This window comes from Arachis hypogaea, chromosome 18 (assembly GCF_003086295.3).
Source record: "Arachis hypogaea cultivar Tifrunner chromosome 18, arahy.Tifrunner.gnm2.J5K5, whole genome shotgun sequence".
NCBI lineage: Eukaryota > Viridiplantae > Streptophyta > Magnoliopsida > Fabales > Fabaceae > Arachis > Arachis hypogaea.
The window spans coordinates 838,959-893,250 of record NC_092053.1 but is presented as its reverse complement, the minus strand read 5'-3'; the positions used below and the strand labels follow the sequence as shown (position 1 = coordinate 893,250).

General features: G+C 32.2%; 6 protein-coding genes, 1 long non-coding RNA gene and 1 other non-coding gene across 8 annotated transcripts in view; 5 read left to right on the top strand and 3 right to left on the bottom strand.

Moving 5' to 3' along the window:
* Positions 1–1,502: 1,502 nt before the first annotated feature.
* On the top strand, positions 1,503–6,167 carry LOC112772672 (protein MLN51 homolog). The gene is made up of 12 exons (XM_025817642.3): positions 1,503–2,559; positions 2,654–2,756; positions 2,932–3,143; positions 3,239–4,083; positions 4,394–4,505; positions 4,655–4,777; positions 4,861–4,916; positions 5,007–5,052; positions 5,263–5,334; positions 5,427–5,502; positions 5,613–5,695; positions 5,805–6,167. The coding sequence occupies exons 1-9, from the start codon at positions 2,030–2,032 to the stop codon at positions 5,288–5,290; spliced, it is 2,055 nt and encodes a 684-aa protein (XP_025673427.1). The 5' UTR covers positions 1,503–2,029; the 3' UTR covers positions 5,291–5,334; positions 5,427–5,502; positions 5,613–5,695; positions 5,805–6,167.
* A 139-nt stretch (positions 6,168–6,306) lies between these two features.
* LOC112770720 (uncharacterized) lies at positions 6,307–13,252 on the top strand. The gene is made up of 9 exons (XM_025815100.3): positions 6,307–7,139; positions 7,398–8,453; positions 8,582–9,170; positions 9,259–9,478; positions 9,690–9,746; positions 9,847–10,683; positions 10,779–11,018; positions 11,210–11,343; positions 11,575–13,252. Exons 2-6 carry the CDS (start codon positions 7,469–7,471, stop codon positions 10,090–10,092), a joined length of 2,097 nt encoding a protein of 698 aa, XP_025670885.1. The 5' UTR covers positions 6,307–7,139; positions 7,398–7,468; the 3' UTR covers positions 10,093–10,683; positions 10,779–11,018; positions 11,210–11,343; positions 11,575–13,252.
* Positions 11,940–13,178, bottom strand: LOC112770721 (F-box/kelch-repeat protein At1g80440). The gene has a single exon (XM_025815101.3). The coding sequence runs from the start codon at positions 13,176–13,178 to the stop codon at positions 12,102–12,104; it is 1,077 nt and encodes a 358-aa protein (XP_025670886.1). The 3' UTR covers positions 11,940–12,101.
* A 7,950-nt stretch (positions 13,253–21,202) lies between the features above and the next one.
* TRNAS-AGA (transfer RNA serine (anticodon AGA)) lies at positions 21,203–21,284 on the bottom strand. The gene has a single exon. It is a non-coding gene; the product is annotated as a tRNA-Ser (tRNA).
* A 17,731-nt stretch (positions 21,285–39,015) lies between these two features.
* LOC112772804 (auxin-induced protein 22C-like) lies at positions 39,016–41,993 on the top strand. Its single transcript, XM_025817813.2, has 3 exons — positions 39,016–39,458; positions 39,663–39,741; positions 41,667–41,993. The coding sequence occupies exons 1-3, from the start codon at positions 39,137–39,139 to the stop codon at positions 41,779–41,781; spliced, it is 516 nt and encodes a 171-aa protein (XP_025673598.1). The 5' UTR covers positions 39,016–39,136; the 3' UTR covers positions 41,782–41,993.
* A 4,456-nt stretch (positions 41,994–46,449) lies between these two features.
* On the top strand, positions 46,450–47,941 carry LOC140173191 (auxin-responsive protein IAA11-like). Its single transcript, XM_072225558.1, has 5 exons — positions 46,450–46,755; positions 47,064–47,233; positions 47,317–47,404; positions 47,515–47,583; positions 47,711–47,941. Exons 1-4 carry the CDS (start codon positions 46,637–46,639, stop codon positions 47,558–47,560), a joined length of 423 nt encoding a protein of 140 aa, XP_072081659.1. The 5' UTR covers positions 46,450–46,636; the 3' UTR covers positions 47,561–47,583; positions 47,711–47,941.
* Positions 47,942–48,783: 842 nt separating this feature from the next.
* On the top strand, positions 48,784–49,535 carry LOC114925839 (uncharacterized). Its single transcript, XR_003815636.2, has 2 exons — positions 48,784–49,206; positions 49,292–49,535. It is a non-coding gene; the product is annotated as an uncharacterized lncRNA (long non-coding RNA).
* A 710-nt stretch (positions 49,536–50,245) lies between these two features.
* LOC112772352 (cyclin-A2-4) overlaps positions 50,246–54,292 on the bottom strand; it is a 5,000-nt gene continuing 953 nt past the window's right edge. The window contains exons 2-12 of the mRNA XM_025817285.3: positions 53,700–54,031; positions 53,435–53,591; positions 53,059–53,213; positions 52,606–52,698; positions 52,246–52,379; positions 51,952–52,027; positions 51,655–51,731; positions 51,517–51,550; positions 51,273–51,422; positions 51,062–51,196; positions 50,246–50,830 (exon numbers count right to left, since the gene is read on the bottom strand). Of these exons, the coding sequence (XP_025673070.1) occupies positions 50,777–50,830; positions 51,062–51,196; positions 51,273–51,422; positions 51,517–51,550; positions 51,655–51,731; positions 51,952–52,027; positions 52,246–52,379; positions 52,606–52,698; positions 53,059–53,213; positions 53,435–53,591; positions 53,700–53,972 (1,338 nt within the window). The 5' untranslated portion in view covers positions 53,973–54,031 and the 3' untranslated portion in view covers positions 50,246–50,776. The remainder of the gene's footprint in view (positions 50,831–51,061; positions 51,197–51,272; positions 51,423–51,516; positions 51,551–51,654; positions 51,732–51,951; positions 52,028–52,245; positions 52,380–52,605; positions 52,699–53,058; positions 53,214–53,434; positions 53,592–53,699; positions 54,032–54,292) is intronic.

The window sequence follows — 54,292 nt, the reverse complement described above, 5'->3', positions numbered from 1 at the left end:
TGCTTAATAAAATATTCTTTAATAAATTATTTTTTTATTGATTAAATTGTATTTTTAAAAAATTTAATAATTATGTTATTTTTTTAAATATCCTTTAATAATTTTTTAATTATTAAATTATAATTTTACCAAAATTTTTGTTAACAATTTGTTTATATTTTACTATTAATTTTTCGATATCTATATATTATTTTAACATTAAATAAAAAATTTTAGTAAGATTATTTTTCAATATCAATAAATATTAATTGTTATACATATTACCAGTGGTAAGATTTTTTTATTTAATATTAAAATAATATATATTAATATAAAAAAATTAATAGTAAATATAAAAATAATTGTTAACAAAAATTTTAGTAAAATCACAATTTAATAATTAAAAAATTATTGAAAAATAGGTATCTTAGAAAAAAATAATTTAATTATTAATTTTTTTGAAAATATTTCGTTAAAAATACAATTGAATTAATAAAAGAATAATTTATTAAAGGATATTTTGGTAAGCAAAATTTATTGATAAAAAATAAAATTTTTGTTAATGGATATTTTTTCAAAAAATAATTTATTTTTTTTTCATAGAAAATGGATAAAATTAACATTATTAACACAAAAAATTTAAAATGGATTAAAGAGGAGGTTTTTTAAAAGTTAGAAGGGAGAAAAATGTACATTTATAAAATAGAGGGGAAGAGAGTGACATTTTAGCATTTCGCATGAGAGAAGAGTGGTATTTTCTCTTAATTGTATATACATTTAATATTTTTATTTAGTATAATATAGACCCAAGATAAAGATATATAAAATAATTAAGTTGGGTTATAAACATGAAAGTGGTTTCTATAAAGTGTATCGTTTAAAAAGTAATAAGATTTGTATCAAGGAAAAATATAGGGTATCAATATATTATCTGTCAATTTATTGTTAATAATAATTAATTATTATATTTTAAACACATATATAAAGAGACACATCTAAAAAATATATCTATAAAGACATTTCTATTAAACATAACTATAAAAAAAATATTTTTATTAGACACATCTACAAAAATACTTCTATTAAATACAGTTATAAATAAGAATTGACAGGCATAAATGCTGTTAATAACGTAGCAGAATTGATGTATCAATAATTTATCTTATTAGACATAGAATTATTATTTTTCTCGTCAACAATTCAAATGTCCCGCCATTTGGTTCGATCAATATATCTGTTGATTAATGCTGAAATTTAATTGAGTTTGACACTGAATCTCACCAATGTCAAATATATGTTCGTTCAATATAAATATTTATAAAACTCGAATTACTTTTATTCTCAACAAACTATAATTAAAATTTGGTATTCTGTTAAAAACTGATTAAATAGATTAAAATTAAATCATATCTTATCTTATATCATAAAAGGATAAGTAATTTATATATTTTTCTTGTTGTAAATTATAATTAAAAAGATATGCAAACCTGTATAAAAAGAGGCTTGGGATGCACGTAGTTAGATATCTAGTCTCTACTCTCTACTCTCTACTCCTTGTGTTGTGGCCTGATCACTTCACGTGTCAGATCCCCAACCGCCATTGAATTCCCATAAATACCCTTCACAATAAGATAATTCCTCCAATAAACCACAACCCTGTATTCTTTTTTTTAGACCCTTCTTTCTCTTTCTTTTTGTTTTGTTTTGTTTCTTCGTCCTTCAGTTTCAATTGCGGAGACGACACACTAAAATCTCCCAAAAAAAATATCTAGGGTTTCGCCCCCTCTACAACCCGACTTCAATTCAATCTATAATCTTCTTCACCCTCCCTTCCTCAATTCCCCGTTTTTCCTCTTTACGCAAATCGTCTACTTTGTTTATCGTTTTCGGTTTCGGTTTCCAATTGGCTGCGATTTTGCCTCATTCGTTTTTGGCCTTTGCAGCAGAAAGCTTTTTTGTTTTCTTTTTTATTGAGTTTCACTGTGACGCGCGTTTTGGTTCGTTGCGCTTGATCGAAGTTTGAATTTGGGGGGGTTAGGTTTTGGCATTGATGGGCAGCGGTGGCGAAGAAGATGTTGAGTACGAGAGTGATCCCGAGGAGTCTAAACGAGCCCTCGGAATGCGGAGGAGGGTTGAGGCCAGTGACGATGAAGGTGACGCTGAAGCAGAAGCCGAACTCGAAGCTGAAGCCAAGGGTGCAGATCGCCGCGTGATTTGTTCCGATGTTTCCGACGGCGAGGGAGGAGTGGCCGATTACGATGAGGAGGAGGAAGAAGAGGAATTGGACGAGGAAGAAGCTGAAGAAGAATTGGATGATGAGGAGGAAGAAGACGAGGTGTACGAGGAGGAGAGGGGCATTGATGAAGGTGGGGGTGTGAATGGCTCAGTGGCTATGCCAAAGGGTTCTGATGGTGCTGATGAGAAACCCCATTTGGAAGAAGAGGATGAAGAAGAAGGAGGAGAATCAGGGAACAAGGATGACGAGGAGAAGAAGGAGAATGAGCCATTTGCGGTGCCCACAGCTGGAGTGTTTTACATGCACGATGACCGTTTCAGGGATAATGCTGGTGCTCGCCACAGGTATATTCACCCAAAAACTCTTTTTGAGTTTTAGCATCAACTGTGTAGTGCTTTAGAACTCAGTTAAATAATAATGCATTTTGTTCCCTTTCAGGAGAATGCGCGGTGGAAGGAGGCTGTGGGAGTCCAAAGATGATAGGAAATGGGGACACGATAAGTATGAGGAGATTACTTCTCAGGAAAGGCACTACAAGGAGGTGATCATATTCCTGACATTTATATCTGAAATTACAAGCTTCTGACATGATTTTGTAGTCCGTTAATCAAACTAGCTGGTCCATATGTTACTATCATCGTCTACAAATCTAATACTAGTATTTTTACCTTTTTCTTTAGTGACACTTTTTTTAATGCATTCTGTATACAATCCAGGGAAGGAAGCTTTCTAGGGGTAACTATAGAGGAGGGCGGGGTAAAAGTCGTGGTGTTGGTCGTGGAGGATATGCTCGAGGAAATAGGAAAGGGTATGAAAACAGTGGTAATCAAACTCAGGTTCCGAAAGCGGTTGTGCGAGGGAGAGGGCCACGGCGGTATGAGCCTGCCATGAAAAATGGTGATCAAACATCCCAGATGCAAAATAGACAGTGAGTATCACGTTAGCATTTTATAAGAATGGTTGGAGTCATGGTATGTTTAAATGTCAAGACTTTCTAATTATTGTTTTGTTTATTTTGCTAAGATCTTCTTCAAAGCCTTTTGAGAAAACTTCACATACTAGTTCAGGGAGAACCGCTGGATCTACCTCCAATTATGAATCAGATCCTGTGCCTGCTGCTAAGAAACAAGTGTCTTCGAATTTGAATTACGCATCTCCCCCGTTTTACCCTTCAGGCTCATCCAACAAAGAGATGAATCTGGCATCAAAAAGGGATGTCCAAACTGGCAGCACAAGCAGGAGTGGTCGTCCTGGAGTTGTGGAAGAGGGAGTTTCAGTTCAACAAAACAATGCTTTGCTTCGTGGAAAGAATGTTGTTGATACTACTATAGGTATGGATAAGCTGTATATTGAAGAGTCCATCAATCCGTCTGTTGGCAAGTCCTTGAACAGTATGCATGCTGTACCTCCTGGATCTTCTGGGGTTAATGCTTCTCAATCTTCTCATCCAAGGGCTCCATTGAGGGGTGGGGCAATTCCAGTACAGATGAATTTTCAGCCTTCTATTGCACATAATCAAGTGAACAAATTTGCTCCAACACAACACCAGTCAACTGTCCAAAGGAATCATGCACCAGCACGAATTCCAACCACTTTGCAAGCCTCTGTTCTGCAGATTGGTCAACGTCCTGGTACTGGTTCTCAAGCTTCATCTCCGCCAAAAACATCTGTGGCAATCAGTTCGTTGGATTCTGGAGAAATTGACGCTACTTCAGAATCAGGTAAATCCAAAGGTGCATTGGTTGGGAAGGGAAGGGGGGGTTCTCAGGGAAGTGGAAGGGGCTCTTTCGTTTATGGTGGAGCTATGGGGACTGCTGGAAATATGGGGGGTAATCATGGAGATCCAAACTTCCCAGCCTTCTTGCCAGGTTTGTTAATTTAGTTGCTATTTCATACTGCATTTTCATTTAGAACGTTTGATACAGCCTTCTTTTCGCAGTTTCTGATTTTGGTGTTGTAGTGGAACTTTCTTATGTATTAAAAAGTTATATAACATCACTAATCCATCAGATGACAAATTGTTATATACCATGTCCTAGCTGTGTACTTTTGTATTTATTGGAATCCCCTTGGTTTTGTTATATGTTTTCCCTTTGGATTCCTTTTACACTGTCTTTTTCTTCCAACTACCTACCATTATTTGTTTACTAACTTCAATTGGGATATGGTTGGACACAGTTATGCAGTTTGGAGGCCAGCATCCTGGGGGTATTGGAGTCCCTGCTGTTGGCATGGCATTCCCGGGATATGTTGCTCAGCCTAATGGTTTGGGAAACTCTGAAATGACATGGTACTGATATCAATTTTGGCATTTTATTAGTTTTTAAATGTTTGGAGGACTAGTATATTTGCTAAGTTACTGTTTTGGTCTGTTTCCTTCAGTTTACTCTTTCCATTTTTAGTGGAACAGTTGTTTACTACTTCCTTCTTTGGTTTCAGGCTACCTGTTTTGGCCGGTGCAGCAGGAGCTTTAGGGGCTACATACTGTCCACCCTACCTCACTGTTGACGGTGCATATCATGGTCGACAGTCAGGGCAGGCATCTGCAGCAGCTACTTCAAGGTTGGAATTATTATTTTCTTTCATATTGCGGAATCATTTACCTGGTTCTTATCATTTGTGTTTTAATTATTGTATATTTGCAGCAAGGAAACTGATGCTAATAAAGCTTCTAATGAGTGGAAGCCACCACAGAGAACTGGTAAGAAGACATCGTTTCTCTCCCACTTTGTTTACCTGTTGCTTTGGTTGCTAGTGTTAATTTATTACTTGTAACTTCTCTGTCTGGCAGAGCCTGTAAACGATGAGTTTGGACAGCGGCAGAATAAACCCCGCAGGCAAGTCCTTAGTCTCTTTCTTCTGCTTCTATTAATGCATGAATTTTCTTCGGGTGTTAGGGGTGGTTTTGGGGTAGGGTTACAATGCTCATGTTCATACTATTTGGGTATTGGGATGATTTTTAATTAGCCTGAGGTCAATGTCTAAATGAATGTTTTCATCTCAATCTTGAGGGGAAAAGTAATCTATGTTGGCTTTGCTCTATGCAGATACTCAGAGATGAATTTTGGACAGTGAAGTATTTTACATACGATGCAACTTGTTTGAATAAGACTATAAAGGTGAGCTACTTCCCTGTAGATTATTTTTTTAAGTTTGTGTTTTCTTGTATGATTGCAGTTTTTTTAATCTTGATAATTTTGTGTAACAACAGGCCTCCATCAGGCCCTTTGTTCTCCAGCATTTGCTCTGGAGTACTTTGGGCTGCAATAGGTTTCAAGATTTTTTAGGTAATTGCAAAACGAATATCTCCAGTTAGAATTTGAATTTCTTTACCATTGACTTGGGCTTTAATTTGCTCATGCACTACCTTTGTTTTTTGCTTGCATTCTGCGCCCAGTTCTATAACGCCTGTTGATGCTGTTTCCCATTTAAAGAAGTTGTTGCAGCTTGGCAGGTGGTAGTTGCTTGTGTAATTGTGCGGTAAGAATCACAAACATAGTTGAACTTACAGGCTATCATTATAATTCTTGCATTGAGTGCATGCATTCATGGGGAAAAATATCAATGACAAATTTTGCTTTGTTTACAGGTTTTTCTTGCGGTTTGCTTGCATTTTTAGTGAAGCATAACAAGATAACATATGCTGTGGCCTCTCTACAACTACTACTACTACAACCATGCATATGTCCAAAGAAAACGATATTTTATTTGCAGCAACTGATTGCTTGTGGGAGTTATAAGATTTCTCATGTTAGTGGGCTTCTTTTTATATTTATCTGCTATCTCGAATTGTGGGTTAAATTATTTAGGTCCACGGAGACATTTTTATAATGTTTTCGATTTTTTCCTTCTCTTTTATATCTAAGTATCCGTTTTTGACTGTATGGTTTTGCTATTGAGACCTGAGAAACCATCAAACCAATTTCCGAGTTATGCTGTATTAGCTATCAAATATGAGTTTGTTTTTTTTTTTTTTTTTGTTAATTATTAAATTATATCCTTCTGAGAATTGGCTTTACTTGAGTACTTGCGGTGTCGGTGAGTGAACATAACGTAATATGACCTCGCTATTTGACTTGTCTTAAAACGTCAAATGACGGTAATAGTCCTGATTCCTCAATATTCATCTACTTTCAGAATTTCTTTCCTCCAAAGCAATAAAGGCTCTGAAAAGTTTGTCAACTAATAATCAAAATTATAAATTTATTTTCCGCCGTTCGGATCAAGGGGTTTTTTTTCTTCTGGGATATTAAGGAATGTTGTTACGGTTTGTATAATAATAATAATAATAATAATAATAATAATGCTATACTATCTAGAAACATAGAAGAGGTGAAAAATGTTATCCTATTTTAAATGGCTTGAATAAGCTAAAGAAATGGAATGAAATAATGAAGGCTTACGTGAAGTGATTAATTATTGTGACAAGTAAACCACAAAAAATGCAGTTATTTAATTACTAATATAATATTCTTAAATAATCATGTAAAAAAAAATTAGACGTGAAAAAAAAGTTGTTATAAATGGAATTGGGAACCACTATTAATAAATCCTAATAGAAAATAGGTACTGGTTTAAACAGAAGACAAAAGTCAGAGCTAGGGGACCCGGGGTCAAATCCAAAATCAAAGCTTCCGATTGATCACACGTGTATGACGCACGTGCATATCACTTGCACTGAGACTGAGACTCGTGTTTGTCTTGCAATTCTGAGAGTCTTCTCTCATCAATCATCAATGCTTTCGTCCAGCTGAAAGTGATGCTCATCTCTCTCTCTCTCAAGTTGATAGTTATTGCAATCCAGAAGCGCAGATTCATTCACACTGTGTTGGTAATAAGTGTAAGCGATGAAGTAACTTCGTCTTCTTCTTGTTCTTCAAGAATCACTGTTCAAGCTGAACCACAGATCTTGAAAGCAATCCATGTAATCTCTCTTCTCTTCTCTGCCACAGCGCTTTTTGTTCCTTTTCTTGCTTAAGTAGCTTTTTTTCAGCTTTCTACATTTCTTCAAACGGTAATCACTTCCTTTTTCAGTTAGGAACAGCTAACACTATTTTCGGTTCTTTCTCTTTCTCCTTCGTTTATTTAGTAATCTCTTCCATATGGATTTAGGAATCTTGAAATGCGCATTAAACTGCTCTCAACTATATTATTTGTTGTGTGTCTCATGTGTTGAATTCAGAGAGCCTCTCGGGCTTCAAGAATCCAAGGCTTGTCTAGTGATAGGAACAAGATTATAGTTTAGGGTAGTAAATGGAGGAAATGAACAATAGAGGGGAATTTGTAGCAAAGTCTTCATTAAGGTCAGCGGCAAGTTTTAAATCAACATTATCTGGAAGATCATCCCCGCGAAATTCCCCAACCTTTCGGCGGCTGAATTCCAGCCGGACACCAAGAAGGGATGGGAGGACTAGTGTAGGTGGTGCATTGTGGTTGCGGAGCAATCGTGTGCTCTTGTGGTTGCTTCTCATTACCCTCTGGGCTTACCTTGGATTTTTTGTTCAGTCCAGATGGGCTCATAGCGATAAGAAGGAGGAATTTTCAGGCTTTGGAGGCAGGTCACATGATATTGATTCAGATGCTGAGCAGAGTCAGCGTAGAGATTTGATTGCTACAGATAATTCCATATCTGCCATGAATGAGACATTTAGAAATGAAGAATGGAATGATAAATCAGTAAATGTAGCTTTGGCCAAGAAAGAAGAGGGTAGTGCTCCCTCTGGTCGTAAGACAAACTCGAAGAAGAAGAGCAAACGATCAGCACGATCTTCAAGAGGTAAAGCTCGAGGTAGGAGAAAAACAAAATCAGAAGTTGAGAATAATGATGCAGAAGAGCAGGAAGCAGAAATTCCCAACACAAACAGTACATATGGATTGCTTGTTGGTCCATTTGGCTCAATAGAGGATAGGATCCTAGAATGGAGTCCTGAGAAGAGATCTGGGACATGTAACAGGAAGGGGGACTTTGCACGTCTTGTTTGGTCCAGAAGATTCATCTTGATATTCCATGAGCTTTCCATGACTGGAGCACCACTTTCAATGATGGAGTTGGCAACAGAACTTCTGAGCTGTGGAGCCACTGTTTCAGCAGTTGTGCTTAGCAAGAAGGGCGGTTTGATGCCAGAACTTACCAGAAGACGAATCAAGGTGCTTGAGGACAAAGCGGATTTCAGCTTCAAAACTGCAATGAAGGCTGATCTTGTCATTGCTGGATCAGCTGTGTGCGCATCATGGATTGGTACGAATGGATTATTGTGTCTGCATTATAATTTCTCATGTTTCTGTTCATAATTCCTCACTTAGATTATAATTCTCCTCTTCTTTACAAACCTAATTGAAAACGTTTATCTTCATAATTGCTTCCAGAACAATATATTGAACATTTTCCTGCCGGTGCAAGCCAAGTTGCCTGGTGGATTATGGAAAATCGACGAGAGTACTTTGATCGCTCAAAAGATGTCTTGAACAGAGTAAAGATGTTGGTTTTCCTTTCTGAATCACAATCTAAACAATGGCAAAAGTGGTGTGAAGAAGAAAGCATAAAGCTTAGATCCCACCCTGAACTAGTTCCATTATCTGTTAATGATGAACTGGCATTTGTAGCTGGCCTTCCTTCTACACTGAACACTCCTTCATTCAGTACTGAGAAGATGACCGAAAAAAGGCAGCTTTTGCGAGATTTAGTCCGAAAAGAAATGGGCTTGACTGAAAATGATATGCTTGTGATATCTCTAAGTAGCATCAACCCTGGGAAGGGCCAGCTATTACTTCTTGAATCAGCAATCTCTGTAATAGAGGAACCGAGACAATTGCCAGATGATAAGAAGATGAGAAAACTGAATATAAGAGAAGGCCTATCAACCCTGGCTCGAAGACGTCGTATCAGAAAAATGTTACCGCCGTTGAAGGATGGCGATGCGGTTCTGAAAGGTGCCTCCAAAAATTCTTTAAACAGGTTGCTGAATCTCAAAATAAAGTTCTACCACTTATGGCTGTGTATTTGTATTCATTTGTAATAATTATGTAAATCTTGACTTCCACAGAAAACAGGTTTTGTCTAGCAACCAAGGAACAATGGAACAATCTCTCAAAGTTCTTATTGGTTCTGTTGGATCCAAGAGTAACAAGGCTGATTATGTTAAAGGTCTTTTAAATTTCTTACAACAGCATCCGAACTCCTCCAAATCAGTTTTATGGACTCCAGCCACAACACGGGTTGCTTCGCTTTACTCTGCTGCTGATGTTTATGTCATAAACGCTCAGGTAGTTATGTTTAAATTATTTAACTTATAAAAATAGGTAATGCTAAGTGCATTTTTGTGCCACTAGGTGTATTTTTGTGCAATTGTATAAATACACTTGATTATTGGCCTAAATACAAGAACTATCTCCCCAAGAATTCACCTTCATGATGGAATTACAGAAATATGCTTTGATGTGTGAAGCTGTGGCTAATTGCTAAACTTGTGTATAGGGCCTGGGAGAAACATTTGGACGCGTGACTATAGAAGCGATGGCTTTTGGGCTTCCGGTATGATTGCCACTTGCTTTTACCTGCTTTATCAAGATTAAAAAGCTTAGGTGCTTTAAAATCAGTGTGATAAACTGTTGTATTGACTTTTGTTGAGTAGGTTCTGGGAACAGATGCTGGGGGAACAAAGGAGATCGTGGAGAACAATGTTACAGGTCTTCTTCATCCCATTGGACACCAAGGGAATCAAGTCCTTGCACAGAATCTCCAGTTTTTACTCAAAAACCAGTTGGCAAGGAAGCAAATGGGGATAGAAGGAAGAAAGAAGGTGCAGAGCATGTATATGAAGCAGCACATGTATAAGAAATTTGTAGAGGTTATTGTGCGGTGCATGAGAAGCAAGTAAACAAAATAATAACTTGGTGGCTCTTGCATTACTCTTAAATTCTTTCATTGGATTCGCATTACATAATCCTCAGTCTTCTCTGTATGAAGTGCCATTCTCGTGCTCAATCTATGAGAAAACATTACCAGCTCCCAAATTTTCTTTTATTGGTAAATAAATGCTCTATGCAATTCTGGAAATCAAAATTCACTGGTGTTTGACGTCTGAGTGTGATGTCTTCAAAAATTTTAATGCAAATTAATACGATTTTTTCGTTGTCGTTTATCATTGGCAGCACCCTTTTGTCAATGGTTTGCCATTGGTCAAGCTGCACCCAGATAAATGGTGTGTGTGATAAATACAAAAGAATATAATATTCCAATCCTTAGCCCTTTGGGACTTTGGGTTACTATAAACATATTAGCAACTTTTAGCATGAAGCGATTTATACTTTTTAACTCTGTTTATACAAAAATTTAGTCACCGTGTGTGTTATTATTTCACATAGTTTCGGGGGTTGGCTGAAGCAGTGGCTTTAGCAAACCCAACATATGCTGTAGCCATATACAACATCATCCCTGGACTTACTTTGCTCTTAGCCATTTCGTTTAGGTATCTCCATACTCACTACTCACTAGTTCCGTTCCGTTTATCATATCTATGATTCTCTACCGTTATGTACGTATGTATGTATCTTCACTTTTCAGATTGGAAAGTGGCAACCTGGGAACATCAGCAGGGAAACCCAGGGTTCTTGGAACTTTGGATGGAATTGGTGGCCCAATGATTCTTACCTTTTATAAGGGTTTTGACTTTTGACATTCACATTTGGTCAACCCATATTAACCTAACAAAAACTCACCACGTGGACTCACACCGTACTCAAATTTTGGGCTGTATACTTGTTCTTGGCTATGCTCTCATATTCAATCTGGTTGATCATTGAGGTAATTTTAAATTATAAAATATTTGAACATCAAGAATTTAACGGCAAAATATACAAATTAATGTAGTATCCATAAAAGATTAAATTAGTTCAACAAAACTACTTAAAATGAGTAATTCGTTGAATCTTTTGTCGAACTAATCTAATCTGTTATAGTTTTTGGGTTAGTGCCTAAATTTTTAATTGTACTAGGGAGTGGTGCCGTCTGGAGTAGCATGGGTTACGATAACGTGGTGCGTACGTTTGAAAGGACCACTCTATGCTTCCATTTTCAATCCCCTCCTTCTTGTTCTCATGGCAGTAGCTGGCTCTCTCAATTTGGGAAGGTAATGTCAACTTTATACTATTGAAAAAATTTCAAGTGTACCGAAAATACCGATGTTTTAGTTATTTTAACCGTTAATTTCAATTAATATATATTATATATTTTTTTTATAATTTAGATCAACGATCAAAACAACTAAAAACACCAATATTTTCGGTACACTTAAAATACTTCCTATACTATTTAGTTGGTATGTGCTTTTAATTATATTGGTATTAAACTTGTGTAATAGGATCAGTTAACAAAAGGGTCTCTCCAAGTTGAACCATTGGAGATCATTGCTACAAATGATTACGACATTACAGATAATTTGGACAAAAAAGAGAACAAATTCCAATTTAGTAAGGAAACACGAACTCAAAACCAATTTGATGTACGCTCTTTTTTTCTTAATGCCTATCCATGTGCCACTATTGAGTGAAGAAGAAAATACGTGCAATACAAGTCATAAACGTTCGACTTTAACTTAGAATGTTTGTCACCATGTATTACGGTATTAGCAATAGCCGTAGTTTTCTTTTCTGTTGGTACATAACACTATTTCCAACTACATACAGCTAGCTTAGGTTTCTCTCTAGTTAGTTAAGAAGGGTAAAGTTTGTATTGCAAAACGAGCACTCTATATATATATAAATACAGCTCTTTGTAAGCCAAACAAAAATTAACCGGAAAATGTCCATTGCCTTAAGCTAAGCAACCATAGGAAACAAAAATGTTGCTTCATATTTACGTAGACAAAGTACATTATAATACAGTACCCTAAATTTCCAAAAGGCAACCAAATTGGACATGGCCAGTGTAGTTTTCTGGGCTCGATAATTTGGCCCAATTACTACTCTTCAAGTCCAACAAAAAACCCATATGTGGTTGTCCGAAACCACTTGATCCAATTAACAACAATGCTCCTTCCCGCGCTTCCATATACGAAACATTACGTATTTCCTCCGGCACCTTTACCACCGTCTGCCACGTGTCACGCTTTAAGACCACCACCTCACCATCTCGGCAAATGAACAATTCATCATCACCGCCATCGACGCAAGTCCTAGGACAGGTGCCAGCATCCAAGAACTCTTCTTCCACTGGGCTCCACTGACACGTGGCAGCATCAAACTCCTCTGAGCTCTTCTCAAAGCGGCCCTGCATTTCAGTGCAGTAGCCGCCAATTATGCAGAGGCGTCCTCCCCGAACGATGGCTTTGCACTCGTCACGCTCTCTAGACATATCAGGCAGCGCGGCCCATGCATCGCGTGCCACGTCATACGCCAACACGGATTTCAGTGCATTCTTCTCGTCGTCGTGGCCGCCAGCAACGTAGACCGTACGATCGTTATCCGATGCACACGCAAAGAACGTTCGGGGCCCACCGGGCATGTCGGCCCCACGTCGCCACGTGGCAGATAGAAAGTTATAGATAAAAACTGAATTGGAAGCTTTCCAAGACTCTGGGTCCCACCCGCCAATAACAACAAGGTCGTACCCTACACCGGCTATACGACAGAACATGGGTAACCCGTTTGGGAATTCCGGTGCGGGTGGTAACTCGCTCCAATTACCAGTTTTGGGTTCCAACACGCTGAGTTGGTAAACCGGGTTCGTTGCTGCCTTGACCAGCAAGCCGGTTCGACGTTTGTCGTCGGAGTCAACTCTGGATTGAACGGCGACAAGTATTTTCTGAGTTTGATTAGCGGCGGTCCTTCTACGGCGAAACTCCGGCGACTGGATCTCGGTATTCCAGGCTTTGGAGACAGAGGAAACTGCTGGAAAGTTTTGATAAGAGATCCGAATCAAGCAATCTCGGGCTACGTCCTCAGGTAGAGCTGAAATAAGCTCCATGGTAGCAGAATAGAAAACAAGTGTATGTGTGTGTAGGGATCGGAATATAGAGAGAGAAGAAAAGAGAGTAGATTGAGGAGTAGAATTTAGAAATGAATATGTATATATATATTTTGAGGATAATGGGTAATGGTGTGTGGTGATGTGGTCATGATTGTGATTTTTATAAAGAGAGAGGGACGCACATGCTGCTTGCTTGGCGATAAGTTTCAATGAATAGCAACAAAAATAGAAAAAGGTGGGTCTTCTAGAAGCTTTTTGGCTACCGGCAAAGCAGAGTACTACTAGCTAGTAGTTATGCCATATGTCGGTTTCTGCAACTAATTCATTGCCATTGGTTTCTCTTCTCATTTTAAGCTCCATGGTTAGAATTCTAATGAATTAATAAAGGCATAAATAAATAATTGATGCTCGCTTGCTGATTGTTGAAGCGGTGAGGTGAGGTGATAGGATGTTGCCTTCTCTGTGGGCCTGCAGATTCCTTTGTTTGAGAGTATCCATTTTAGGGTATAAAATATTTAATATTAAATTAATTTTTTCCACCGTCTTCTTCCATACGGTAGCTACTAGCTTTCCCTTGTCTACAGTATAACATAGAAGGATTCTAGAAACACCAAACAATTTTGGTGTCAACGCTTCCTGGGCAAGCAAGGTATCATGAGATAATATCCCTCCTCCGTCATTTAATTTTTAATATTTTTAATATATATTTTTTAAATTTTAAATAAATTTTATATTATTTTATAGTTATTTTTAACACGAATAATTAATAAAATAATTGACATAAACGTTAATAATATTATCATAAAATCATATTTTATTCTATAAATTAAAAACATAATAAAAAGATTTTTGTAATATTTTTTATGAATTTTTTTTGTAAAAAAATTCAAATTCTATAAATTAATTATAAATATTCCAAAATAAAAAAATTATATAATGATTATTAATAAATTAATTTCATTTATGTACCAAAATTATATATTATTAATTATTCGTATTAAATTTAATTATAAAATAATAATAAATATATTTAAAAGTTTTTTAAAATTGAATACGAAATTTAAAAATTTTTTAAATTAAAATAAAAAATTTAAAATATTAGACACTAAATTAAAATTTAATATATAAATTTTCCTAAGATAACTAATTAACTGAGGAATGCTGTGGGGTAAAAAATACACAGAGGGTCTAGAATCTAGTGACATGCGAAGATGCGTATGATAAGCTTAAAGCGATCGAAGTGGGGTCTAGTTCCACCGGCACTCATTAACTGAAATACACTGTGAAAAGAATTGAAGAGACCCAAAGTTCCCCCCTACTCAAAATACGAGCAATTTAACTTTACATCTTCTTTTTGAAATGAATCTTTTCAATTTTTTTTAATAATGGAAAGAATAAAATATAATTTTTTATTATTAATTTTGTAAGTAAGAATAAAAATAAATATAAAAGAAAATAATAAAAAGTTAAAAATTACATTTTATACTTTTAATTTTTTTAACAATCGAGAGAATTTACTCTCCTTATTTTCATATCAAAATATACTCTTTTTAAACATATAATGTAGAGTTACTTAAAAGATACTATTTATTTAGAGATGACTCAGCTAGGTGTGGTGGCAAAGTCGTCGTAATAATAATTGAAGGGAGCAACTTGCATAGCCGCAAGTAAACGAGAGTAAACCGCAACTTGAAAACTCACAATTCACCCACAAACAACTAGCTCGCCAAGAAGCCAGATAAGATACTATGGCACTACTATGAGTATGAATTGGGCAAGTAGGCCTCCTTCATCATAACACATCAAGATACATAACAACAATAACAAAACTCCATATTTAATAATTAAAACATGAAATTGAAAAAATAATTCCGGTTGAAATTTTCTGTTCTCAGATCTTCGGTATATTTAGATCTTAATCATTCAAATATATATATATTAAATTATAAAAATTTAATTATTAAATTAATATTTAAAGAGATATTTATTTTTTTTTTGTTTTCTACAGTATTCTCAATCCGACAAGTCAAGACTTAATCCGTTGCAGATTTAAGTTCCATTTAAGAGTTTGTCGCTGAACAATAGGTTGCTACATGCACAAGACAGGATTCGAAACTCCAATATTTGCTTAAGCAGACGAGTGAACTAACCACTCGACCAACCCGAAATAGTTAAAGAGACATTTAATTTGGTCACCAAATTTGTACGAAGTCTTAATTTAGTTTCTAAAATTTCAATTGTCTCTGTTTAATCTCTAAACTCTACAGACATAATTCATGTTAATCTCTAGAATAATTTTTTATACATAAATATCAATAGAATGTTGACGTGTTTATTAAAATTTTTCTTTTCAAAATAAGTGATCGGATATCATTTTTAGGCTATTTAAACACAAAAACTAAAATTACGTCATTTTACAAGTTTTAGTGTAATATCTAGTCATCAATGTTTGCGTTTTATTAATATTTGTGTATCGAAAATTATTCTATATTTAGTGTGAGTCACTTTTGTAAAATTTAAAAACTAAATAAAGACAATTAAATATTAATTTTATTTAAAATATATATTAAAATATAAAATATAAATTAAAAATATATAAATATCTAGTAATTAATTTATTATGTATTTAAATTCTTTTATATTAAGAAGGTTGTTTTCTAATAAACTGACAAACAAGTGGCTGCTACCAAAGCATGGCCTTTTGTTTTCTATCCGACTCATTCAATCTTGTAAGAGATGGATGGGACTCCAAAGTCCAAACCAAAAGATCAGATGCAATTTTTCAAATGGGATCCATCCAGATCAACTGAAGAAGAGTTCCAATTACTCTTTTCCATGGACGAGGCACCTCAATTAGAAAGAGTTCAAGGAAAAGTTCAACTTGATCTGACTGGGGCATCATCGTTAATAGCGTGTGGCCCCTACTTTAATTAATAAGTTGTGTATTTTCTTCTAATGCCAAACACAGTGAATAGTGTTGACCCCTCTTCCTTTATTATTACATTAAGATAGATGTCATAAATCATGCTACTATGCTAGTGTAGTGCCTTTTTTGTCCTCGTTTAATTATCACGCTTAATCAAGACTTTTCCTTCATTAGCCGTGTAATTCTGGATAATAATATTAACATATTGTTGAAAAGCAAATCGTTGCGTATAGATAAACTTGAAATCATATGCCTAAACAAGACAAAAAACAGCCCTTTTTCTCTGAGTAAAGTATATTATTTAAGCGAACCATTCAAATAATTATTTAATTAACCGAAGTTAATTGTAAATGGTAAAAACCCATATGTAATTTTTTTTATGTAAATAGATATTTAAAAATTATTAAATAATTTAATAAATTTAATTAAATTATTATTTAATAATTTTTAATTATTAATTTTATATAAAAATAATTACACACAAAATTTCATCTTTAATTTGTAAATAATCATCATCGCTCGTTCATTAATAAGAATTAAAAAAAGTATAGGTATCTAACAATATTGGTAAACAATATAAAAATAATAGATATATCAGATATTTATTTCAATAGATGTATAAATAGTTATTCTAATATTATGATTTAGGTGGTATATAGTTGTTTTTATTTTATTAGTAGTTGTTCATGTTGTTCAAAAAAATTATTGATTACCTAACACCTTTCTAAAAATTATGAGTATTCATGGATTTGATTTGTATATTCGCAGTGTTTATCCGAATCTAATATGAAATTGTGGATATAGAGCCGATCCACACACTAATAAAATCGAATTGCAGATTTTATGTATATATCACATAAAAAAAAAAAAAAAAAAAAAAAAAAAAAAAAAAAAAAAAAAAAAAAAAAAAAAAAAAAAAAAAAAAAAAAATATATCCAAATCTATACTCGACTAATATAGATCTATATAAATTAAGTAAAATTCTTTTTTATTTTTTTATTTTATAAAAATAAATAAGTAAATATTCTTTTTATATTTTATTTTAACTAATAATTATTATATATTATATTATATTATTTTATTATTTAAAAATATTATATTTGATATTACTTTAAAATAAATATATTTAAAATAATTTAAAAAATTATTAATATTTTTTAATAAGTTTTTAAAAAAATTTATATTTTATACATATACTCTTTATGTGATCCGATCTGTAAATGTATAAATCGAATTTAAATTTAAAAATTATAAATATTATATTCAATTTAATCCAATAATTTTAATTTAGATCGAATCAAAATTTTAATTCTGTCTAATTGACTAATCGCATCCAATTCAATCTGTATTCACCCTTAATAAAAATGAATTCAATAACTAGGATGAGGATGTGACGGTTGATGGATGCAGGGATGGGATGGAAAATTGGAAATATTGAAATTTGCATGCACAGACAAGGATAGCGAAGTCCACCACATCAAAATATCGATGTGATTTCAACTTTATCTTTAATTATTTTAACGTGTTTTATTTTGTATTGTTTTCTGAATTTTAGTATGTTTTTTAAAATAAAAATTTTAATTTTATATAAATTTAATAATTAAAAATTATTAAATAATTTAATAAATTTAATTAAATTATTATAATCCCGATTGAGGTTTGGAAGGGTCTTGGAGAAAAAGGCATTAACTGATTAACCAAATTTTTTAATGAGATTTTAAGGTCAAAAAAGATACCTGATGAGTGGAGAAATAATACCTTGGTACCTATCTACAAGAATAAGGAGGATATACAGAGTTGCGAAAATTATAGAGGGATTAAACTTATGAGTCATACTATGAAGTTATGGGAAAGGGTGATAGAACGGAGGTTGAGAAAAGAGACACAAGTAACAGAGAACCAATTTAGATTTATGCCAGGAAGATCTACCACTGAAGCGATATACATATTAAGAAGGATGATGGAGAGGTATCGTAGTAATAAAAGGGATCTACATATGGTGTTTATTGATTTGGAAAAAGCGTATGATAGGGTACCAAGGGAGGTCTTATGGAAGATTTTAGAAAAGAGGAGAGTAAGGATCGCATATATTCGGGCAATTAAAGACATGTATGATGGGGCTACAACTAGTGTGAAGACTCAAGGTGGTGTGACAGAGGAATTTCCTATTGGTATAGGATTACACCAGGGATCATCCTTAAGTCCATACCTTTTCACATTAGTCTTAGAAGTACTCACAGAGCACATCCAAGAACCTGTGCCATGGTGCATGCTGTTTGCCGATGATATTGTTCTTATGGGAGAGTCAATGGAAGACCTAAATAAGAAGTTGGAGTTATGGAGAGAAGCTTTAGAAGTGTATGGTCTGCGCATAAGCTGTAGCAAGACGGAATATATGGAATGTAAGTTCAGTCTGAGAAGGGAAAACCCCAATATAGAGGTGAAGATTGGAGAAAACATCCTAAGAAAAGTTAAAAGTTTTAAGTATCTTGGGTGTATCATACAGGATAATGGAAAGATTGAACAGGATGTAAATCATAGGATCCAAGCAGGTTGGTCAAAATGGCGGAGTGCATCTGGTTTTATATGCGACAAAAAAGTGTCTTTAAAACTTAAAGATAAATTCTATCGCACAGCCATAAGACCGGCTATGCTGTATGGTACGGAGTATTGGGCGGTTAAAGGGGAGCACGAACATAAGCTGAGTGTGGCAGAGATGAAGATGTTGAGATGGATGAGTGGTTATACGCGATTGGATAAAATAAGGAATGAAGATATAAGGGAGAGAGTTGGAGTAGCACCCATTGTGGAAAAGATGGTTGAATCGCGTCTCAGGTGGTTTGGACATGTGAGAAGAAGACCGATAGAACATCCAGTCAGGAGGGTAGATGAGATAGAAGATGGACAAAGGACGAAAGGCAGAGGAAGACCTAAGAAGACCATCCATGAGGTGGTCAAACGAGATATACATGTAAACGGTCTCTCTATAGACATGATACATGACAGAGCACAATGGCGTCGTTTGATTCATGTAGCCGACCCCACTTAGTGAGACAAAGCTTTGTTATTGTTGTATATATCGACTAAAATTTAATAAAATTACTGACCCTAAATTTTTCTATCTAATAATTTTCAAATATCAACATATTCCAATGCTTTCATTTATTGGTGCAGTTGCTTTCGGGCCATGGAAAAACCAAAAAATGTTCTGCATTATTGTATGTGTCCGTTTATATGAGTCATTACCATGATAATTCTTCTAGAAACATTTTGCCATAATAATTGCTTGGAATAGTCAATATATACTAATTTATAATAATAATAATAATGAGTTCTGCTAAGAGACGTAAGGAATAATTTTATACCAAAATATGTTTAATCGTGACAATCAATATATATTTTGGATGCACAGAAACTTATTTTTTTTAATGAATTATATTTTATAAATAACATACTTTAATTTATACTGTTCATATGTTTCACAATTAAAAAAACAAGTGTTAATATCATTATATATACTACAGGCCAAAGGGCACGGCACCACCATAAGATTTAAACAATCAATATGTTACAACGAACGTACGATACAGGGATATAAATAAACATTCAATCAACTTCAAGTATATACAAGTTTTTATACCATAATAAATAATATAAACTAAGATAACACTAAATATACACTAACTAATTAAATAATAATTTAATAAGGGATATCACTATCAACAGGATAATAAGGTACAATAATTATCCAATCTAGAAACATTTTTTTCCCTCGCTTCGTCAAAAGAGCTTCTTCCAAATTAATGGATAAACTTCAAATGTTCACAGTTGCCAACTCCCCCACAAAGTCTTCACTTAATTATTTAATTTTCATTATAAAAGTCTATATAAACTCATCAATAATGATCAGTGACCAACATGTAGACCCTAATTAATTTAACTATTTTCACCTTTTAGTAACGAAAGTGTACCTTTTAATTTTTTTTTTAAATGTTGAACCCTTAAAATTTGCGGAATATGTTCTCACTTTTTTAAAATGAAAATTATATAGTTTATTGAGCGATTTTAACATATATTTTTTCAAGAAATTTTGACATGCGATCGAGACACCTATAAATGACATATAATTTAAAGTAAAAATTTAGGTAAAATCATTTTTACATAAAGTTGATACCTTTTTATTTTATATTTGCATCATTAGTTATTTCTCTAATTTTTTACACTCAAAATATCAATCTTCTAATACTTTTCTTAACCTTAATATTAATATAAGGTTCTAGGAACTCTAAATATTTATATTCTTAACCTTATATTAGAGTTCCTAGGTCCCTACCATAACTACTATAATGGGATTATTATTTTCATGAAAAGCAAACCATTAAATGGAGTTTAGTAGCACAGCAGATTAGTTCTTAACCTACTGAGTTGGAGATACGGTGGGAAACTAAAATTAATATTAAAAAAGAAAAAGAGGAAATTAAGAGCATATGTTTAGGAGTTAAAAGAGTAAAGCTATGCTGCGCTTTAGGTCGGTAATGAAAGCCAAGAAGAAGTGTGAATTACGTAACCGACTTGGTCGTCCCAGTGACAGATATGAATTGAGTCTCTCGTGACTTTGAGTCACGTTGCAATTCCTATATACGGTTTTTAGACCTTGTACTATTCCTAGTTAGGCATACATCCAATCCAATACTTCATATTAATTATAGGGACTTGGGAAGAATGTTTCTTATTTGAAGCTGGGTTCTGCTAATTAATCTTAATATATTAGTTGGTTGCTTAATTAGCAGAGCTTAACATATTTACTACATTCATCCTAAAATATAACTTTATAATTTTAACAAATTAAGGGTAATGATCAATAACGCCACGCTATGTCATTCAATTTGTCTATCTAAATTTCTAAAGTTTTTTTTTCTTTTTTCCCTTTAGTTTGGTGGTTTACAAATTACAACTCAATAATTATGTTGAACTTGTGATGTTGTCGTGAACAAGAAGAATATGAAGAGAACGTGTTGTAGTTTGTTAATGATAATTGGCTATGTGTTTGTACATTATAGGAGGTGATTTGAATAATAATTTTATTGAAAAGAATCGTGAACGACAGGATTCGAACCTGCGCGGGCAGAGACCACATGATTTCTAGTCATGCCCGATAACCACTCCGGCACGTCCACCTTTCATATTTATTTTTCAATAATAAAATTTATTTAGCTTGTACAATAAAAAATGAAAGCTGAAAACCATGCATACACAGGATTTAAACTTGCGCGGATAGAGCCCACATAATTTCTAGTCATGTCAGATAACCATTCCTACACGTCCACTTCTCATGTTTGTTTTATATGTGATTTCATTTTTTTGTATTTTGTAATAATTAATAAAGTAAAAAAAATAAAAATTGAAGAGCGTGAAGAGCAGGATTCAAACCTAGATAAAGCCCACGTGATTTCTAGTCATGCCCGACGAAAGTTATGCCTTACTTTGAATACGAAAACAAACATATCCTAACTACTCATCTCACATTCTCAACGATGTTTTCTTTGCTATACCTGCATGTGGAATTTTCCTTTTTAGTATTCTGCATGATGAATTTAATGGGAACAATATCAAATTGTTTATTCTATATTGCTATCTAAATATTTCTTATACAATGGGTCTCATGCAATATTCAAAAGCCCAATTTCTTTTAGTAGTCTAGTTTATTTTTTTTGTTCACAGTCCAGTTAAGTTATTAGCGATTGATGTGAATATTGGACTATAATATAGAACTCAGCCCACAATTACTAGCATAACAAAAATAAAAACCTATAATGAAAGTTGCACAATTTGTTCTATAAATATTTGGTCATTACTCTACGCACACCAAAAATTAATAAATAAATCATTATATATAAACACCTTCTCAGACAGCAGCAAGAGATCATGTTTAAGTTAGTAAGAGTTTAAACAAGTTTTTAATAAATTGGATCTAAAATATACCTGAATATATAACAGCTTTTAGAGCAGTTTTACTAGTAGATGAATGTTTTTTTTTCTATGAAGTTATTGAGATATCACTTCTAAATTAATAGGAGATATTTTAAGGGTTAGTTTTCGTCGTATCCGATCTGTATGAAGTCTGGTCAAAATAGGTAATATCACTTTTTTGAATGAACTTTAATTTTTTTAGATCTGACTTTATTTTGAATTAAGATATAAATAATTTTTTAATTTACGTAAATAAATATTAAAAGTTTAAATTCTATTTTTTATATATGCAGCAAATTATTTGCCAACAGCAAATCCATTAAATAAAAAATTAGGAACACATATTGCATATCTTGTATTCAAGGAAGAAATGGTGGGCCACAATCATCGACCTACCCCAGGCCCAATTCGGGGCCCATTCCTCACAAAATCGTACAAACTTTGTGACATACTCACTCACTGGAACAGTTGACTTCAACCATAAGATGATAAGAATGCATTACTTGTCAACATGTGATGTCAAGGACTCATGAATGCTTTGTCGTTCGAACATCTCCAATTCCATTGTTGGGATTCATTTTTCTTACTATTAACTAATTTTGACAGTACTAGCTACTTAATTGGTACTTGGCTCATTTACTTTTTCTACCATTTTTTCTTTGAACTTGTCATACTTATTCTATTTATAATCAAAACATATGAATAATCAGGCAGTCTATAGTTGCAGAAGTCATATTTGCATCGACTTTTTATATTATCGTCAATCATAGATATTGATTTCTTTGTTAATTATAATGACGAATTTCTTTTGTTTCTTGGCATTGATAATGATTTAGCATAATTATTAAAGCCTAATAATAGTAACTGGACCTTAATAGGCAATTGAAGTCCTTGTGTGGACCTAGCTAAGACGACCTTATATGATCATTTGTCGTTGGTATTTTTTAATTTATCTTTTAATAAATTTTTTAATAATTTATCTTAATAATAATAAACGGGCAAAGCATGGGTATGATCTTGTGTGTGTGTGAAACGAGTTACATTGGCAAGATTGCGGAAGAAATAAACATAGTTTAGTGCTGGACAAAAATTATAAAGAAGTGGAAGAAATTAAATTCAACCAATATAATGATTATATAAAGAATTATTGTCCGAAATGGTGTGCTAGCTTGAAATGTAAAAGAAGTTACTAAATCCTAATTGATAAGAATTTCCCGAATCATTCTTTCTTACCATTACTTCGGTCTTCTAGATAAAAGGTAATGTTTCAAAAATTTCGAAACACATACACATGCACGTCAGCGTGTCACTTTCGTAATAAAAAAGAGCATAAATTGTACCAGACAACCTAACATTGAGACAAAATTTTATACACGTTTTTTAGGTGAATTGTTGGACTACAAATGGGGATTTTTTATTTTAATAAATAAAATAAATATAATAATTATTAAAATAAATAGCTTAAAAATTTATTATCGAAATCCGTCACTTTCTTATTTTGTTTATATTGTAAACGAGATAATTTTATACGTATCTTGTTTACAGTGTAAACGAGATAAGACACGTGGACGTAACACGTGTATATCTTGTTGACACTGTAAATGAGATACATACGTGAAAATTTATCTCGTTTACAGTGTAAACGAGATAAGAGAGGGCGACGACTATATATACAACTCGTTGACCGCGTTTGACCAAACACCAATTTAAACTTTTCAACCACTTTCTCCTTACCCCTTCCTGAATATATAATCGATAAATACGACGATGGCGCGCGTAGCTGGTGACAACAGAGACATTAACAGGCTGAACGAAACTTAGTATTACGTCGGGGCAGCCGACTTTGCGGTTAGTTCTATTTTGTTGAATTTTATGCAATCCCATATAGATATATGTGTGTATGTAGTTATGGTTAGGGACTTAGGGTAGTCGTCAAGAACTAGAATATTGTTTGTATAGCTAGGAATAGGTCACTCGTAGAAATTTGAAATTCTCTTTTACTTCACTTGTGTTAAGTTGGTACTATATAATTATTAGTTTAAAATTCTATTTTATTTCTTTTAGTTTCGTCAAATTTATAATTATATTTTTTATATTTTTATTTAGTTATTATACTCTTTTTAGTTTTATAATTAATTTTTTTATGCCAAATATATTAAAATTAACAGAATGATATTTTTCTAAAAAATATGTAACTAAATATCTAATTATTTTCTTAATTATAAAATCTATAATTTATAAAAAATTATTTATTTAACTTTAATGTTTTTATACTGAAAATATCTAATTACAAAACTTAAAACAGTGCAGGAAATTAATAAAAAAAAATATAAAAACCTATTTAAAAATTTAGTGATATTATAAGGACCGTTAAACTTAAAAGAACCTATAAAAGTTTTAAAATTACTTATTGATAATTGTCAACATATATTTTTTTTCAGAGGCCTCGCCTTCTACTGTCCCAACGAGTGAGTCATATCCTTCCTCTATCCGATGCTATTGTCCCATTTCTGAGGGAGGCTGGATTCGACGACATGGTGCCTCTCAGGGATTTCACATTCGACAATGCCCTTATTACGGCATCGTGGAGCGATGACATCCGGAGACCCACATGTTTCATCTTCCGTGGGGTGAGGTCACTATCACTCTGCAGGACGTGACATACCACCTAGGTCTACGCGCCCATGGAGACTCTGTTGGGGATGCCATACAAATGTGTGCCATCGATGAAAACAAACGGCTTGCAATGCTTGAAAGCCTCAACACAGGATGGAAAAGCTAAAATACTTTATCGAACATGCCACAGTCACGTACTAGAAGGTGCCCATCTTAGTACAGTACTGCTCATAGCTCACAAATAGTTTTTGGAAAACAACTCTGCAGCGCCTGAAGTAGTTTCGGCACCTTGTTGTATGACTCCTCCCAATTCCCGGAGATATGAGCAGTTGCCTTCTGCTTCGCCATCCACACTTTTCTGTAGGAGGGTTTGAAGTGATAGCTCTGTCGGACCGCACCTTGCAGGACAGGAATGCTGATGGAGAAGTTGGACTATATCAACGGCCAGATGACCTTGTAGATGAAACTGCTATCCAGCTGTCGATAGTCTTGGGGCATCATTGGTGCTAAACAAGTGTGCACTCCACCAACCCTCCGGACATCCCTGACAAAATAAAACAGCCATGTTTAGGCGTCATGGTTCAAAAGTACTTAATATATGGCAACCATAAATGAGTAAGTACGCTTCAATTAAACTTGAACTCACCAGTATCCAAGGTTCTGTCGAAGGACAACACGGAGACTCCATGGACAGCTATTTGCAGCTTGACGTCATTGCACATGGTACTTTAATCGGTCTAATTTGGTCACTCGGTACTTTGCACTCCGTTGAATACTGTAGTTCTTCACAACCTGCATCACTGCATCTATCTCAGTATTTGAATCTGTAGCCAACCTGAAACTCTACCCCACCATCTAGGTTGTAATAATCCTCCTCTCCCATGTTGGAAAACGGAGTACTCTCACACATGGTATCCAGATCTAACGTATGATAGTGACTTGGTACATCTGATACCGCCAGAATTTGGTGGGGGGAAGGCAAAACATAGCACACATACAGCTTCCTCGGTGGACAGTGGCAATGATTTCCCATTCTTTTGTGAGGCTTCTAAGGAGTTTTCTTACTAGGGTTTGTTCTGTTTAGTTTGTACCCATAGCATCAAGGTTGTTGATTATGATTGAGAATCTCTCAAACACTTCATCAATGCTTTCTCCATCCTTCATGTTAAACATCTCGTACTCTTTTCACAGCATATCAATCCTCGTTTCTTTGACTTGTTTAGTGCCTTCGTGTGTAACCTGGAGTTTTCCCCAGATTTTTTTGGCTGTCTTGATTCTAGACACCCCTCGGTACTCTTCAAAGCTGATAGCACAGTGAAGAAGAGATGCTAGCATTCAGCACATGTTATCTTTCATTCATCATCTTCTTCTTTTTATCACCATACATCAGCACTTATTTTTGTTGGGATCTTGGGATCGCTCACAACAATCTTCCATATGTTATAGTCAATGGATTGGATGAAGATCCTCATCCTCTCTTTCCAGTAGGCATAGTTCTTCCCGTTGAAGAAAGGTGGCCAGTTGTTTGACTGGCCTTTAGTGAGGGTATATGCAACTGTGGTTGTGCCCAAATTGTTCGCCATTGGATCTTTGCTCCAAGCGGTTAAGCTTGATTCTTGAGACCTTAGCTCCTTATACCAATTGAAGGTTGTAGTAGGCTTAGAGAAGGGGGGGTTGAATCTATGCCTTTCTTTTTGTTACTGAAATGACCCTTTAAAGCAAACTTTCAATTTTGATTCTGTTTGAACTCAACAGCGAAAAATTTATGAGAAAATTTATTTTTGTCTCATGAATATCAGAAAACAGAACATAGCAGAGAAGAGAGAAGCTAACACCAGCATGTATCCTGGTTTGGTTGCCATGTGCTATGCAACCTACGTCCAGTCTCCTCCACAACAATGGAAGAATTTTCACTATAGTTATAAGTATTACATACACCAATTCCACAGGATTGACACAATCTTTTCACACTCAAGTTCTAACCTAACTTGACATTGGCTATGCTAATACCCAACTCTTCACTCTTAGTACTAATCCAACTAAGAAAGGGATACCTCACAGGTACAAGATACAAGACACATACATACCTAAAGAAATCTGAAAATAACTCTAGGCATGCAAAATCTGTCCTCAACTAGTAGTTTAGTGAAAATATCAGCTAATTGCTCTTTTGATTTAACAAATTGAATGCTAATATTCCCTTTTTGAACATGTTCTCTTATTGAGTGAAATCTCACTTCAATATGTTTAGTCTTAGAGTGCAAAATTGGATTTTTAGAAATATTAATGGCACTCATATAATCACACAACAAGGAAATATTTTTAGCACTTAATTTGTAATCGTCAAGCTATGTTTTTAACCATAAAAGCTGAGAACAACAAGAAGAAGCAGTTATATACTTAACATCTGCAGTGGATAAAGCCACTGTTGGCTGCTTCTTTCTTGACCAAATATTCAAGGACTTTCCAAGGAAGCAACATAAGCATGATGTGCTCCTTCTATCAACTCTATCTCCGGCAAAATCTGCATCACAATAACCAACTGCAGAAAAATCATCAATCTTAGGATACCATAAACCAAAATTAGATGTGCCATGAACATATCTAATGATCCTCTTTACTGCAGAAAGATGAGACTCTTTTGGTTTAGATTGGAATCTTGAACACATTCCAACACTTTGTATAATATCAGGTCTAGAAGAAGTTAAGTGCATAAGAGAGCCAATCATTCCTCTATACCTAGTCTCATCTACATCTTTCTCAATTTCTCTCTTATCTAATTTTGAATTAGGGTGCATAAGAGTTCCCATGGGTTTAGCATTTTCTATACCAAATTTCTTAACTAGTTCCTTGGGATACTTCTCTTGATGAATGAAAATACCATTTTCAGTTTGTTTAATTTGTAGCCCAAGGAAGAAATTAAGTTCACCCATCATACTCATGTCAAATTCACTTGCCATGAGTTTTCCAAATTCAGTGCAAAGAAATTCATTGGCTAATCCAAAAATTATGTCATCAACATAAATTTCGACTAGAATAAAAGAATCATTAGAATTTTTGATAAATAGAGTTGTGTCTATGGTGCCTCATTGAAAACTATTTTTTAAAAGAAAAGAGCTAAGTCTCTCATACCAAACTCTAGGAGCTTGTCTTAAACCATAGAGAGCTTTTGATCATTTGAAAACATGGTTAGAAAGCTCTTTATTTTCAAAATCAGGTGCCTGCTCCACATACACTTCTCTATCTATCACACCATTCTAAAATGCACATTTCACATCCATTTGATATAATTTAAAACCACAAAACGTAGCATAAGCTAAGAGAAGTCTTATGGCTTCCATTCGGACAAAAAGGGGCAGAAGATTCATCAAAGTCTATTCCTTCTTCTTGGTCATATCCTTGTGCCACTAGCCTTGCTTTGTTTCTTGCAATGCTACCATCCTCTCCTAACTTGTTCCGAAAAATTCACTTGGTGCCGGTTACTTTCTTTCCATTTGGCCTTGGAACCAATGTCCACACTTGGTTATTCTCAAATTCAAGAAGCTCATCTTCCATTGCCTTTACCTAAGATGGGTCATTAAGGGCTTATTTGACATTTTGAGACTCCATTTGAGAGAGAAGGGCAATGTTTGTTCCTTCATTGTCCTTTCTAGTTGAAGACCGAGTTCTAACCCCATGGGAGATGTCTCCAATGACGAATTCTTCAGGATAATTCTTCATGAATCTCCATTCACAAGGTCTAGTGGACTTGGAGGCAAATTCAGTCACCAATGGATTCTGGGTACTGCTGGTTTTAGGATCTCCTTTAGATTCATGAGACAAAATGGAATTGTCTCTTAAATTTTTAGCAACTGCAGTTTTTAGTTCAACTTGTCCAGAATTTTTATTTTCATGATTTTGAGTAGTTTCATTTTCCTTTTGAGCTTGATTCCCTACACCACAATCTTTCAAAATACTTTGAACCAAATTAGTATCACAAAATGTAACATGTATGGACTCCTCAATAATCCTAGCATCTTGATGATAAACTCTATATGCTTTACTAGTTGTGGAATATCCTACAAACAAGCACTCATACACCTTTGGATCAAATTTTTCTAAATTATCTTTGTTATTAAGAACAAAATATTTGTATCCAAAGATGTGCCAGTAATCCAAGTTTGGTGGGTAACCTTTCCAAAGTTCATATGGGTTTTCTTCAAAAATTTCCTTATGATAGTTCTATTCAAAATGTGGCAAGCTGTGTTAACCGCTTCAGTCCAAAGGAATTTTGGAACATTGCTCTCACAAAGCATAGCTCTTGTCATTTCTTGAATACTTCTATTTCTTCTTTCCACAATACCATTTTGTTGTGGTGTTCTTGGACAAGAGAAGTTGTGAGATATTCCAAATTCCTCACAAAAGGATTCAAATAAATTGTTTTCAAATTCGGTTCCATGATCACTTCTTATGGAAGAAATATTTAAATCTTTTTCATTTTGAATTTTCTTGCAAACGATTTCAAAGGCCGAAAAAGCTTCATTTTTATGTGCAAGAAATAAGATCCAACCAAACCTAGAATAGTCATCCACAATTACTAAGCAATAGTGTTTATCACCTAGGCTTTGAGTTCTTGTTGGACCAAACAAATCAATATGTAGTAATTCAAGTGGTCTTTTAGTAGAGATGTCTTCCTTTTGTGATGAACTTTTTGTTTGTTTTCCCATTTGGCAAGCATCACAAGTGATTTCTTTGTCAAACCTTATCAAAGGAAGACCTCTTACTAACCCTTTTTTTACAAGTTTGTTTATTTGAAACATACTTGCATGACCCAATCTCGTGCCATAGCCACTTTTCAGATTCTTTAGAATGAAAACAAGCTACATTTTGATCCTTTAGTTCATCAAAAGTAAGTCCATACACATTATTAAAACGCTTGGCAACAAAAAGTACTTCATTAGTCTTTTCACTTACAACACAACACTCGAAGTCTTTTGAAAGTCACTAAATATCCTAAATCACATAGCTGACTTATACTCAAAAGATTGTGCTTCAGCCCACATACCAAAAATACATCATCAATGAAAGTAGAGTGTTCATTACCTACTTTTTCAACAGCAGTAATTTTACCTTTACCATCATCTCCAAAGGTCACAAAGCCTCCATCATACTTGTTTAGTTTGATGAAGTAGGTTGACCTTCCAGTCATGTGTCTTGAGCATCCACTATCCAAGTACCACATATCCTTTTTGTTCTTGGATGCTAGACAAATCTGCATCAAAAGCTTCAAGTAACCTTAGGTATCCAAATTAATTTGGATCCTTTGAAGTTAATCCATCTTGGTTGCCCAAGTGTATTGAAATCACAAACAATATTATAAATTTGGTTTCCCACAATTCTCTTTTCAATGAAGTATTGTGAATGTGAATGACCAAATTTCTTGCAATTAAAACAATAATTTTTTAGGTGCATATTTCTAAAAATGATATGAATTACCATGCTGAAAATGATTAAAGGGCTTAAATTTTCTGGTTTTTGGAAGAGGTACTTTTCTTTAGATAGAATGATTTTTGTTAAAATTATTTCTCTTTGCAAAAGTGTTCCAACCAGAATTTTTTGAAACATTTGGACTTTTCGAATATGAGATTTTGTTGTAAAAAGGAATGTTTTTGAAACCTACCTCATTTTTCGAATTGAACCCCAAACTTGGCCTAATTGAAGTAGGTTCGGTTCTTTGTGAAGGCTCAGTTTCATTTGTGTAAATTTCATCGAATTTCACCTCAAATAAGGGAACATGTCCAATACTAAATTTGTTGAATGTGGATTTAGTATTTGATGAATAAGCTACAAATTTCATAGAGAAATCATTAAAAACTACACTTTCTTTGGTTATATAACCTAAACCAGATTTTTCAAACAATGGTCTTTGGCTTGCAAGTAATTTGTCCAAGTTACTATAACTTTGAGCAAATTTTGTTAAGTCACCATTCAGCCTTTTAATCATATCATTTAATCTTTCATTTTCAGCAATTAACTCTTGAGAAGGATCCACAATGTGCTTTTCTTTTAATTTTTTAAGTTCAAATTTTAGAAATCTATTTTCTTCAATAATGTCCAAAGCACACTCAGTTTCCTTCACTTTTTCTTTTAAGAAATCATTTTCACCTTTTAACACATCTTTTTCAGATCTGCACTTATTGTACTTATCTAACAGTTTTGAGGTGTTTAGAGTAAGATCATCAATAATGGCATGTAAATCATCTATAGACAAGTCATAGTAATTTACCTCATCAAGATTATTGTTTTCAGCCATGAAACAGTCTTTATCTTCACCTTCGGACTCTTCTTCTTCATTAGAGTCGTTCTCAAGATCCTCCCAAGCTGTCATGAGCACTCTTTTCCTTTCTTTCTTTGCCTTGTCCTCCTTCTTGAGTTTTGGATAGTTTAGCTTGAAATGTCCAGCCTCCTTGCAATGATGAAACTTCACTTTGCTCAAGTTCATCTTGTGTTCCTTTGAGCTTGAACCCTTGTATTTGCCCTTGTTCTTCATCATCCTTCTAAATCTCCTAACAAAATATAAGTTCATTATCTGAAATACCATCACTAGACTCACTTTCTTTGGGTTCTATTTTTTACTTGAGGTCAATTTCCTTTTTCTTTGAGTCCGGGTTTGTGAGTATGGTTTCATAGGCAAGGAGTTTTCATCTCATCTCATCATAAGTTATAGGGCTTAGGTTGTTGCTCTCGGTTAGGACAATGGCAGTGGTTTCCCATTCTTTTGTGAGGCTTCTAAGGAGTTTTCTTACTAGGGTTTGTTCTGTGTAGTTTGTACCCATAGCATCAAGGTTGTTGATTATGATTGAGAATCTCTTAAATACTTCATCAATGCTTTCTCCATCCTTCATGTTAAATATCTCGTACTCTTTTCGTAGCATATCAATCCTTGTTTCTTTGACTTGTTTAGTGCCTTCGTGTGTAACCTAGAGTTTTTTCCAGATTTCTTTGGCTGTCTTGCATCTAGACACCTTTCGGTACTCTTCAAAGCTGATAGCACAGTGAAGAAGGTTGATGGCTTTAGCATTCAGCTCTATCTTCTTCTTATCGTCTTCATTTCATTCAGCTTCTTCTTTTGGAGTCACCACTCCATCAGCACTTATTTTTGTTGGAATCTTGAGACCGCTCACAACAATCTTCCATATGTTGTAGTCAATGAATTAGATGAAGATCCTCATCCTCTCTTTCCAGTAGGCATAGTTCTTCCTGTTGAAAAAAGGTGGCCGGTTGTTTGACTGATCTTCAGTGAGGGTGTATACAACTGTGGTTGTCCCCAAGTTATTCGCCATTGGATCTTTGCTCCAAGCGGTTAAACTTGATTCTTGATACCTTAGCTCCTGATACCAATTGAAGATTGTAGTAGGCTTAGAGAAGGGGGGTTGAATTTATGCCTTTCTTTTTGTTACTGAAATGACCCTTTAAATCAAACTTTTAATTCTGATTTTGTTTGAACTCTGCAGTGAAAAATTTATGAGACAATTTATTTTTGTCTCATGAATATCGGAAAATAGGACATAGCAGAGAAGAGAGAAGCTAACACAGCATGTATCTTGGTTCGGTTGCCATGTGCTATGCAACCTACGTCCAGTCTCCTCCACAACAATGGAGGAATTTTCACTATAGTTATAAGTATTACATACACTAATTCCACATGATTGACACAATTCTTTCACACTCAAGTTCTAACCTAACTTGACATCGGCTATGCTAATACCTAACTCTTCACTCTTAGTGCTAACCCAACTAAGAAAGGGATACCTCATAGGTACAAGATACAAGACACAGACATATCTTCTGCCGCCTCACGCCTCGCCACCTCCGCCTCCGCCTCCACCTTGCTTCTGCTTTCTTATTTTTTGTTTCTGTTTGGTGTTGTTTCTGTTTTTGTTTGGTGTTGTTTCCTGCTTTCTTGGTAGTGGTCTTGGTGGTGGTGGTGGTGGTTGGTGGTGGTTGTGGTTGTGGTTGTGGTTGTGGTTGGTGTTGGTGTTGGTGTTGGTGTTGGTGGTGGTTGTGGTGGTGGTGCTGGTGTTGGTGGTGCTGGTGGTGAAGGAGGTAATTGTGTTGGTAGTGGTGAGGGTATTTTGGTCCAAAAAAAATTAAAAGGACGATTTTAAATTTAAATACGACTTTAAGAATGATTTTAAATCAAAATATACACCAGGGACGGGTTCGATTCCGACCCTCAACGTGAGGGACCAAAACAATACTTATCCCTAAATCAAACCTTGAACTGATTTAAATTAACTTTTTTTATAAAAAATTATTACAATAACTCTATTATAGAAAATAACTAAAATACTCATATTATATATATTTTTTTAAATTTTGAAAATCATAAATCCTAATTCTATGATTGTATAAAGAAAAGAGAAGGATTAAAATTTAGAATTTTTAAAATTTATATTATAATAATAATAATAATAATAATAATAATAATAATAATAATATTTTAGTTAGTTTTTTATAATAAGAATATTATAGTTATTTTTTATAAAAAAATATTAGTTTAGATCAATTCAAGATATAATTTATTAATTTTTTAGTCAAATTAATTAATTTATCTGATATAATTTTGATAAAAATAATATAATTTAATTAATTATATATATTAAATTTTAATTATTAAAAAATATTTTTTATTTAAAGACGTTTTGAGTGTCTTTATTTGAGTGACTCCCATAATTTATTAGACCAATAAAAATCAATTGAAATAAAAAAAGACTTATAAAAAATAATTTATCCACTTAATATTTCTCATATCTTACAATGATCGAAACAACTAGCCTATATTATAAAAGGTAAATTACTAAATTGATCATTATGTTTGGACGTAATCCTGTTTTAGTCTTTAAGGTTTAAAGTGTCCTATTTGAATCCAAAAAAGTTTCATTTAGCTTCAATCGTGAGGTCAAAGATAAATAATAATTAACGAAATGTCCTACATGATAGTAGTACAAAAATAAGATCAATAATCTGGAGAATAAATACAAGCTCTAAAGGCATAAAATCAACTGTGGATACATCAATACATTTATTTATCATTCTCTTTAGTTCTATGAAAAATATTCCATTTAAATTATAAAAAATTGATAAATAAAATGTATTAATGCGTCCAGGGGCGAAGCTACATACATAGAAAGGGGGGCAATCCCCCCCTAATTTTAATTTTTTACATATAAATTATATGTAAATTTCAGTTTAGTCCTCCCTTAAAATTTTATTTTAGTCTTTTTTTAGTGTGTAAATATTTTTTGCCCCCTCTAATATTTCTTCTAGCTCCGCCCCTAAATGCGTCCATAGTTAATTTTGTGCCATTGAAGCTTGTACTTATTTTTCAAATTATCGACTTTATTCTTATACTGCTATCATGTAAGACATTTCGTTAATTATTTAATTTTGACTTCACAATAAAACTATATTAAAACTAAATAAAACCTTTTTAAATTTAAATAAGACATTTTAAACTTTAAAAACTAAATTAAAATTACATTAAGTGGGCTAATTTAATACTTTACCCTATTATAAAACAACGGCACCAACGTTTCCTGATTCATTAAGAAAGATCAATCATAGGTTGGTGGTTGTTCCATGTGGATTAAGGGGAAAGTCTAAGATTGTTTTAATTTGTACGCTTGATGTCGAAGTGCATTCTCTCTCGCATGTAGCTCACATTTGAATTAGAAATCAAATTTGGTATTTAGAAAACATTCCTAAACCTAAGTTACAGTAAGTATTAAATACAGTGTATTATAAAATTTTGATAAGAGTAATCGCTTTAGAAAAAAAAAAAATCAAATAGTAGAGTATGGCATCTTTTGATGAGAACATATATAGTTAGGGAAAAATCATTAGTTAATTTTCTATGTTCGAATGACTTTAGAAGAATGATGTGGTTGCACCACGTGTGGGGCTATGGTTTGAATCTCATGCCCCCTTCTCCAGAGACATATGCTCCGTTGGAAAGGGACATTTCCTTTAATAATATCATTCTATAATTTAACAATATACATATAAAAGATTTCAAATACATTTATACATGTGTTAGTTTTGAGCAGTTGCATGGTTGTCTATCTAATTCTACATCTTATTATTAAGTTTCAATTAGGTACAAGATATATAGATACTATATGTTCTTTGAGAAGAGTGATAGAGAAGACAAGCATTTAATGATTTTCTTCGTACTAAGAAGACAATGATGAAAAGTAGATATGATAAATAAATTAATTAGTAATTAATTAATATCTTGCTATATATATACTTAATTAAGACTTTGAAATCTGGAAGGTCGTCTTAGAATTGAAGCACATTATTGTATCTGGGGGCAATGGATCTTGCCTTGTGATTTCCAATCATAAATTAAATGAAATAATCAGTGACTTAGTCATCAGTTAAACATGTGATTTAGTGAGAAAGGATGAGGAACCAATAGAATATTTGTACAATATGTACAATGGAGGTTTAGGAAGTATTAGAGATATAACTATTAGTGTTACTTTCTTCCATCAGCTGAAGCGTTTGAGATGAGTAGTATCATAACATGGTATTAAATAGGGGTATTATCGGTTCGGTTTGGTTCGGTTTTGGACTAAAAATTAACCGAATCGATATGTTCAGTTCCTACTGATACATAACCGTTCGGTTTGTTGTTTTTACAACAACCGAACCGAACCAACAGTGGTTTGGTTCGGTCGGTTTTTCAATTTTTAATTTCTAATGGGAAGAATATGAATCACAATAATTAAAGGTTTAAAATAGTCAATAAGTTGAAATAATAAGAGTAAAACATTGAAATGGTTAGGGGTTGGGGATTTTTGTTGTTAGGTTAAAGGTTAAAATGGTTAGAACATTGGAATGCATGCATATATTCGGTTCGGTTCGGTTTCTATCGAGCCAATCGAAAACCGAACCGAACCGATCGGTTTTGTCAGAAAAAAATCGATTTTTTCGGTTTTCAAATCAATTGTTGTAATTTTCGATTCGGTTTTGCGGTAATTTTTGGTCCAGTTCGATAACTTACATCCCTAGTATTAGAGCTCTAGATTCGAAAGGTCAAGAATTTGATTCTTGGTGGATGGTTATTCTAGATAGTATATAGGATGTTCATTTTGTAACTCATATAACCCATTGTATGTACAAATAAGTCATTGTCTTCCTAGCGGGGACTCATGATTTAGTGGTATATATCTTACTACTTATTAGAGTTATGAAGTGTGACAATTTGTAATTGAAATTAAGTGGCTCTAATTCAACTTGAAAAATTAGTTTAAGTGGTTATGTTTTTATGTACACAAACAAATTAATTAATGAATGATGCCAAATTGAAGTGTTCCTATATATAGTATATTTATTTATTTTATTCTAAAGAAGGTACAGTGCTATAATAATAAGGGTAATTAAGCAATGGTCCTCATTAAATGTTAATAAACTTTAATTATTCATTCCTTGCTACCTCGCTGCTTTTGCTTAGACAAATCTTCATCAAATTCGCATGCGTTTACACAAAATTTCACTTTTGGTCCGAGACAAACCTGATTGATGGCTACCTTTTTTGTAGTAATAAGAATGCGACGTTAATTATAAAAGTAAGCATGGAAAAAATTGCCGGTGACAAAAGATATTAAAGTTGACAATACAATTATGTGAAGGTGCTTAATTAAATTAGCTTTATCATCAACCTTACCAAACTTTATTTTATTGAACACAAGGTTTACAAGAGTACTATGAGCATGTTTAAGCATTTTTTCTTTTTTTTGCAAAAAGGTCTTTTGTCAGAAAAAAAATTACTTTAAAAATAGATTATAAACACATGTTATTATTCGTATCAAATTTGCATGGTGCACAAATCAACCCACGATGTGAATAACAGGAGTTATATGATGGAAGAGAATAATAAGTAGTAATGCATAATATTGATAAAAAAATCAAATAAAATAAAAGGCGCACTACCCACTATATGTCTTGACCTACCATGTGGTATCAAATGTTCAAAACAAGAAACCACTTTAATAAAAACATTAAAAATATTTTTTTTAAAAATGTTCACATATGTTATGTTATTATTAGACATTTTTTTTAAATCAATTGATAATTTATTTTTTAATAAATCAGAATAAAATTGATTTGTTATAGCAACAATAATAAACTTAATTGTCTATATTATAATTATTAAATCCGATTTGATCCGATCGAATTATACAATATAAATCGAATATCTTTAAATTTTTTGATAAAAAAATAAATATATTCCTGACTTTTGTTTTGTCAACATTTAAATCTCTAAAAATTTAAAAATACAATTAAATCCTTAAAAAAATTTGAGTTTATTGTTATTATTATAAAAAAAACAGTTCTATTCTAATTTGTTAAGAAATTCAAAAATAACCGGTTTATTAATACGTCCAATAATAATACGACATGTAAATATCTTTACAAAAAAACATTTTACACGTCTTTATAAGAGCATCCCTTAAAACAAATATAATATAAATGAAACTTTAATTTATTTCTTTGGTAATAACAATAATAATGTATTAATACTTCAAATTTTGAAAAGATTTTTAAGTATACCGTCATATTAATATATTAGTAATTTTTAACCGTTAATTTTAATTATAAATATTATATATATTTTTTATAATTAAAATAAATTGTTAAAAATCACTCAAACACCGGTACGACCGTAGATTTGAAAATTTTTCCAAACTTTGATAAACTTTAGTTAGCTACTAGGTTTGGTGGAAGTTAAAGTAGCTAGCTATCTAGTTACGTTTTTGTTACATACAACCATTCAATTTCATAGCGTGTTGGCAACAAACTAAAGCAAAAACCCTAATAAGTCGTAATATTGATGAAAATTGAAGGTTTTGCTAGCTAGGTAGGTAGGTACTATATGTATGTGAAGGAGTGGGAATGTGTAACGTTGTTGGTTTGGATGATATGTTTGGGCAAATTCTATACCTGGCGTACGCGTTTGTAACTTTGATGAGTCCCAATGTGTTCCCTCATAGACCTAGGGATCGTCGACTTTGACTCATCATTTGCTGTGATCTTTCACATTCCACATAGAAATTTGTTTGTTGCCTTTGGGTCCTACCTTCTTACACCATTTCATTATTTTGCTCCCTATATGTATCTCTATCCCATCACATTCGCTTACATTAATATATGCCATGCCATTGTTATATATATACATATGCTAACTAATTAACAATAATAATTAGGTGAAACACAATCTAATCATATATATTCTCAAAACTATGAAGCGTGGATATTTTTCTGATTTTTTTGTGTTTGTGTCAGACACATTTTAAATATGATATTTATCGATATTTATTTAATACGTGTATTTTTTGTGTCTAATTGTGTCTTAACGAAAAAAAATTCTTTTCTAAACATACTTAAACTAACCTAAATACTATCATGTGTCAGCGTATCCAACTTTATTTTTATCATATATTCTTGAAATAAATTTAGAAATTAAATAATATATATTATTAATTATTAGAAAAAAATATTTTAAATATTTTATATAATTAAAAAAATATTAAAAAATTAATTTATATTTTAATATCAATAAAATATCAAAATATCATTATAATTTATCTAAAAATACTTATATATATATATGTTGTGTTTTTGTATCTTATAAAAATTTTAAATTTGTGTGTTGTGTCGTATACTCAGTGTCCGCGTATCATAGTCTGAAACAATATTTAAATAAAATTACTAAAAATTTGCACACTAAACATTCTTTACTAAATATTCGTGTATAATTATTAAAAAATGCTAATATCAAAATGATATTTATTATAAAAGGTATAGGTATATAGGCCGCGAGATTATTTTGAATTTCCATCAATTATATTGTATGTAGTTGAATGAATTTGATTAAAGCATAACCTAATACAAGGGCATGCATTTGATAGAACTAAAGATGGCGGTGCACATATATAATTAGATGGAAACTCAAGTACAGTCGACTTTATGTGAAGTTGATAGTCGAGAGTCATTAGATGAAAAATCATCTAACGGCTCTCAATTATCAACTTCACGTAAAGTCAACTCCATCTAAGTTTTCATCATATAATTAATGAAAGTATTGTTCGAAAAAATGAGAGCAGCTTAGCTTGAATGAAGGGAATCACATGGTGTGCCCCTGAGTCAGCAAATGAAACGGCCAAGATCAAATGTGAGGAAATGAGAAGAGAAGAAATAACGGTAGGATGTTGTCCAATGTATCAAAGTTGGTGTGCGGCGACTTTAAGAGGGAACAAACTATGTCCCTACCCTACACTCATTTGTTCCTCATGTGACCGACCACTTCACCTGTCATAAAAAACAACCTAATTAATTAATACCCTCTTTCTTTCATATATATACTCTCAGTTCACCAAAAAGCCTCAAAAAAGATATGGCCAAAGAAGGTCTTGGACTTGAAATCACAGAGCTAAGATTGGGTCTTCCCGGTGGGGATTCATCAGCATCGAAGAAGAGGGTGTTTTCGGAGATTGATGGTGGGGAAAATGGATCCTCGACGGAGAGGAATAATAAGAACGCGGTGGTGGGGTGGCCACCGGTGTGCTCTTACCGGAAGAAGAAGACGTCGTCGAAAATGTACGTGAAGGTTAGCATGGACGGTGCTCCATTCTTGCGTAAAATTGATCTTGCCATGCACAAGGATTACTCCCACCTAGCCTTTGCCTTGGACAACCTCTTTGCTTCCTATGGAATCGGTCAGTACTCTTTTACGAGCTGAAAATTCATATACAGTTATTTTTGTGTAAATTGATATTTGAGAATCTTAAATGATTTAATAAGTTTAATTAAAATTTTAACTGGAAACTTCATACGAAAACAACTGCACGCAAGTTTTTATTTAGTTACGAGCAACACATACAAGATGTTAATGTTTGGTGAAAAATATAACGGTATGACAGATGCGGAGAATTGTGAACAAGTTCCGATTTACGAGGACAAAGATGGTGACTGGATGCTCGTCGGAGATGTTCCTTGGGAGTAAGTCTTTCTACTAATTTCTTCTTATTTTCAACTTTGTCCACTCTGCTGCATAAAATTATGAATAATATTAGGAAAAGTATAGGGTACCAATATATTATCTGCTAATTTATTGTCAATAATGATTAGTTATTATATTTTAAACACATATATAAAGAGATACATCTAAAAATATATCTGTAAAGACACTTCTATTGAATACAACTATAAAAAAGATATTTTTATTAGACACATCCACAAAAACACTTCCATTAAACATAATTATAAATAAGAGTTGGCAGATGGCTATATATAAAGTTATGTTACGTGTATAATAAAATCAGCTACTAAGATCAGTCACTAATATAAAATGCATGTTAGAATATAAATATACATTAAAAATAAATTAAATTATACATATATTTATATATAAATACATTAATAACTGATTTTAGTAACTAATTTTAATGTACAAATAATATTTTCGATTTATTACTTTTTAATAGGATACACAGTTACACACAACAGCCAGCCAATTAAAAAACATATATATTACTTCTTAGTTTATAATGATATTTATAACTATTTATTTAGCTATTTTATTCACTTAATTTTTTGCGATAGATAATTTTATGATAAACCATCAAATCTTTTATAATCTGTTAAATCACTCAATTTGAAATTTTAGGAAAAAAGGACACTCTGAAAAAGAGTTTAGGCACTACTGATGATCCATTAGTTATGGTAATTGCATTGTCACCCATCATCTGCTATGATAATTCCAGTAATATATATATATATATATCTTTTTCAACCAACAAAATAAAACCGCTTTAGGAATTTATGTGCATACATATTTTCTTTTGGTAGGTGTTGATTCATAATTTAGTGGGAGCATCTATTGATTTTTTTTTTTTTCTGAGAGACAAAAAGTCACTAGCGTGTCATGTAAGACTGGATATAATTGGTAAATTATATATATAGGGAATTTTTCGGTGAAGCATACTGTCCACTTTACCATTAACCCTAGTTTCATGCCTAAATTAAAAGTTATAATATTAATGGTGATTATTTTTTAAATATTCTAAATTTTAAATATTAAATTATAATCTAAACTTTAAACTTTCTAAAAATAAGGGCCAAAAAATATTTTCTTATACTTATTCTTAAATATATTTTACATTACATGATATATGAGAGAATAGAGATACTTGGATAGCTAGTTATCACATATTATTATTTAGAATGATTACTTACATATAAGTGATATATATAACTAAATTTCTTAATATACTTTTATTTAACTCTTATTTTCACCAAAAAAAAAAATTAGGAGTTGCGATTTTTATCTAATTCTATGAAAGTGAGCTCTATGGTGCATTTAATTATTATGGTGCTTAAATTGTCTAACTTCTCTTTTAAAATAAAAAATAAATCATATAAAATTTATTAAATATTATTTATTTATTTTTTTTTAGTAACTTAGGTACAAAGTAATAGATACCGTAGTATTCACCTTCCATGAAATTGAATTGAAGAATAAGTTTGGCAAAATCATTTTGATGTCTGCCAGTACGAAATTATTTGAATAGACGTGTTGATTAAGTTGTCCATAGATCTAATCAATTCCAAAGTTCTACTTTATATATCATTATTATCATGTTAATATCAAACATAAACAAAAGATTCTCATGAACCACACTTACATGGCCGACATGCGTGAATTCTTCATTATAATGTTCGTAACATCAAAATGAGACTGAAAATATAGCATCACTTTTATTGTCTCTTCCTTGAAAAAGGAAAAAGCAATTATTATTGTTAAGAAATATTTTACTATAATTATTAATTAACGTCATAAGAAATATTTTACTATAATTATTTGTTATGTTTTATTTTTGTCAATTAATAATATGTTAGATTTTCACTATATATTATTCATGCAGGATGTTTATTGAATCATGCAAGCGTCTGAGGATTATGAAGAGATCAGATGCAAAGGGCTTTGGTCTGCAACCAAAAGGATCATTAAAGGGATTTATAGAAGGCGTGAAAAATTGAAACAAATTAAATAAGTTAGGGTTTTCTACTTTATATATATTATTATTATGTGGTACACGTTTTAATGATCATAGATCACAATTTTATGTTTCATTTTGTTTATATTTGAGGAAGCAACTTTTTTATATAGTTTGATGCATGAATTGTAAAACCTAAGAATGAATTATATATATAATGTTTTGGTAAATGTTTTGCCGGAACCAATTTTTTTATAGGGTAAAGTATTATTTTGGTCTTTATGTTTAGATTATATTTTAAGGAAAAGTCTAGGGGGCTAGTAATTTTATTGATTTTTGGCCAGCATGTAACCAGCAGAGAAAGGTGAGCCATTAGATGAAATCTCACACCAATCTACACCATTAAATCATCATTGATAGCTATTTGATGGCTATCAATCACAAAAATTGTTGGCCCCCTAACATTACTCATATTTTAATTTTTATTTTATTTTCAAAAAATTTATATAAATTTAATGTTGTTCTACAATTAAATTTGACACGAATAGTTAGCATATTTACAAGTTAATATAACATTCAATTTTAGTATGTAAATAAATTTTACTTATCAATGGTTACGTTATTAATGTAAAAGTTTTTCATTAATTATTCAAGTCATATTTAACTATAGAATAGCATTGAATTCATTTAAAATTTTTTAGAATTAAAATAAGACATTTAAAATATTAAAAATTAAATTAAAATTTGACTTAGACGAACCAAAATAATATTTTACTTTTATTTTAAATTTCCTAATCGTTTTGGTAAAAGTTTTGCCTCATATTTGTTAATAATGTGCTAGTTTTAGTAAAAGTGATTAATAGTCTTGATTTTGTATTTGCACACAATTTTCAGCTTATTCAGTTAATTATTTAAATTTAAATGAGAAGAATAAAAAATATTAGAGTTTTTAAATTTAAAATATTAAACTAATTAAACTAAAAAATAGTTCGTGATATTATTGTGTTAAATATCAGTATATCACTCGTCTGTTTAAGCAAGTGTCAGAAGTTCGAATCTCATTTTGTGCATGTAGTAATTTATCGCCAACGACAGACTCTTAAATAAAGATCAGATTCACGATGAATTAGTTCTTGATCTGTCGGGTTGAGAAATACCGTGAAAAACCAAAAAAATAATTATATTTATATTGTACTGCATGATTTATTCTACAGACGGATGGGTCATTCATCTACAAGAGGGGGGAATGGAAAACAAAAACGGATTAGTTTTAGGAAACTAATCTCCTGCCAAAACTTTTTGTTACAAAATACTTGCTCAATATGATAGGAGTAAGTAAAATTACACCTTCAAATTTTCAACCACCCATCATTTTCATCATATTACTCATAATTAATGTGCCAACCCCCTAAAATGATTATTATTTTGGTATATATAAATTTGGTTAATACAAAATTTTATAAATTAAAAAAGAGGATGATTCTGAGAGTGTAACTGAATTTGCCAATTCAATTGGGTTAATTGATAATTGGTTACTAATGGATTCAATTTAAGGTAAAACTATTTTTAGCAAATCAATAATAATAGTATAGTCTTTTAGTGATTAATTAATTTAAAATAATAAATTATAAAAATTATTTTTTTTAAATTATATCTTTTATATATAAATATTTTTTTATTAAACTTCGATTGAATATTTAAATTATTGAATCTCTAATAATATTAGTTTGATGACTACTTCACCTTTTCAGAACCTTGAAGAGGAATAAGAGATCGTTTGGGAAGTAGCAGAAGCTACTTTTTTTATTTTTGGATTATGAAAAGTCATAATCTGCGTGTTTGGCATTATTTTAGAAAAAGCTTTTAACTTTCTCAAAAGTTAATTTGCAGCTTTTTGAAGAAGTAGAGATATATGACTTATCTACTTTTCGATAAGTCATTCTACTACTTACTTAAAAAAAATTAATTTCAAAACAAAAAAAATCTACTTTACTGATCCTTCACCACCATTTTCACGCAAAGTCTACGCGAAGCACTGGCCTTCCACCATAATTCCACCATCATTCTCATGTAATATTCCAAACCTTACTATTTTTACGTAATGATTTATCTGATGGAAGTATTAATCCTCCACCACAATTTTCAGACAATATTGCATTTGAACAACCTGCTGTATTTATTTTTGCTAAGTATTTTTTTATCATTTTATCACTCTATTTTTTATTATTAAATTTGTATTTAATTGTGGTATGAAATTTCAGTTTTAATTTTATTTTTTTTATATGTGATTTTATAGCAAGTTCTTGACCTCAATAAAGGAGAAGAGAGTTCTAATAAGAGTAAAAAAAAATAAAAAAACAACAATAAAATATACATTGACATATATTTTATATTTATTTTTTATTTACCCAAATTGGACCTAAATAAACAATGCAAAGCTAGATAATTAACTTAATATACAATCAGGAATCCACGTAGGAAAGAATTAAATAAGTTTGTTATATCATTCTAAGTTTCTTAAATAATTTTGCCATCGGTTAATAAAAAAGATTGAATAAAAGTGTAATAGAATCATTATATTTTTTTGTCAAATTATAGTTTTTGATGCGTACATATTTTATACAAATAATAATAATCTTCAAATTAAAGAAATAATACAAGTTGACCTACATGTTTGTTTCTTGCCAGGGGAACACTTGATGATTAAGATTGCAAAAAACGATAGCTCTAAGTTAATCATATAACTATTTGATTCAGATAATTTGTAAGTTCACCCAAAAACAGAAAAAAAAAAGAAAAAAAATTAAGAAAATACATAGACAAATTAAACACAAGTAACTAACTCTAATAGATTGTAGAGTAGCTAGTATAGTACATAAGTTTTAATTAAACATAAACACATGCACGAACAATGGCGATCGTTAAGGTGCACGCATGGCTCTCAATGTCTCCCTCCAACGAATTTAGTTTATCGATAATTAAGAATTAAGAATAACAATACAATGAAAGGAACTGTTTTTTTTTTTTATGTATTATTGTAGCATTATTCATTGCATGAGGTCACTTCCGTAATCGGATTTTAGAACATATGGTTCATTAATTTTTCGGGTAAGTTTTTATAATCGGTCCGCTACGTTACTAACAGATTATCTGCCAACTTCTGCCAACTCTTATTTATAATTGTGTTTTATAGAAGTGTGTTCGTAGATGTGTCTAATAAAAATGTCTTTTTTATAACTGTGTTTAGTAGACGTGTCTTTATAGATATATTTTCTAGATGTGTCTCTTTATATATATATTTAAAATATATTAATTATTAGACACATCTACGAACACACTTCCAAGAAACACAAATATAAATAAGAGTTGGCAAAAGTTGACGAATAATATGTTGGTATCTATACTTTTCCTTTTATAATATGTCTACACACGCATAACAAAGCTACAAAAGGATGCACATAGTCGTTTCAGAATTATCTTGATAAAAGTTATTATTATTATTTTAGTAGAATATTTTTTTAGGATAATTATTCTTAAAAGAATATTTATTATGAGGATGAAATATATTATAAGAATACTTTTAACCAATATATAATTAAGAACTCTATTTTGGTTATGTAACTTTAATATAAGGGATCCACTCACGTAAAGACGCTTAAAACGTCTTTTTTTAAAAACACTTTTTAATAATTAAAATTTAACCTATATAATTGATTAAATTGTATTAATTTTTGTCAAAATTAGACCAAATAAACTGATTTGACCGAAAAATCGATAAACCAAATCTTGAACCAATTTAAATTAATATTTTTTATAAAAATGATTATAATACCCCTATTATAGAAAATGACTTAAAATATTTCTATTATATATTTTAAAAATTTTAAATCCTAATCTTTCTCTTCTCTCTATGCCATCATTAAATTAGAATTTAGAATTTAGAATTTTCAAAATTAATATATATAATAAAAATATTTTAGTCATTTTTTATAATAAAAATATTAAGCCATTTTCTATAAAAAAAGAATATCAATTTAGATCGATTCAAGATTTGATTTATCAAATTTTTTGTCAACTCAGTTTGTTTGGTTTAATTTTAATAAAAATAATATAATTTAATCAATTATATAAGTTAAATTTTAATTATTAAAAAGCGTCTTTAAAAAAAGATATTTTAAGCATCTTTATTTGAGTGACTCCCTTAATATATAAAGAAGAAATGGCATACTTAATTAATTAGTTCATCATTTTTGTTTATACTCGCTACAAACTAATCCATAATATAATGCATATTTAAATGAAGGAATAAGAAAACATGTGCTTTAATATATTTGCCATATAAAAAAATAATCAATTCATTAATACGTCTAATAATAATGCAACACATAAGACTTCTTGGGTAAATGCATGCATATGGTAATTTCGTTGTTTCATACTATATTCTTTTTCATCTCATATTTTCTCCACTTTTTTTTTTTGTATATGATAAATCAATAGAGAGCATATATAAGGCCATAGCTAGCCATGCTTCTTCAACAATAGAAGTAATCAATACAGAACATATCTTACTAATAGTAGAAGAAAGACTAATCACAAAAACTAGTACAATTACACTTTTACTGTTTTGTAATAAGAAAAACTAATCAATGAATTGAGTCTTCTATGCCATCAATTATATCCTTTTTAGGGTTGAACAGGGAATTAGATTTTTGATTTTGTGTTGGCCCTAATTAGAATAGTCCTCTTTTTCTCTCTCTCTTTCTCTCTGCTTGGAATTTTTTCTTTTTAAGAATAGAAAAGAATAATGTGTGATTATATATAGGTATAGTTAGTTTCTCCAAACCCAAAAGAAAAGAAGAGAAGAAAAAAAGTACTTGACTTACTTACACAAAGCGCCAATGGCCATGTTGGACGTTGACTTTAAGCTCAGCCTCTCTCTTCCCGGTACTCAAACCGGAGCCACCAAACGCTGCCGCCGCTTTTCGGAGGAGGACACCGTTGATCTTCTTCATCCCAAGTAAGCTTGTTTTAAGTTAGGATACTGTGATAAGAGCTGCATGCGATGATTATTGTTAGAGATATAATTATTTATGTTATTTTTTTATCAGTTTAAATTAAAAAAAATGATATTATGTCAAAGTATGAACAATTTTTAGTAATTCCTAAAAAAATAATAGGTAAATAAAGAAAAAATAAAATTATGTAAAAAAATAAGTAAATTTAAAAATTTTATTATTTAAATGTGTTAAAAATATAATTATTCATATTGTATGTTATTATTAATTTAAAATTTTAGGAGGATTAGTATCATGACATCACGTGCAGGGCACAGACGGTGGGGTGGCCGCCGGTGATGAGGGCAAACAGAAAGTGTGGCGTGAAGGTGGGTGTGGACGGAGCACCATATCTAAGAAAAGTGGATCTTGAAGTGTATGAAAGTTATGAACAGCTCTTCAAGGCATTGGAGACTATGTTTTGTTGCTCAACCATTATTTGTACGTTTTCATTTAATTTGATTCATTCATGATTATTGGTATTATTGATGAGAGTAATTAAATGGGTGTTTTTGTAAGTGTAGGTAATGAGAATAAGGTGATGGATAATTATATGCCAACTTATGAGGACAAAGACGGTGATTGGATGTTAGTTGGTGATGTACCTTGGGAGTAATTACTAATTACCACCTCTTATATTATATCCATATGTTTCATTATTTTCTTTCCTCATTAAATAACTCATTTCTCACCTGCTTTGATTTCTTGTATTTTCTTTTTAGGATGTTCGTTGAATCATGCAAGAGAATAAGACTCATGATAAAGTAGACCCCTTAGCTTGGCTCACTAAGGTTAATTATTTTTGCCAAACATGATGAGAGCTTGATTATTATTATTATTATTATTATTATTATTATTATTATTATTATTATTATTATATATGCCTCTAATTATATACCTGTGCACATAACATTGCAGGTATACCGTACTGCTCAACTTAGAAGAATATAATCTAGTTTAGTTAGCTAAATTAGCTATATATATAGTTATATGATAGTAAATATATAAGATCCAGAGTGTATATTATAGACAGACTACATACACTTTCCGCTTTGGATTGTTTGTGTATTTGTGTTCTGTTTTTTTTTTTTAAGTATATTTTAAGATTATTATTCTATTGGTATATATGATGTTTGTTAATTAAGGATATGGTTTATGTTATGAACAAATCATAAACTTAGTATTTGTATTCTATTATACATGTTATAGATTACCAACTTTGTTTAAAATTGGGATAAAAAAATTAATAGCCCCCCTTCCAACAAATTAAAGGTATCAGCATGTAGATGGATTGTCCTTCTATTTAAGCAGATTATTTCAGTCACCAAAAAAAAAAGGAATCGACGGATCTGAGCTCCATTTATGGGTGAGTGTCTCGCTGGATAATGGGTTGCTACATGTACAAGATGAGATTTAAACCTCCGACACTTGTTTAAGCAGAGAGTGAGCTGACACTCGACCAACCCTAGTTGATTTATACTTGAAGCCCAATTTAATAAATCGATCACGTTTTGCTGCTATTCTTTTTTTCTTTTTCTTTTTTTTGCATCTTTGTAGAACTTTGATATAGACCTAAAACGGACCATGAAACAGAGCATTTGGAAGTCTATTAATTATTGGTGCATTAAAAACAAACTTGTTTCTGACCCAAAAAACAAATATCTAGTTGGACCAAGGGAAATATATAATTTGCAGTGGGAAACATTTTTCCACTTCCATAAAAAATTGATCTTTTATAATGAATTTCTCACGGCACAAATATCCCTCGGGTTTGAAAGTTACTTCACATGATGAATTCTTGCTGATGAATGGTTTTGAACTTTGAATGAAGGAGTGTAAAAAACATGACAGTTGATAAATGACAACAATAAATATAAGCACGGAACAGTGTATACTTTGGTATCATATATATATGGATATAGTTATGATGGACGGTTATTGTCCAGCTGTACTTATATTAATATAAGTGACATGAATTTGAATGAAAGAATAGTGGATATTGGTTTATTTTGCATTTTGAATTTTGTATGGTTGAATGTTGAGGTTTCTTTTTAGGTAGGAATTAAGGGTTAGAATTGAATTGTACAAGAAAGCAACTACCTGATCATGATTTATCATTCATTAATACACAACTACTTTACATAAAGAACTGAATTTTTTAAATATATGTTACTTAATTGAGAGTGAATGAAGCTTCTAACTAACTAACAACCATAATAAGTGTTTATTATTTAGCTTGTGCAGTTGTGATTATAAATACATGACCAAAATGAATTGCATTATTCATCATCATCATCTTCTTATTCAACTGTGTTTGAGAACATGACAGGGGGATCTGCACCAGCACAGCAACAGATGTCGTATTATGATCATGTTCAGATGCGACACGAGGAGAAAGGAATCTTCTATGCTTGGTGTGTTACTTCATCCTTTGGTTTGTGTTACTTCTCAGTTCTTCAATTCCTTCTTTGACATGTGATTCAATTTTGATTGGTTCAGTTTGTTTACCCTGTGTTGCTGCTTCTGCTGCTATGAGAGTTGTGAATGCTGCTTGGAACGTACCTGTTGTTGCTGTCCCTAGCTACCTATCCTTATTACTTTATCACATAACCTTGTACTTCGGTTTTAGTTTACTAAACTTGGATGTTTCTGTTATCATAGTTTACCATTGTCTTATATATGATTCCAAGTTGCTTATTATATTTAATTAACCAAATAAGAGATAATTATTTTACAATAATTATATACTTACATTTACTCATCCACACTACATCCACAAATATATATATATATATATATATATATATATATATATATATATATATATATATATATATCACAAATGGTTTCTTTTTATGTTATCCATGAAAAAATCATGGTTTTAAAAGTTGAAATAAATAAGCCTTTGTTAGGATGACAAAGAGGAAGTGAATTAAAGGTTCTCTTAATCCTCTAGTCCAACCATGAGTCTAAAAGTTATTAGTCAAAGTCTTCTAAAATAGAGTCTACCACTGGAAAATGTAAATTGTGGGATGCCATTTGATTTAGTTATAATTTGTAATTTATAATACATATATATAATATAATCACCTTAAAAATGGTTTGAATTGAATCCACAGAAAATATTATTATCAAGTTAGGCTCTATACATTATCTTCTTTGAGTGCGATTCTTCTTTAGACCATACGTTAACGCAAAATGCTTGTGCACTGAACTTTTTTTTTTTTGCATTGACTTTTTCTACAAATTTTTAAATTTAATATCAAAATGCATATAACATAGTTACATAGTGCACGAAAAGAAATGCAATTTTCAGGGAAAATCTTATCCAACATAACAAAAACTTGAAAATTTTCAAACAGCTTTTTTTTTCAACCTTTAAAAAAAAAAGAATCATACATAACTAAAAAATGAAATTCTGTATTTAAGAACTCAATTAACCTGGGTATCTACTATCTACTAAACCTGCAAGAATATGCATTTCATCATTTGATTGCCTACACAGAAATGAACTGTAGCCATAAAATCCTCAACTATGACAAAAATTTCAGAGGACCTAATAACTAGGGCTTCAGAATCTCATTGTTACACTATAATAACAAGAACAATCCTTTTTTGGCTACAATACTTCAAAATATTCCCTTTTTTTTGCTACATTACTTCAAAACATTCCCCTTTTTTTTGCTACATTACTTCAAAACATGCCTATGCAACATGCTTGTGATTGTGACCTTGGTGTTCATTCAATGTCAGACAACTTAAGCAAGGATCCCAACAAAAGGTCACCAAATGTATATACAAAAAGATATTAAAGAATATAGACAGGAACACTTGAACTAAACTTGGAGGGAGAATTAGATTAGTCTTGATTGAGAAGGCTTTTGACTAACAAAATAAGGTGTTTTTCCTTCTGATGTGCACATATCTCTGTTACAGTTAAGGCCTTAAGGGTCCTTTGCTTTGATTTGTAAATTATCTATAGCTTCAGAACAGTGTGTCAAGCAATTCAGGTGATGACAAAGCCGCTACACATTTGAACTGCGAGAGAAATTTTCATAATGAAACACCATGCAAGTTACTTACTAGTACATATGATTCATATATATGATGTCCTGAAACAAGGAGATGAAATATAGCCTGTTGTTTCTATTTTCATTTTTAGCATTTTCTGTTTCTATCTATCTATAATGTGAAGGAAAAAAGTATAAATAAGAAATGAAAACGAAAGCCAAGAAGGTTCGGCTAGTTTCAATTCCTAATCTTTCATACCTTCTCTTGCTCATACTTGGTGCGGATGGCGGTTAAAGGGCAGTCATTGCTATTCAGCTGTAGATCCCGTAATGCAAGAACTGTGGTTTTCAAGTCTGATGGTTTATAAGAGGCATAGTGTTGAAGAGTTGGATTCTGAAAAGAAAAATGGTGGTCAGATTTTCTTTATGTGAGTAAATTCATAAGGGAAATGGCAGTGACAAACACATACCCATGGATAGCTTGACCGATCTAAAGTCCATCTAGCAAGAAATACAGCAGATGCCGCAATCATAGAAGGACGGAAATTTAAGAAACCATAGTTCATAAGTGTTAGTTCAGCAAGGTAATTTGCCAGGAACTCCAATTCGAAGCTCGGGCTCTGCAATTTTTTAGGCAGGCGATTAGTAATACACAAATCAAAACAATGTGGCATGTTCTAGACCAAGCAGCCATGTCAAAGTTGAATCTTTCACCTCGTAAGAAGCTTGTGCTGCCCGAAGAAACCTCCTACGAAACCAAGGATGAGTACGGACAATTGAATGAGGTTTCAACATAACATTTTATTTTATTTTAAAAAATATTTTTTAAATGAAAAATATGTTAACAAGTACCTGAGGAAAGTTTTTGTAGTGGGAGTAAATAGTTTATATGATGAGGACTTCAACACTTCAGTCTCCATTTTTCGTACCTGCCATTCAGATTATTTATCAATGCAATAACTCCAGTTATTTTGATAATAAGGCTCCACAACATACATTGAATTCAAGCCACAAAGGATATGGTAGATGGGCTTGATATTCTAAGTTCTCTTGTTGGGATAGGAATGAAATTGCAGTTTACTATTTGAGCGTATATTTTGTATTTTGCCATTAATCACACTAGTTCAAACTTGAAAAAGCAAGGCGTACCTCCTCTTTTGTGTATGTGTTGTCTGTGATGAAGCAGAATTCTTCAATGCGTGGGGCATTAATTTCTTCGTATTTCCTTTAATCATACAAAAACAAAAACATTTCATATGAAAGCCTAATCTTAATGTCAACAAAGTAACAGACACTAAATTTCCTTGAAAGACCAATAACCAACATAGAAACAACAATAATTTATGATACAAGTACACAACGAACATGAATGCATATGTTTGTAGAGGAATGCTAACAGAATCAGAAGGTAAAAGGTCAACTTCGCTGACCCGAATAACTTACGAGGCAATTAGCATGCAGGTTATGCCAAGCAACTGAAGTCGTCGTCTTTCAATGTAAGTTTGAGAGAGAAACCAGTCTATGAGATATACAGTGAGGTAAAGAGTATCCGGGACCAATTTATACTCCTCAGAGACCTGATAACAAAGTTAAATGTGAATTAAAAGCAGCATTCATATTGCATCGACTAGGAAAATTGAACCAAAAGAAAAACATGAAAGAATAAAAACAAAATAAGTTAATATCTACAAGCATGCAAGAAAGGAATCAGCATCAGTGACTTCACAGACTCTGCTAAGTTCCTATTTTCAGTGAACACTTGATAGTTTGAACTTCTTAAAGATATTAGAAAGTTATACAAACCTCTACAAGCCAATCAACCAGTATCCCACGCATGCTTTGTGTTATATCTTGCTGTACTGTTTCCATGTAGTTAGGATAAGGCCTTCTTGATAGCTGAAAAATAAATGTTTGACATATTTTATGAAACAGCTGACAAGAAGAATGTTATGGAAAGTTCAAAACTAACAAATTTTACTTCTCAAAAATGAGTTGGAAACCAAATATTAAAGCAATTCTTCAATTGACTAGATGTTGCAAAAATCAAACTATCAATTGCAAATTCAAAGCAAAGTTTTTACATTAGGAATGCAGAATAAATTCTAAAACCCTGAACAGGAAAAGGCTGGCAGTAAAAATAAACATGAAGATATTCTTGTAACTTCCAATGCAAGTCATTAGTAGAGACAACAAGATTTCTGTATTGGACAGAAGAAGATTGTTTTATTATAAGTGCAGGGCATTTATTTCACAAACCTCAGCAATACGCAAGTTTTTGTAGATATCAGTCGCATAGAAGCTGCACAATTGGGGATCTTCAAAATCCGCATCAATGTCAGTGATATCTGGTCCCTTTGATACATTTAGAAGTTCATAAACACCACTCTTCTCGGCTGCAGCCATTTGTACATCTGAGAACAACACACAAAAAGAGTGCATCAACTAACTAAAAAATGATTTCCTTTACGAAGCTCATGAAGAGATTCAATTATCCTTTTATGATTTAAGGTGGTGTATTTAAGCAATGGGCAGACATGTCCAACTCTAAAGTATATTATGATATGCCGGGATCCAACATATTACTATAGCAGTCTTGTTGCCAGAAAAAAGGGGGGGGGGGGGGGGGGAGTACCTTTCTTTTGAGAAATCAAAAGAAGAAGTGCATTGTTTGCGTTATTAACTGAGCACGTAGCATCTTCCGGCCTAAGCCCTGAGTGGGGCAAACTCTTCTCTTTAAGTACTTTGGAAACACCACTTGGACCAGCCTTATCCAGCTTGCCTTTCTTAGACTGAAAATAAGTTACAGGGGATATATTAGCATCATAAGTAAGGGAAATGTTAAATTCAAACAGTTGAGTTTTTAACAGGAAATGGTGGATGCATGGCAAGTTAGCAACCTGAATTTTAGGTGCATTCAAACAGCCCTTGCCTTTAGTTTCACAGAAAATGTTAGACACATCCTGAAGAGCAGCCCTCTTTTTACGTGGAAGGCATGCATTATCCGAAACTGCTCTTTTTGGATTGCCTTTTACAAGCTGCTTCTCTTTTTGTTGTGAAACCCCCTTTGAAGGAGGCAATTGCCCAGATGCAAGAAATGCAGCAGCTTGAGCTCGAGTCAATCGACGAGGGAGGTCTCCAACGTTCCTGGTTACATTGTTTTCTTTCTTCATGACGACAATATTCAGTAGAACAGAGGAAATTATGGACACAAAATCTTGATGTGTGAATCCTGTGACAGAAAAATGAAATTATGAAACAGGAAAGCCAAAAAAAAATCTATATGTATGTTTTAGTGATCAGATTTTTAAAGTTGACCAGCAAGCTAGCATCAAAGGAATACACTTAAATTCATCATAATTTTGCAGTCTCCTGGTCCATCTTTTCAAATGCAGAACAGAGTTAATTTTGAATTTGGTATGTTATAATAATGATTTAAAAAAACAGCATATCGATGCAATATGGTGAGACTAGTTAACAATTAAGATCAGTG

What these genes read in the sequence shown, in the direction of transcription:
- LOC112772672 (XM_025817642.3), top strand. Translation starts at nt 2,030, where the DNA reads ATGGGCAGCGGTGGCGAAGAAGATGTTGAGTACGAGAGTGATCCCGAG. An exon ending in TCCCAGATGCAAAATAGACA is followed by an intron (nt 3,144 to 3,238) that starts GTGAGTATCACG and finishes TATTTTGCTAAG; the next exon opens with ATCTTCTTCAAAGCCTTTTG. An exon ending in GAAGCCACCACAGAGAACTG is followed by an intron (nt 4,917 to 5,006) that starts GTAAGAAGACAT and finishes TCTGTCTGGCAG; the next exon opens with AGCCTGTAAACGATGAGTTT.
- LOC112770720 (XM_025815100.3), top strand. Translation starts at nt 7,469, where the DNA reads ATGGAGGAAATGAACAATAGAGGGGAATTTGTAGCAAAGTCTTCATTA. An exon ending in TGTGTGCGCATCATGGATTG is followed by an intron (nt 8,454 to 8,581) that starts GTACGAATGGAT and finishes AATTGCTTCCAG; the next exon opens with AACAATATATTGAACATTTT. An exon ending in CGATGGCTTTTGGGCTTCCG is followed by an intron (nt 9,747 to 9,846) that starts GTATGATTGCCA and finishes TTTGTTGAGTAG; the next exon opens with GTTCTGGGAACAGATGCTGG.
- LOC112770721 (XM_025815101.3), bottom strand. Translation starts at nt 13,178, where the DNA reads ATGGAGCTTATTTCAGCTCTACCTGAGGACGTAGCCCGAGATTGCTTG.
- LOC112772804 (XM_025817813.2), top strand. Translation starts at nt 39,137, where the DNA reads ATGGCCAAAGAAGGTCTTGGACTTGAAATCACAGAGCTAAGATTGGGT. An exon ending in CTTTGCTTCCTATGGAATCG is followed by an intron (nt 39,459 to 39,662) that starts GTCAGTACTCTT and finishes ACGGTATGACAG; the next exon opens with ATGCGGAGAATTGTGAACAA. An exon ending in GTCGGAGATGTTCCTTGGGA is followed by an intron (nt 39,742 to 41,666) that starts GTAAGTCTTTCT and finishes TTATTCATGCAG; the next exon opens with GATGTTTATTGAATCATGCA.
- LOC140173191 (XM_072225558.1), top strand. Translation starts at nt 46,637, where the DNA reads ATGGCCATGTTGGACGTTGACTTTAAGCTCAGCCTCTCTCTTCCCGGT. An exon ending in GTTGATCTTCTTCATCCCAA is followed by an intron (nt 46,756 to 47,063) that starts GTAAGCTTGTTT and finishes CATCACGTGCAG; the next exon opens with GGCACAGACGGTGGGGTGGC. An exon ending in TTGTTGCTCAACCATTATTT is followed by an intron (nt 47,234 to 47,316) that starts GTACGTTTTCAT and finishes TTGTAAGTGTAG; the next exon opens with GTAATGAGAATAAGGTGATG.